This window comes from Mus caroli, unplaced genomic scaffold (assembly GCF_978045245.1).
Source record: "Mus caroli unplaced genomic scaffold, Mus_caroli_1 scaffold_5, whole genome shotgun sequence".
Taxonomy (NCBI): Eukaryota; Metazoa; Chordata; class Mammalia; order Rodentia; family Muridae; genus Mus; species Mus caroli.
The window spans coordinates 117,826,355-117,898,443 of NW_028227260.1; the positions used below are offsets into that span (position 1 = coordinate 117,826,355).

General features: G+C 41.6%; 2 protein-coding genes across 6 annotated transcripts in view; one reads left to right on the top strand and one right to left on the bottom strand.

The window, feature by feature from the left end:
• Zbtb33 (zinc finger and BTB domain containing 33) overlaps positions 1-1,263 on the top strand; it is a 5,327-nt gene extending 4,064 nt beyond the window's left edge. For both annotated transcript variants that reach the window (XM_021153271.3, XM_029473301.2), the window contains exon 2: positions 1-1,263. This exon is cut by the window's left edge and continues 1,629 nt beyond it. In XM_021153271.3, coding sequence (XP_021008930.1) covers positions 1-392 — 392 coding nt within the window. In that variant the 3' untranslated portion in view covers positions 393-1,263.
• A 2,087-nt stretch (positions 1,264-3,350) lies between these two features.
• Positions 3,351-59,261, bottom strand: Tmem255a (transmembrane protein 255A). Of its 4 annotated transcripts, none has more exons than XM_029473302.2 (10): positions 59,018-59,261; positions 52,547-52,689; positions 42,509-42,571; positions 39,777-39,866; positions 33,493-33,561; positions 31,659-31,730; positions 31,186-31,274; positions 21,801-21,963; positions 14,302-14,445; positions 3,351-3,455 (listed from the first exon to the last, which is right to left on the bottom strand). In XM_029473302.2, exons 1-10 carry the CDS (start codon positions 59,073-59,075, stop codon positions 3,351-3,353), a joined length of 996 nt encoding a protein of 331 aa, XP_029329162.1. In that variant the 5' UTR covers positions 59,076-59,261. The 4 variants fall into 4 exon arrangements, with proteins under 4 accessions (XP_029329162.1, XP_021008931.1, XP_021008933.1 ...); XM_021153272.3 differs by lacking the exon at positions 3,351-3,455 and adding an exon at positions 3,468-5,793; XM_021153274.3 differs by lacking the exons at positions 3,351-3,455; positions 33,493-33,561 and adding an exon at positions 3,468-5,793.
• Positions 59,262-72,089: the final 12,828 nt, after the last annotated feature.

Consider the following 72,089-nt stretch of genomic DNA (forward strand, 5'->3'; position numbering starts at 1 on the left):
CAGGGGAGCGAAGGTATCAGTGTTTAACGTGTGGCAAATCTTTCATCAACTATCAGTTTATGTCTTCACACATAAAGTCAGTTCATAGTCAAGACCCTTCTGGGGACTCAAAGCTTTATCGCTTACATCCATGCAAGTCTTTACAGATCAGACAGTATGCATACCTTTCTAATAAGTCAAGTGCTGCGCCTGTCATGAAGGATGATGCTGTTGGGTACAAGGTTGATGCTGGAAAAGAGCCTCCAGTAGGGACCACATCTACTCCTCCTCAGAACAAGTCAACGTTCTGGGAAGATATTTTTATTCAGCAAGAAAATGATTCCATTTTTAAACAGAATGTAACCACCGATGGCAGTACTGAGTTTGAATTTATAATACCAGAATCTTACTGAAGTCTTGGAATATCAGAAAGTTTGGGTTGAATTAAGGGGCATGGATTTCAGAAGACCTGTAAAACAAGTCAAGGTAGAAACATGTTAATTTGATCTACCATGTCCTCTGAAAGTAGACTAGTTGCATTGTTAAGTTTTAGAAACAGTTTTCCTTAAAAGTTTGAGTAGAGATTGAACACCCCTGAAGCGTCTGTATAGTTTAGCTTTCAGCTCATTTGAAAAGGTAAATGTTTAAAGGTGCAGGGACGTAGTTTTCTGAGTAGACTTTGAAGAAATCTAACTGTTCTTTGAGACTTACTGGAGTTACTAATATACCCTAGTACAGCTTATAATGTTCCCCTTCCAGGTTAACACTCTACTGCTGATTTTTCAATTTTCTTAATGTTAAGTCTAAGTGTGTTGTGTTTTATATGGCATAAGAAGTAATAAGTGTCCAAAAGTTGTGCTAGTAAATACCAGAGTAAGTCCTCACTTGGTTTATTCTGTCAGTCCAAATGGAGATCAGCCTTCTGCTTCTCTCCCACTGTCAAATAGCCATGGAAACAAGTCTCTCCTATGAAGACTGAGTTCGTTTTAGCTAACTAGGATTAACCATAGCCTGCTTTTGATGGCAAGGCCACTATATGCCTTTAAGCTATGGTCCTGGGGTTACAGGGAGCTAGCAAACATGCATGTAGTGCAGCCAGGGGATTCTTTTGTGCTTATCATTGCTCTTCTGCCTTTCTATGATAGCAGCAGTCAAGCTGAATGGAGAGCTCCTTTTGTTAATTACGATTAAAAAACGTTCCCACAAAATGCTGTGAATTTATTATCTGAAAGCCACCAAATGCATCTTTATATGTAATGCTAGTAAGTGTTGAGATTCCATAGATGAGACTTGTGGTTGGGGGGGGGGGGCGCAAGGAGGGGGAGGGAGGCTGCTGGCACAGCTTTTTAAATGCTCATGTTAGAATCTCCAGTGGGAAGTTTTCATTTTAAGTAATTTAAATGGCAATCTAGAATTGTCATTTCAACAAGGTCTTTTGAGTTTTTTTTAACCCCTTAAAATAAGTTCCAATCTGTGTGCAAACTGCTGCTATATATATAGCAGAAACCATAACTGGAATACTGGAGGCACATTGCTTCTTGTTTTATTTTGACAATAGTGCCAGCTTTCCTCCTTTTAAGATGACATATATTTAAACACTTAGAAGAATTTAAAATTTACCCAAAAGCTAGTAATAAAAGAAAGCAGGTTGGAACAGATATATAGTTTAGCATTTATAACAGATTTAATACAACTCTGTAAAAAAATTAATGTTTTGCAATGGAAAAATAATAGATACTGAAAATGGTTGTTGTTGGATAGTTGTTAGTCATTTGTGATCTTGCTTATATATTTCTTAGTTCAGCATAAGGTATTTTCATTCTCTGTGTATTTTTGTCAATTTCTTGACATTGAACGTAAAGCTTTAATCATGCTTTTTTTATATATAGGTCATTCTTCTGGTTAAACTAGGTGTGAAGATAAAGTTTTCAGTGTTTCTTAAGTTGGTAGCTGAGGGTATCAAGAATCAGTATTTGCAGTAATACAAAGGAAGAGGATAGTCCCAGCTTACCAAGAAGTAGAATGCTGTACATTTATGTTTTGGTTTTGGTAAGCTTAAGCCTACTATCATAAGCTAACTCTTAGAAAACTTAAAATCACTTTATAGGTCAAGACTCTGATTTCTGATCACAATATTCATTTCCTTTCTCTGTAGCTATTGATGGCACTATCTTTTGAATATAGGGTCTGCTTAAAAGCTGCTCTCAGTTGAGAAATGCGTTTCATGAATGCAGTCTCAGCAGTTAGACATAATTGCTTCTACCAGTGTCGGTGATAAGGATGTTTTGGTGTCAACTGCTAGGTAAAATCAGTTTGTCATAATAAGACTTGCTAATTCCTACAAGCCTATTACAACAAACTGGGAATTTTATAATGAAAAACTATCTGTTCTGAATAACACTGGCCAAATGATTCACTACTACTGCTGTGCTCTGCTCTGTCAAGTCTCTAATAAGAACTTTTAAACTTTGTGCCTACTGAAAAGCAGCTTCTAGAGTTTGCAGGGAGGACAAGAACTAGAAAGTTAAATTGTAATTTTGCCAGGAAGACTCTTCCATGTGTTTGGGGATTTTTTTAAATACCTTTATAGATCCAAAGTTGAGAGGCTGTGGAATACTCCTCTGGACGATAACTCTTTACTCCTAGCCATTATTAGATTGGAAGTTTGTAGCAAAATGCTATTTAAAATCTACTGTGAATAGTTTTTTACTTTTATTTTTTACTTAGTTTTCTGACTACTGATTTTTTTACTGTTATTTCAAGTTGGCTTCAATTTCACTCAACTTCTAAATTATCTGTAGTTATTTTTGGTAGAATCTATTTGAAATAGTAAATTTGTTCAAAGTATAAGCCAACATTTTAAAAAGGTTATAGCATTCTTGCAAGATTAAATGGGGATAATTTTGCTATCATTTTGGTGGTCACTGTCCTCCACTCAGAGTCACTGAAAAATTTGTTCAATTGGGCTAAAAAGATAAAAACAAATGAACCCTGCTGTAGGCATTTAAAATGTTATAGTGTGTGTATTTTGAGGAATTAAATGTAAATTCAATAGCACTGGCTTCTTTACCTCTGTTAGTCATATGAAACCTTGTTCATTTCCCCAATTACTGTAATTTTCATATTTGTACAATCTTCCTTATCATAAGTTCTGCTTTTCATTAACTGTTACCTGCTATTAGTTCATAGAGTTTATCACAAAATAAAACATATTCATTCTAATTTCTGAGTGATTTTTTTTTGCAAGATTGTGGTAAATGAATTGTATAGTCTTTCAATCCTATTGTTTCATGGTTTTTTTCCATAGCAGGAGAGAAGCTGTATTTGTGAAGACAGCATGGCAGAAATTGTCGTTAGGTTCTGTGTTTTGGTTAAGCATGTCCCATTGTTTCTTGAACCATTGCAGTTAAAAGTAAGTTGGCATTGCCAGTTGTTTTAGAGTGCCTGCTGTACTTTTGAACACACCACGAGAATACCTGTAAGTGGATAGGGAAGATAATTTTATTAATTTGAAACATCACAAAAGCTGTCTGGGTTTCCAACATGGCAGTGATACAGATTTTAAGCAACATCTATTTTATACAGGTTTTGAATTAATATTTTAATATTTCATGCCCAGTTCAATACTTTAGAGCAGAATTAGGAAGAAAGCAGTAAATGTTATAAAATGCCATCAAGATACATTGGAAATACAAATTCCTTCATTACAGCAAATGTTTTGCAGAAGAGTGAAGCAGCAAATATTAATTTTTCCTAAGGTAGCATGCACTCGATATAATTCAATGTGATTAAAAAAAAAGCTGCTCAAATTAAGTGTTACAAAATCTATACTGTTTCAAGTTATTTTGTAAAGTAAAAAAAAATACATAGAAATGAGTCATAGAATCTTAACACCTTAAGAAATGTGATCATAAAAGATATACTTTGTAATGGTGCCTTTAAAATATACACATTCACTAAAGCAAGGGGTAAAGTGTAAATGACAAGAAAAAAACCCTCAGGTGTCTGTATAAGTCAATTGATTATTAGTCCTTTTTGAAGTCCAATAGAATTTTAATATGTTCAGAACTGAAAAAATAACAGTAATTTTATGTAACATAAAAGGATTGTAGTCTTTTGGATTTGAAGACTGGATAAGAGACATTGAAAGTTAAACTGACTGTTTTGCAAACATTTACCGTAACAGTGAGTGCACTTGTTGTGCCTTGGTGATTCTTGATAACCAGGTGTCTACAAGGTAGATGGGAGCACCAGCATTGGTCTGCTGCCTCCAACCATCAAAGAAGGGAGGCAGCGAAATGGGCTGGAAATGTTTCCAGTGTGTGTTCTTGTGTTTGCAGAACTGTCTAATTAGGCGTCTTCTGTAGCTCCTGTACTTTTACATAATACAAGTGGAGGATTATCAATCTTCTTTTAAACCATTTCTCAGGTTAAAATAAAATCCCAGTGAACGTGTTCATGCTGGAGTGAAGGCATGGGTGCTAGAGTGTATCATTAAAACAACTATATAACTACCACAATATGCCAGGTGGGCTTTTAAATACGTAACACTTAAGAATTTGTCAAGTTGGCTATATTTGAGGTCTTGAAGACTTGAAATGGCATTGTAACATTTTCATAATCTTGAATTGAATGCTGTCACAATTGATCTCAACAGAAAAAAAAAAAAGGACCAATAAGAGCAGTGGCATTAAAATACAGATGAGTTTTCAGTGGTGGGGTGCAGGATCGTGCGGTTTGCTGGGGTGAAAGCACAATAGCTGAAGATTAAATAGTCACAAAGATAAGTAACAATTCACACCATGACCCAATCTAATCTAGCATTTTTAAACTCTGAATTTCAACTGTAAGATTTATATCTCCAGTAGCAAATGTGTTTTGTAATAATGCAACATATAGTAGGAACACTGTCTCCTAAGTTGCCAGATGTATACTGAGATCTAAAAATAGCACACGTGTTGCTCTGTATTTCCGTGCTTCTCCATCAGCCAGTCCTGGTCTCTCACCACTCAGGATAAGGGACTATTGCACTTTTCCCCTTAGGAGGTACCAGCCATGAAAGCTGAGCTGAATGATCACAACAGCCATTTTTACAAGACTTGGAGAACAGAGTAAAGAGATTGGCAGCTTTTTTTCAATATCCAGACACGAGCAAACAAAAAGCCACAACTTTCTGTATTGGAACTACTGTGTAGCCCAATCAGCTAGGAAATTTTCCTAAGAGTGACATCAATTGTAGGGGAAAATAGAGCCTATAGACCAGGTGATTCAACCAAGGTGCTATCATAGTCATCTACCAAGGGCCCGAGGACCACTGTCATTTACATAAAGGGAAGCAGATGGCAACCACACTTGTACTGTATAGAGGCGGAGCATCAGGAAATGCGTATCTGAAGAAGCCACGCTTCTTGCTGGACTGGCTCCCCAGCCCTGCTTAGTGAACTTGCTTTCTTCAAAGTACTGGGTTTGGCCTAGCCAATCCTGTCCTTCCTTGATAATGAATAAGCTTCATCCCCTATCTTTCCCTAGCTTGGCAAGCTGTTGTAAAACTTGATGTAGAAGAGTCACACTTTAGATGTAACCTACACACTTCCACTAGAGCAGAAATACAAAAGCCACAATAATCTCAATAGCCAATGGTATTCCTCTTTAAGGACTGTAAGGTGGTGGCTTTTCAAAAGGTGGGTAGTAGGGTGGAGAATAACGGGGTGGCGCACTGGAGGACCACATGTAGCTGGGTGAAGGAGAAGGCGATTGGGGCTCCTGCTCGTCGGAGAGTCCAGAAGGAGGGGAGGATGGAAAGACACCGGAATGCTGTGTAACAAAGAGAAAACATCTCAGGCAGTGAGTGAGTGCAGTTCCTTCCATAGCCATTACTATTTAAAATGAATATACACCAAATGTGTTCCTGTTTAGGAAAATAGCCCTTAAATCTTATGGTATCAGTAAAGGACATAAAAAAGCCCCACATCAAGTTACTCGGACTGAAAACACTGGGGATTTTCCTTCCTTGCCCCTTCAACTCTGCATCTAGACAGTTACTCGATCCTGTTCTGCTGTGAGGCCTCTTGAAGACATCACTCCATTTTCTGTGTGTCATTCAGCCCATGAGTTCTCTCCTACACTATGATTTAAGCCTTATGACCAGTCTTTCAAAATGTCTGGGTTTAAGAATGTTTAATGAGGTAAGTAAGTGATCCCTAGAAAAAAACTTTTCTGTAAGAATATGTCATTGGGATGTCTAGGGATCAGGGGTCCAAGATTAGACAAATCAGTTGGCTTGCTTGGGTCCCGGGGTGTGAAGTCCTGTTCCATATAAACTACCATTCCTTTCATTACCCATACACACCACAGATCAGAAAACAAGGCTTAACAAAGGCATGGGGGTGAGAAAACCAATGATAAGAATGAGGAACAATTTGTCAGTTTTCCAAAGAGACTGAGAATTCAATTTTATTTTTTGTTTGTCTAACTTTGGGAAAAGAGCCACTGTATGGATTTTTAAAAATCAATCTATTGAGATATTCAAAGTATAATACTAAGCATAGTGTCCCAAACTCAGAAAGACAAAAACTCCATATTCTCTCTCATATAGGGAGAGAGGAACCTGTAAGGAATCTCAGAGGGGGGCACTTAAAGTGTGAGTAAAACCTCACCGTAGCCTCACTCTAGTATGATTGGAGGGAATAACAAGGGCAATATGAGTTAGGAAACCAGTTCAGAGTCTCCTAGTCAACACACAGAATAGGAGACCTGCAGGTGTTCTAGTGTATCTGGGCTCCGTGAGTATCTGGTATTTTTTTAGAGCCACTTACACTAGATTTTTCTCAAGAGTTCAAGTACCACTTCAGCACGGAGGTGAGGTGGAAGGGGATCACACGTTGGATCATATCATCCTTGCATGCTTGTAACAATCTTAGACCAACCCTGACATGAGGCTTCCGGAGCATGAGACTAGTTCACAGAGGCTTATCCCCAGGCCAGACGTCTATACTCTTGAGAAGACAATGATTAGAGATTCCTAGGTCCTATATGAGACACTGCAACATCTGCATCACATAATGTTAGGAGTGAAGAGAGTCGCCACCCTCCTCTTCCTCCCTCACCCTACCAATTTTCTGAATAATGACTAAATAACTAGCCTAGAGAACCTAGAGAAACTTTAAAAGCAGTACAACTTCAAAGACTAGACCAAGAGAAGCAAGATGTCTTCCTAAGCTTAAACTGCCCCCTCCCTCCAAGAAGATATCCTTTACTAAAATAGTCCAGCTTATGTTATTTAATAACAGATATATTCTTTAAAAAAAAAATCAGACATTGCTAGATCATCGAGCAAACTTGTTCACTTAAAGTAAGGTTACTGTGGTGTCAATCCTGTCACTATCCTGCCTTCAACACAATGAAATGTGAGTCAAAATAGCCCCTTCCTAGGCTGTAGTGACAAAGGCCTTTAATCCCAGATGGCAGAGGCAGGTGGATCTGTGTGAGTTAAAGGTCAGTCTGGTCTATATAGAGTTCCAGGTCAGCCAAGTCTGCATAGTGACACCACGTCTCAAAAAAAAAAAAAAAAAAAAAAAAAAAAAAAAAAAAACTAACCAACTAATTAACTAACTCCTTTCTTCCTTAAATTGCTTTTGTCAGGTACTTTATCACAGCAACAACAAAAAAGTGAGTGAATAATACTACATCCTCCTTTTCTTTTCTCTTGTTGTTTTCTTCTAGTAAGAATGTTCCTCTTAATCAGAGAGGAAAGTAAAACCCACAAAGACAAGAATGTCGCATGTATGTGCCACTCTGTCCTAAATCCTACTATAGAGATGGCAAGAGGCAGCAGGGCAATTTTAGGTGTTCATGGCCACAGAAGGGAATGACATGTCCCTGCAGTACAGCTGAAGTCAGTTGCTTTCTGAGAGCCATTCAAAGGTTCCAGTGGGTGGCAGCTGCCGTGGGTGGCAGTTGTACACTGATAATAAAGAAGCTAGTCCAACGGCCTCTGGCTCCTCTGAGTCCTCACGTCTCAGTTTCCTGCTGATAACTATCAGAGAGGTGGGCAGCAGACAAGAGGTCCTCTTCCCTCTGAGATCAAAAGTGGAAATCTGGAGGAGAAATTTAAAGGTTCCTGGCAGAGCTAGGGAGCTAACTGGCTGCAGTCCACATACCCTTGGGGGTTGGAGAAGAAAAAGGCCCACAGTTACCAGTGTGCAGTTTCCTAGCAACAGGCAAGCACCTTGGAAAATACTTGGCTTTGCTGTAGCTAAAGAACTGGCTTGGTGTGTTTTGGTTCTTGGATGAGTTGAATTTTACTGATGCTTTGAATCTCTGCACACCACAAAGCACAAGGAACATCTAAGTAGCCAGCCCACTACTGGCCTAGTCAGCTCTGGCTTTCTGAGATGCCTCTAATGCCTGGGTGACCTACAGACTACCCTCTAATATACCTAAGAGGGTACTGAATGTACTCCAATGGTGCTAAGTGGGAAGCCACCATTCATGAACACAGGTATCTCTCTCCACAGCCCCTCACCTGCCCCGTGCCTGTCCACATCCTTCAATGTCTGTGCCCAACTCTGGGAAGATAAACACACCTCTCTTTAGGAGGTCCATGAACAGTTTTACTCCAAAAGGTTCCCTGGCACTGCCTAGTGACAATGACTAGTTCAAGAAATTGTATCTCAAAGCAGGGAACGCTCCAGGATTTGTTGGTTTTTGAAAACATTTCCCCTACATTCTGCCCTTGAAATAAAAGGCTAAGGATATGGAAAGAAGAGCAGACAAAAGGAAGAAGAAAATCGCAGAATAGAAAAAAAAAAGATAATAAAGGGAAACATTGAAAGGGGAGGGGAAAATCAAGAAAAGGCAGAAATGGCTTTCTGAGCTTCAAAGCACCCTGAACCATTAACTCCTCCTTTTAAGTGAGCTCAATTTATATGAGTCATTTTTAATGGCTTCAGTGAAACATCATGTACTTGCAGGTGCTGAATAAAGAACATAAGCAGCACCATTTGCATCTTTCACAGACTGAGACTTTTGAATTTAAACTTGGCAATTCACCAAATGGACAAGAAAAAGGACAAGTTGGTGAGGAAAGGAAAGGAACTAACCTAACATCCAGACTGAGACATATGACTGTGACCCTTCAACGTTTTAGATAAAACTACTGAGTTCAATTTCTGTAGGAAACAGTAGGAACTGCTAATGCCCTATAGAATTTGGGCTTAGCTGAAATGGAAGGGGTCCTGGGGAAACGACTTCAAAAGGCAAGGGTGGTGCTGGGAAGATGTGTAAGGAGGCCGAAGCCATCTCAGCATATAGCCTCCCTATTTTGAAGTATGGGAAGTTCATTAAGTGTAAGGACACATCAGAATGTAAAGCTGAAATAACCTCTTGTCTCACACTTGGGTCTCACAACTTCCTCATGGCCAACTGACCCAAAACAAATCCTTGCCCATTTCTGACCACAAGAAAGGTTTCCCAGCCTTCTTAACTGGATCATTACACAACGAAGGCATGGTTTGTTTTGCTTTTGTTGTTTGTTTTTGTTTTGTTTTGTTTTGCATGGCTCCAGCCAGTTCTGAGGCTGAGGTGGGTTTAGTTTTTTTTCCCACTCTGCCTTTATACCATTTTAATTACATGCGGGTAATAAGGTCAGTTCTAGGTTGAGGAACAAACAAGACAATAAACATGAAGGCATGATTTTAAAGGACTAAAACAAAACCCTGTGAGGTGGGTGGTGAGATGGCTCATTCTGTAGAAGCCACCAAGCTCAATTTACACACATACACACACACATACATGCACACACTTGCACACAATTCACTAATTAAAACCATGAATCTTTGCCCTCCTTCTGTTAACTTCAGAGTAAAAGGGAATAGAAATGATCAGATCAGAGTCACAGAGATAACCCTATTTAGAAATGAACAAAATGAAGAAAGAAGTCTTTCAGAAGAAAGTCTTTCAAAGTCTAACTATAATGAAGGTCATTTTCAACCTGAGAAGAGCAGGAGGAAGCGAAGCTCTGGCGGCTTCTTCTTCTTCTTCTTCTTCTTCTTCTTCTTCTTCTTCTTCTTCTTCTTCTTCTTCTTCTTCTTCTTCCTTCTCCTCCTCCTCTTCTTCCTCCTCCTCCTCCTCCTTCTTCTTCTTTTTTTTTAACAGACTCACTCTCCTAGCAGTTTGACTTGCAGAGCTGGTGTGCATTTTTTGACAGCTTTTTTATTTATCTAGGATCATATGCAAACATAACACAATAACCCAGCCTGTTGGGTGTTTTATTGGAAGACTGGTATTTCCTTCTTTGAAATTATAAGTGATTGCACATTTGGGAATAAAAGACTCCTCAACTTATATACTAAGTTCTAGAAAAAAAATAAAAATATTCCCTCCAAGACCTATGCCATAAAACTCAAAAGCTCCAAATAGGAAATACAAGAGACAACATGAGCCTAAGGAAAGAACCAGAAATGTACAGGAAGCAAGCATCTAAGTGGCCGCTAAATTGGGAAATGGATGGAGCAAGGGAACCTCTTTTCGGGGTAGATCAACTTGATAATCTAATGAAAAAGAGTAAATGAGACTCTCCTGAAGTCACATTTAGAAAACCCATGAAAAACAAAACAAAACAAAACAAAACAAAACAAAACAAAAACAAAAAACCCAAAAAACAAAAACAACAACAGTAAGAAGTATAGATATCTTTAATTTAACCAGGGAAAAGAATCTATAGGCACTCAGATTCATAGCTTCTCCAAAGAATTCTCCAAACTCCTGTCTAAAACCAGCAGTTATGAGTAAAAATGTTTCTCCTCCTCTTCTGACTTATCTGAACTTAAAGTCACTTAACCTCGCCATTATTTTGTCATCACAACTTGACAAATTGCAGTGGCAAGAGTATTTTATTGATGTATAAGTGTTCAGAAAATAATGGTTGTTATTGAAAAGTAGACAGACAGGCTTATAATCTCAGCACTTGGGAGGCTAAGGCAGGAGGGTCATGAGTTCAAGGCCAGCCTGACTATAACGTGAGACCATGCCTCAAACAAACAAATGAAAAAGAGAAAAAAAAAAGAGGCTTCTATAATCATTGATATTCTTATTACAAACCCAGAATGGAGTGGGGTTTATTTTGAAGGTAAAAACATAGATGCTCTTTAATTTTTAAATATATACATATATGTCCATATTTACACACATGTATGCATACACATTTTATTTGTTTGTATACATGCACACAGGTATGCAGATTAGCACTGGTGGAAACTGCTTCTCTCCTTCCACTATGTGAGTCCCAGGGACTGAACTCAGCTCATCAGGCTTGGCAGCAAGCATAAATATTAAATATTTATCTTGGTTTCTCCCCAGGGTGAATAAATTATAGTCCCTTCTCTGTGTTACTTGGGTTAAGTGTCCTTTTTTTCACATCACTTATCTACTTTTTTGTCATGACTGCTATCCTCTGACTCATCCCTTAAGTCTCTAGACAAATCATTTAATACAAGGACTGTCTTACTCAACTTCTATAGTCACATCCCCAGCCCCAGTATCTGACCAGGCATTGTTTGAGCTGAAACAACAATCCAATCATCACTGAATTATTTGCCAATCTTATTTTGATTCTGGGGTAGGATTTTAGCAGAAAATAATGGACAAATACATGTGTGAATAACTTAGAGGGAGGTTTCCTCCTGAGAGTTTGTGTTAAGTGTCACACTAGATATTCTTATCCCTCATTAGAAGGTGCACCACAAAGTCTAACTTCCTAAAATCAATACAATTTACTTTGATATGAAAATGAAAATAGCTCATGATGGAGGTTCACACCTATCTTGCCAGCAGTTAGGATGACTCAGAAGTACTGCTACAAATTCAAGACTAGCCTTTCTATATAGTTCAATCCCTGGGATCCTCGTGGTGGAAGGAGAGAACAAGTTGTCCTCTGACCTCCACAAACACGTGCTGTGGCACAGACATGTACCCACACAGGCAACACACACACACACACACACACACACACACACACACACACTTATTTTAAAAAGAGAAAAGAAAAAAGGAAAGGAAAGAAAAGAATAAAAGCGGGGCCTAGCAAACACAGGAGTGGATGCTCACAGTCAGCTATTGGATGTATCACAGGGCTCCCAATGGAGAAGCTAGAGAAAGTACCCAAGGAGCTAAAGGGATCTGCAACCCTATTGTTGGAACAACATGATGTACTAACCAGAACCCCGGAGCTCTTGTCTCTAGCTGCATATGTATCGAAAGATGGCCTAGTCGGCCATCACTGGAAAGAGAGGCCCATTGGACTTGCAAACTTTATATGCCCCAATATAGGGGAATGCCAGGGCCAAAAGAATGGGAATGGGTGGGTAGGGAAGTGGGGGGCGCTATGGGGGACTTTTGGGATAGCATTGGAAATGTAATTGAGGAAAATATGTAATAAAAATATTAAAAATTTAAAAATAAAGGCAAAGGGGAAAATCTCAAGCACAACCCGAAAAAAAAAAAAAAAGAAAAGAATAAAAGAAGAATCCTCTTGTTTTTGGCTTACAACCTCTCTATCTGAGGAGTGTTTGTTTTACTATGTAGGCCCCAAGAGAATGGTGCTATCCCTGTATAAGTATCAACATAGTTGAATTCTCTTAAAAGATAAACATGTTGTCTCTGTTAGTACTGACATTGTGTTCTTCCTGAACATAGTTACCTAGTATTTTTTTTTTTAACTCACCTAACTGGGTTAAAAAAAAAAAATACTAGAGCTGTCTTTCTGTAGCTACAAGGCTTTAGTGCAAGTTCCAACATAATTTTTCTAAGCCTTTCTTTTTTCTTTTTTTTTTTTTTTTTCGAGACAGAGTTTCTCTGTGTAGTGCAGGCTGTCCTGAAACTCACTCTGTAGACCAGGCTGGCCTCGAACTCAGAGATCTGCCTGCCTCTGCCTCCCAAGGTCTGGGATAAAAACTGCCCGGCAATTTTTCCAAGCCTTAATGCTATCTCTCCTGGTAGTAATGCTGTGCTTGATGGGAGTGAACAAGCCTATGTTTATCTTACCCTGCTGTAAAGCTAGAGACCTCTCCAAACCACATGCAACTAACAGTTTTAAAGTTTCAGCTATTTTGGCAAACTAAAGCTGAAATCAGGTTCCCCAAAGATATCCGCTTCCCAAACACTAGCTACAAATATCCCCAGAAAGTTTATGTCCCCTTTCATCGTTTATGGGCTCTAATCAATTGAAGCAAACATTTTAAGTTTAAGTTCCTTTAAAGTTTTAAAGGAACTTTTTTAAGTTTCGTTCCTTTAAAAGAATTGTCCCATGGTCTTTGAGTTTGGGGTTGACCAGATTTTAGTGCAACTTGATTCTTAGTTGGTGAATGGTTTTCAGAGGTTTCCCTAAAACACAGGCCTGGTGGTCTTTGTTCAGATAGGGCTGATTTGGTCCCCAGCACTCTGGGGAGGTGATGCCATGTATACAAGTACAGTGCAACCAGTTGGTCACAAGACTGACGCCTCCAAAACTGTGAGCGAGAGTAGCTCTCTCCTGTTTAGAAGCTTATTTTGACCTGGTGGCTTTTGCCACAGTAAAGGAAAGCTGCAAGTACAATCACCCTTCATATCTAAAGATCCATTTGATGGGTTTTCCCAAAGGGCCTCCTCAGTCTGCGCTCTGAACACAATGAATCCCTTTCATGCTTCCAATTTCTCTGACTTAGGCACAGATCAAAAGATAAAGGCTGAAAGTGCAAATATGCTAACGCTAGTACTGACCTATATGATAAGGCAAACCAACAAACAAATGAAACAAAACAGAAAACAGGGAGAGTTGTAAAAGTATTTTCTCTATGTTGTTCTAGTTAGGATGCTTGAAAAAAAAAACAAAACAGAGGGACTTCCTCTTTGGAGGTTTGATTCAGCCCTGTTTGTGGCTTAGAGCTTCCTTATGTCAAGCTACAGGGCTATGCCTCTCCCTAGAGCAAAAGCCAGTGTTGAACAGGAGTCCATAGTAACTTATTCAAGCTGCCATCTCCCAGTCAAATTATCATCCCTTAGTGTATTTAAATATAATTTGGGATACCTTACTCCTCCTCTGTTTCCTCCCATTTCTATTCTCTTATGCTCTGCCCACTTTCCTGTGTCTTCCATCCCATCTGGTCCTTAATCTAGTCACTGGTTTCAACACTCTGATAAAGGCTATCAGGGGTAGAGAGCCTGGGTTAATTCCTATCAATTCAAAAAGCAAAGGGAAGATTCTATAAATAAGTCAAGGACAATAAAAAGGGCTAAGTTACAGGTCAGGGAATAAAGAGGGTCCCCCCCCCCTCTCTTCAAACATACCTGAAAGTCATAAGCAGAATACGGTGGCAGATGAGGAGGGCTATGATAGTAGGTATTGTACGACGCCACTTGGGGACGCGCATAGTAAGAAACAGTTGGATGGGCATTTTCAACAGAGCAGTTCAGTGCCGGAAGAGTAGGGTTCTGCAGAAAAACAAGTTATAAACAATATCTTACACACCATCATCATTACGTGAATGGTTAAATAAGCCATAGCACAGATATGTAACAGCCAGCACATCACCCAGCCATCCATAAACAAATATTCAGACCTATATTTAGTGGCAAAGCTTTCCAGAATATACTGTTATTTTTTTATATGTATGAGTCTTTTGCCTTTTGTCTGTGCATCCACATGTGTGCCTGGTCCCTGGCGTGGCTGGAAGAAGATTTCAGATTCCCTGGAACTGGAATTATTGATGATTGTGAGCTGCCATGTGGATGTTGGAAATTACCTCTGGAAGAGAAGCAAGTCCTTTTAAACACTGAGCCATCTCCCCAGCCCCTATTGTTATTTTTTAACTACCGTGGAGCTAGAGATACAGTTCAGCATAGAACATTTGCCTGGCATGTGCAAGGCCTTGGGTTCAGTTCCCAATACTACAAAAAGAAAGGCCTCTGTGATAAATTAATATAGTGTACTCTAGTTCGTGTTCTAAAAAATCTCAGTTACATATTTATGTGTGGAAATACAAAGACATCACTCTGGAAAGATTCACTGCAAACTGTTAGTTGTAGTCACCTCTGCAGAGGGAAGTAATATTAGGAAGAAAATGGAGACTCTTTTTTTAAATATATGAGCCAATATTTTTGCAATGAATACATAATATGTCATTTTCCTCAAGCTTTAAATTTGTTTTAGATGTAGGTAATCTATGGTATGAATATGAGTGTTTTGCCTGCATGCATGCAAGTGCACCACATCCACGAGCATGCCCTGGACATGTCAGACAGTCCGGAACTTGAGTTACTCATGATTGTGACTCACCATGTGGGGACTGGGGACCCATCCTTGGTCCTCTGCAAGAGTAACAAGTGCTCTTAACTACTGAGAAATCTCTCCAACCCCCTCCACCTTAAAAAATTGATTTTTTTTTGTGTGTATGTGTGCATGTGTCTGCATATGAACATGTGAGGACATGTCTATGGAGGTCAGACGATGACACTCTACCCCACACTTTGCCATATTCCATGTCCTAGAGCTCTCTCTTCCATTTGTGTGGAGAGCCCAGAACTGTCTTAAATTACAGATAGTTGTGAGCTATCATATAGGTGCTAAGAACTAAGCTTGCACCTTCTACAAGAGCAAGTGCCGTTAAACTCTGAACCATTTATCTACTCTCCCACCCGACAACTTTCTATCTTGAAAAATCCAAATCTACAGAAATATTGGAATCATTTTGGAAACACTTTCATTCTTTTTGCAAATAAAACAGTGTGTGAATGATTTTCTGTCCCCATTATAACCTGATGGCAGGTGTAGCTGTTTCAGAGTCAATGCCACTGTTGTCCAGGTTAGAGGCCTGCTCATTAGATCCCACATAGATCTAAGTACAGGGTAAATGTTTTCCTTTTTTATGGGGCAAGTGGACCATGCCACCAGACAGAAGAACTGGTAGGGTTGAGTAAACCCAAACCCCATGACACTCAAAATTAAGAACGGTAGGGGTGGGGCCGGCTCCCTGCCAAACTCTACATGATCTGGAACAACCACGACACCCCACTGAAAGGACCATAGCAGTCAGTCACATAGCATAAAAACCTGGAGTTCTCCATGCTAATGGGGTATCTAGATAGGTCCAGAGTGTTCAGCCAATGAGCTTCCCTTCCTGGGCATTCCTTCCCCAAACAGGTATTTAATCCTTGGTTCACCCTGAGTAAGATATATGCATTCATTTAACCATCAAATAAAGTAGTTTAAACAAGCAAGGATCATTTCTTCATCAAGGGGGGTGTGTTTCAATGTAAAGAGCAGAGCCTAAATCTCTGGGAGAAGGCAGAGCCTAAATCTCAGGGAGAAGGCCTTGTCTCTTCTAGTCCTTCTCTCTGTATTCTTTTTTGTTTGTTTGTTTGTTTTTGAGACAGGGTTTCTCTGTATAGCCCTGGCTGTCTTGGAACTCACTCTGTAGACCAGACTAGCCTCGAACTCAGAAATCCACCTGCCTCTGCCTCCCGAGTGCTGGGATTAAAGGCCTGCACCACCACCGCCCGGCTTCTCTCTGTATTCTTGGCACTCACTCAAAACCAAACTGGGTTCTGCTCTCATCTAGGCGTTGCCTTACTCTTCCTGCCAAGCATGTGGCTGCCCTAAGAGTAAGCTCTACCCAGAATCCATTCCTGTGCTACAGGGATACACAGACTGGTAACCATAGCAATCATCCCAGACTCCCCTGACACCTGGGAAAGCACAGACTGAGGACACCCATTATGGACTGTGGGGCTGTGTTCTGCCTCCCCTGAAGGCTCTGTTGTCACTCTGGGCACTCCATCGGAAGCAGACACTCAACCTCACACTTTGCCATCTTCCATGTCCTAGAGATCTCTCTTCCATTTGTGTGGAGAGCCAAGAACTGTCTGAAAGATGGATGTCTTCCTTCCTGTATGTATCGATACCACGTTAACCCAGAGCAGGAGCTACTTCTGCAGCAGTGAAAATGTGGGTAGGTTTTGGCAGCAGCACAGGTGAGCGTGCATCAGTGTATTGACAGGAAAACTCCATTAGATTCCACACAGTTCTGTTGCTTTGTTGCTTGGAGTGGGTTCCCTAAGGGTGTGAGATCTACAGGCATTACAATGCATCTCACAGACACCTCGGGTATGGGAAAGGCCTGAGATCTTGCCTTACTTTACAGAGGAAGAGCTCTGAGTGAGAAGTCCCGTTATCTCTCCACCAAAATTCCAAGAAGACATTTCTTCCCTGAGGAAGTAAGTACCAGAAAGTATGATTCTTTGGACTCCCATCCACCTGAAACATATCCTGCCGGCTGTTACAAAACAAAACTATTTGTCTAAATAAATCAAGTCTAACCACAGAAAAGTAACCCAACAATGTAAACTGTATGTGTAAAAAAAAAAAAAAAAATCCTGTGTCTTTAGTAGGTCACAGGTCCAGGATCTTTTCTGAAAGAAAGTTAACTGTTACAGGGAAAGAAGCACAGAAGAAACATCAAAGGAAGACCAAGTGAGTGAGTGTTGGAAAGCTGCTGGAGAGTGCAAGCTAGAGGGGATAGAGAAAATGGGCAGGGCAAGGGAGCACTTGGGGTCAAAGAGATGGGCTGGCATGATGCAACTTAGATGGCCAAAGGATGATCTGCTTCTGTTTCAAATAGAAAACAGGATTTTAAAGCATGTTTGTCAGTACTTATGTGTATGCATGCGTGTGTGTGTGTCTGTGTGTCTGTGTGTCTGTGTGTCTGTGTGTCTGTCTCTGTGTGTGTGTGTGTATGCGCACGCCTGCTTCCATTGAGATTCTGGAGCTCCAATTGTAAAATTCCCCTCCCCATTATTGATCACAAACTTTCTGAGCTCTAGTCACACAAAAGGTTCCTAGGAGGCACAGGAAATTGTGAAAGCACTCTTGCCTGGACCAAACTGGGTCTACTGAGACAATGGTCATGGACTTTGCAAAAAAAAAAAAAAAAAAAATGCCTCTTTTATTCTCTAACTTATCCTAAACCAGAGACGCCACTTAGGTACCAAATGCACGGATATATTATGGCTTTTTCAAGATTCATCTTAATCTTTATGTCTTTGATCAAGCAACTCTTCATTGGCCATTTCCTTAGGACCACTCTTGAGCACTTCTGGTTAAGGTGTGAAGACATCCTTTTTCATGTCAGAACTCTACAACAACTCTTAAAAAAAAAAAAAAAGTGGCTCCTAGTCCATTGTATGGAAGTGCTGCCAGTACCGGGCTCCTATCTTTCCATCAGCCTTGAGCCTCCCTACAGACTACAGAGCACTGAAATGAAGGAACAAACCTGCCAGGCACCAACTCCATTTAGACCTAAGCCAAGGGTTTTGTTTTGGCTCACACATTTATATTCTAGAACTTTCTACATCATGTTCTCATTTTGATGATATCATCTCCTTGGTGGCCTCATGTTCTACCCCCACTAGAATTCTCTTATTCCATGAAGTGACTATCTTTTGCCATGATCTTTGCTTTCTTTTTTTTTTTTTTTTCCTTTTCTCCTATGAGTGTTTGACAGAGCTCCCGGGCTTATGGTTTAATAACAGTCAGTATTTCCTTGGCTCTCCACCCTTACTGTTAAGGAAGCTCCTGAGCAAATAGCAGGTAGTGTTTGTTACAAAACTTGAAGAAGCAGAATAGACTCGGCAAATGTCAGTGTGAGGCAGGAGGGATGGGGTGGAAGGAGCAAGAGTTGATCTGGGCTATAATTCAAGTTCTGCTACTTAGTTCTGGGCAAATCTCTTGAGCCTACTTGATCTGTTTTCTCATATATTAAATGGTTTGAGTACTTAATAATCTACCTGAGGTGAGTAGCTAAGCCAGCTAACAAAGACTGAACAAAAATACATGCACAAAGCCCTTTTTAAAGACAACATGGCCACTATCAGAACTATCAATAGAATCCTCTATCCTTTGTACATAAAAAAAAAATAAATAAATAACTGAAGTGGAGAATTCAAAGATAAATCTATACATGTGAGCTTAATTGATTTTTTGGACAGGAGAACTAAAAGCCAAATGAGCAAATATCAGTCTCTTAAACATATGTGTTGTAGCCGGGCGGTGGCGCATGCCTTTAATCCCAGCACTCGGGAGGCAGAGGCAGGTGGATTTCTGAGTTCGAGGCCAGCCTGGTCTACAGAGTGAGTTCCAGGACAGCCAGGGCTACACAGAGAAACCCTGTCTCGAAAAAACATAGATAAATGACAGATAGATGATAGATAGATAGATAGATAGATAGATAGATAGATAGATAGATAGATAGATGTCAAAAGCTAAGATGTACAATTTTCCAGAGAAGGTATACAAATTGTCCACATGCACATGAAATAGGCCTGACATCATTGGCTATTATAGAAAGGCAAGTCAAAATTATAATGTTGTTCCTACTAAGATCTTTTGCTAATAGAGAAGCTAGAATTAATAGAGAAATAGAGTTAATATTAATATTAATATTAATAGAGTTAATAGAGAAGCTAGAATTCTTGTATACTATTGGCAAGAATATAAAATGATAATGGAAACTTATCAAATCATTAACTCAGGGAGGCTACATAATACAAGGTTTTAACACCTATGTGGCATATTAGCCAGCATAGTTAAAATGTTACTAACTGGGGCTAGAGAGGTGGCTCAGTGGTTAAGAACATGTATTGTTTTGGCTGAGGACCCTAGTTCAATTCCTAGTCCCCACAACAGGAAGGTTACATTTAACTGCTTCTAACTCCAGCTCCGGAAGATACCCCAAACCTCAGACACATATACATACATACATACATACACATAAATAAATAAATAAATAGATAGATAGATAGATAGATAGATAGATAGATAAAATCCTAGTTTTGAAATTACCTTATTTTTTAAATTATCTTAATTTTGAAAATAAACAAAAGGGGGCAAATTCTATCAGAAAATATGGAAGAAAAAGAAGAAGAGGAGGAGTAAGAGGAAGAAATGGAAGAAAAAACAGTGAAATTTTTAGCACTGTGACTTTGCGGGGTAAGATCAGCTTGCAGGTAAGTCCTCCAAAGAGGCATTCATTTGTCAAGGCCACCCCTCCACTGGGTCTGGAAAGCTCTTCCTATTCAGGAAATCCCCACCTGCTTATGAGACTTTTCTGGGAAAAGCCTCCAAAAAAGCCTAAACCTGGAAACACCTATGTCTCCTAAAACCTTCCTCAACTCCCTACCCCCAGCCCCCTAACCACCCCCCCAACAGGAAATCCTTCTTGTTCCTAGGGTGACCACCTTGTCAATACTTACCATACAGACTCCTTAGTGCTTGGGTTTTCTGAAGTAACAAGAGAAGAAATGACAAATATGTACAAGGGAAAGGGAGAGAAGAGAGACTGATAGATAGACTAGGGGTGGACACAGAAATGTTTTCATGACAGAGTCACCAGCAGGAACACCCAATATTCCTAAGCAGCTCAATTTTTCAAGGGACTCTATAACCAAAGCTCCATTGTTTCCTTTACCTTCAGGGCCCTTCATATTTACCATCACCACCTTTTGACTGTCTATCTAGAAAGCTATTCAGGATCCTGTTCCTTGGGGACCCGAAAGGGGACATGAACATCCAAGGGTCTATTAGTTGCTTATCTCACTTCTTGGATCAAAAGAAAATCCAGGGCTGGAGAGATAGCTCAGCAGTTAAGAGCACTGTGTACTCTTCCAAAGGTCCTGAGTTCAATCCCCTCAATCCCCAGCAACCACATGGTAGCTCACAACCATTCGTAATGACACCTGACGCCCTCTTCTGGTGAGTCTGAAGACACCTACAATGTACTTAGATATAATAATAAATAAATTTAAAGAAAAAAAAGAAAAGAAAAGAAAGAAAGAAAATCCCTTCTAGGCCCAAAATCATTTTCTAAGGATATGTGAAGCAGTGGTTTTCCAGCCCACCTACAGACCTGAATCACCTGGAGTGATCACAGGAATCCATTGCTAGATAGGTTCCCATTTGGACCAGCTGAGTAAGCATGTCTGGGGGAAGGATGCAAGCATGTGGATTTATTTTACTTTGGTTTGCTTTGTTTTTGATACTCCAGGTAATTCTAATATGAAGCTAGGTTAATAACCATGGCTCACAACTAACAGCTCCATAATTCGAGATTAAAGCTTACCAACATAAGCAAGTAACTTATGAGAAATATTTTGAAAGCAAAGAAAGAGGGTATCTACTGTTATGGAGGGAACATGCATTACTGAGGGTTCTGAGTGCTGTTGTGCATTTGCAGTCATGCACACAAATATGGAGAAGATTCCAAAGAGAGGAATAGGAATGTGGGTAGATGAGGTTGAAGGTAAGACCTGGCAAGCAGCTTAGCCTGGGGCTGAGTCTTCAGGTACAAGGGGGAAAAAAAGCCTAGATGCATTTAGTGTAGAAACTCTGTGATGGAATTCCTGTAGGAGACTAGCATTAATCCTGCCTACAGCTAAATATAAATCCCTTTCCTTCATTGTCCCCCAAAGATCAGCAAGGAGAAAACTAGCAAAGTTTCTACTAAAAGTGTTGTGGGGAGGTATGATGGATTGTTTACACAGGCAGAGTGAACAAGACGACTGGAAAAATCCCTCCCACTATTTCCTCAAGATACCAGGAAGTTCACGCTCACAAGAAATATATACAGATTGATGGCACTTGAGTTTGAGATATTTGAAGGTAGCTGCATAGGCTACATTCTGATTCCTCCCTTTAAATTACGGATCTCCATTGCCCCAAACATCCTAGCCTTGTTCGCCATCACCAAACAGAAGTCACTGTGAAGTGGGACGTGGGACATCATTTTCTTTCTTACCATATCCTTAAATCCCCCAAGGACCGCAGCAGTAATGATACCCAAGAACAGGCCAACAATGTTGAGGATGGTGGCAGACCAGAGTAGGTGGTACAGGTGGATGATGTCCTGGCAGCTGCTGACATCAATGTACTCATAGTAGCCGCCGGTGATTTCCACCCTGCTGCATGGGGAGAAACATAGTACAGTCAGTCTCCTAGAAGCAGAAAATCTTCTTCCCTTGCCCCCACCACTAGGACTTGACTACTGTGTAGCTCAGGGGAAAGAGCTGCCTAGGCAGATGGGGAGCTGTTGTAAAGGGCGTCATTGTAGTTTGCTTGGAGCATAACACAACAATAAATGGAAGTGTGGCTAGTGTTTATCTAAAACACAAAACCAAGTGTTGCTTGTCAGAGAGACTCTTGTAATCATCACTAACACTAATCCTAGATAGCATTTATTGACACGTATCATCTACTAGGTACAGCGTTACACATGTCAGTTCAGTAAATCTCGCCTCTCTGATATGGTAGCTACTAGTTACATGTGGCTTTTTTTATTAAGTACATTTTAAGGTTCAAGCATTTAGTCTCCTCGTGTTTCAAGTGCTTCATAGTCATATGTAGATAGTGTCTATTGGACTAGACAGAACATATCATAAACCACTCCTATTATCACAGCAATGCCTGTCTACAGTAGTCTCCAAGGTCAATCGGCAATTCTAAACCCGTGGGTCACTTCCCTCTTGAGAGTTTAATGACCCTTTCATAGGGTCACTTAAGACCATTGGAAAACAGATATTTACATTATGATTCGTCACGGTAGCAAAATTAGTTATGAAGTAGCAATGAACATAATTTTATGGTTGGGGGTCACCACATGAGGAAGTATATTAAAGGGTCACAGCATTAGGAAGGTTGAAAACACTGAGGTAGATAATGTTAGACTCTCACATTTCAAATGATGAAACTGAAGCACAGGGAGGGTAAGGACCTTGGCTAAATCATAAGTGGTAAAGCTGAAATCTGTTTCAGGCTTCAAAGATTTCAGTATCTCCCCAATTAAAACCAACCAAATAGTTCCACCACCACTACCACCACCACCCCGCAAAATCCCTGTGTGCTAACATACTACTAAAACTGAGATGTAACACAGAACTCAGAATACCACATCCTTGGAGAGGTCCACCCTGGCCACTTTGTCTGAAGATGCGTACAGTGAGCCTAATTAGTCTGAGTCACATCACTTGGTCCAGACTGATTTATACGCTCCCTGCACAGATCCCTATGTGAAGGACATAATCCCTGCAGGTTCTGCATCTGCCAACTCAATCTGCCATGGATTGACTATTTAAAACATGGATCTCTATTGAATATACATAGACCATTTTCTGTCATTAGTCCATAAATAATACAGTATAATGCCTCATGACATTTACAACTAGGAATTATAAGTAATTTAAAAGCAATTTATAATATACAGAAGGCTTGTGTAGGTTATGTGCACACAGTATCCATTTCATACAAAGGACTTCGGCATCTATGGCTTTTTGTATCAGTAAAGGAGAGGGCCTAGAATCAATCCTTTCCTCATGTCAAGAGATGGATGACAAGATAATAAACTCACTAGTTCAGTAAGCTGAACTTAGGTGCAATAATTTCTATAGTCTATCTCTGCTCTTTCTGGGCTGAACAGACATGAGTTCATATCTCATTTAAAAAAAATCATGCAACTACCATGCATAACACACATTTGGTGCTGCATAAATACTCTATAAATGAATTCAATAGAAATCCCTATCCACTGGGATATTGCAAAGCAGGTAACCTGAAACATTGTGTGTGTGCGCGCGCACGCACACACAAACACACGCTTACAGGAGCATCAGAGAACACTGGATTCCTGAAACTGGAGTTACAGGCAAAAAAAAAAAAAAAAAAACTGACCTTGGTTCCCCTGGCAACCATATCAAGCAGTTCACAACTGCCTGTAACTGCAGTTAACCATTAAACTGTGTCTCCAGCAGGCCCTCATGGTAGAATTTTAAGGGTAATTCAATTCATCTGAAATTGAATTGAATTTTAGTATTTTTATGAATCTATCAGGAGATCCCATTCATAAGCATACTTTGAGTTTCTCCTATGAGTTGGCACTGATGATGGGGAAGGAGAGTGTACACATTTTTTACTACCCCCAAAAGATGCAACTGTACAGGTTCAATCCCTTTGAAAAGGGCAGCTATGTGTCTAAGGGTGAGTGTGGGGTTGTAGGAACACACTAGTGACTTGGGACTGCCTTCTGACACATCCTTCCGATTATCTTTACCTACCTCCTAATCTACTGTGAGTAAGTGGATAGTGCGTGTAGAAAGGCATTATGCTCTAGCAAACCCTGAAGTCTGGCTGCATTACATACATAATACATAACTTATTTGCTGCCTGACAGAAACATTCTTAACTTCTCTGAGCCTGGGAGATTTAATAAGAATGTGCATTATGGGGCCAGGAAACGGCTTAGTGTACAAAAGGCTTCTCTTGTAGGCTTGATGACCTGAATTATAGCCTCAGAATGCACATTTAAAAAGCCAGATGTGGTGGCAGCTGCAATCCCAGCTCTCCTATACCAAGATGGAAGGTGGAGCCAGAACTCTCCAGAAGCTGTGGACCAGCTAGCAGAGGCAGAAACAAGAGAGGTCTTGTTTCATTAAGATAGAAGGTGAGAATTGACTCCAGAAAGTTGTGTTCTCATTCCTCTCTCTCTCTCTCTCTCTCTCTCTCTCTCTCTCTCTCTCTCTCTCTCTCTCTCTCTCTCTCTCCACACACACACACACACACACACGTTAAAATTTAAAAGACTGCGTACAAAGCAGTACTTTAGCCCATAACAAATAGAAACATTTTTTTTTCTTATGAAAGCCGCTATCTGGAAACATAATTTCAGACCTTTGAATTACATGCTTAAAGACACTAGTGCTGTAAGGACACATGCCCCAATAAGGAACCGTGAGACGTTCCTTTAAGAGTATATAATAATTTGTGACTTGATTTGTGCTCAGTGGTAGAGCATTTGCCTAGCATGTAACAAGTCATATACACAAGTTAGTCACCTCAAAAAAGAAAAAGTAGTCAGTTTTCCAGAGGGGATAGTTGGTTTTGGTTTGAGTGGGTTCAGCAGCTATTTCATTTTTAAAATCTGACCCATGAAACAAAAGAAAGTTAATGATTAATTATAGTATGGTTTTTTAGCAAATTAATGTGGTTTGCTTCTGGTTAAGAATCATGATTTCATTTGGTCCATTTTCTGTGAAAAAAAAAATCCCTAAAATATTTCCCTTGTGCCCCCAAGACTGCAAGGCCCTCCCGGCAGACTCTGCCAGTGCTCAGTTCAGCTTCCTAAAATATGTCTGAAAACTTAAAGCCATTCATTTTTCTCAATTTTTTTTCACGGCTTTTCACAGTCAGCAAGGTGAAACACAAAACGATCCGGAGCTGATGAAAACGTTCAGTGGGGAAAGGCACTTGCTGCCGAACCTGACGACTCAAGTTCAAGTCCCAGAACAGCTTCCACAAGCTGCCATCTGATGTGTCCAAAGTTCCATCTGCCATAATCTTGGTTAAAAATGGATTCTATACTCTCGCTAGGCTGCAGTTCTTAGCAGGCCCAGACTAGAAATGCTGGGAGCTTACTCAAAGACTGTTCTCCACTTTTTTGATTCAAGAAGGTACTGTCTTCAGTTTCCTGCCTGTCCAAACCCCGCCTTTGGCTCAAAGCTTTGACACGGCCTTCTCAAGGGCCGCAGTGCCCACCCACTAGATTTTCCCTAAGCCTCAGACAGACTTTCCTTTTCAGTTGGTTGTTGTTAGTTTTTCATTTAAGCTAATATATATTGAGAGGTTGCTTGGTACTGAGTGCTGTGCTACAACCAAGCCCAAGGCCACCACGATGTCTCTGTCCAACTTGTAACCTCTCAAAAGCAAGGGCCATCTCTTATAGACATCTCTTTGTGTCTCTCTTACTGCCTAGAACAGCATTAGAAAGATTGAAGACCACAGATTGATACATAGTGAATGAGTAACGAGGGCATTGACCAGGCTTGTTTCTTTTTGAACTCCACTTCCTGGGTTGGCCCAAAGAAGCAGAAAACCTGGGTTCAAATCTCTGCTTAAACACAGGAAATGGCAGTTGATCTTGAGGAAAACAGGAAGGCATCTTTCTGCTCTTCAATAAGACAATAACTTGGAGTGGTAATTATTACTTCTCCTCTTGTCTTCTCTCTTTCCCCCTCCCCCTCTGTCTCTGTCTTGTCTCTCTATCTGTCTCTGTCTCTCCCTCTTTCCTCCCTCCCTCCTCCCCTCTACCCCCAATTCTCCTTATTTTTAAATTCCCCTTCTGGTACACTTAGTTTCTGAAGAGCACAATAGCCCCTGGCACATAGTAGGAATGTCATAAAGGTTTGCTAGAATTGCTGAGGAGTGGAAGTAAGCTGGCCTCTATCACTGTGCTCCCAGCGGAGGAAACAAACCACTCCATTTCCTTTAGGTTACTCGCTAAAAACCAATGATATTGACTTGACCTCTCCAAAGATGAGTGAGTTAGATGGGAGGCAGAGATGCTCTAAGAGGCTGCCGCAGAGAAGCTGTGTCCTAGAGAAAGCCATCTTCCTGCACAAGGCTAAATGGAATAATCTATGTTTGGTATTAAACCTCACCACCCATGACGTCAGTGAAGGTCTGCGGGTTCGAGGGGACAGTGGACACTCTGTTTCTGTAGCGATGTACAAATGACTGCCTGATGGTTTCTGTTCCCACTTTTTTTTTTCTTGGCCTCCTTTCCAGGAAATGGACTGGAGGAGCTGGCAATTGATTAAAAATAGGCTTCGTGTGAGAAAAAAACAAATACGCATTCGGCAAAATTAAAGTCTCCAAGCCTCAGAATGCTGGTTGCCAGCTATATTTGGCTCTGGCTGCAAAAACCCCTGGGTCAAGGAAAAAGCTTTCCCTTCATTGCAAGTCTGTCCCCTATTTAGTCTTACGGCTGTTTTCTGAACTGATGGAAACGTAAGCAAGTCCTTTTCTATTGGTTTTGCCCTTGGGATCTTGGCCACCCAGACTTGAGAAAGTAGATTGACAGATGCTTGGGCTTCTAAGTACAGGGCAGGTTAAAGCTACTCCGGAGCTCATAGAGCTTTAGAAACAGCATGACCCATATCTGTTGCCTTGTCTGATATTTTCTTTTCCTGGTGAAAAGAAGATTTTGTTTTGATTTTCAACAAATGTCCCTCTATTTTCATCAGCTCTTTAGTCATGCCTAACCCTGTGCTGACAAAATGGAAGCGTGTCCTCTGCCCTGTGCAAGTCCACAGTTTAGTACAACTTCTTAACAAATTCCTTTCTTATGTGGTTCATTTACATAATAGTATACTACACAGATACTAAAAACAAGGACATCCTGAACTTTGCAGGTAAATGGATGGAACTAAAAAATACCGTCCTTAGTGAGGTAACCCAGACACAAAAGGACATGTATGGCATGCATTCACTAATAAGTGGATATTAGCCAAAAAAAAAAGTATAGAATACCCAGGATGCAATCCACAGACCCAAAGAATTCAAATAGTAAGGAAGACCCAAGGGAGGATGCTTGAATGTCACTCACAAGGGGGAATAAAATAGATATCAGAAGTGGATGGAGGGAGAGAATTTGGTGGGAGAGAGGGTGGGGAGGGGAATGAGGTGGGGGTTCAAGTGTGGGTAAAGGAGGAAGGCTGGGTGAGAGAACAGAAATTGGGGGGGAGAAGCTCTGGGACAGGAGAGACTCATGGGCACGACCCTTAGCTGAGACTCCTAGCAGTTGTGGATATGGAGACTGAAGTGTCCACCTCCTAAAGCTAGAGGGGACTTCCAGTGGAAGGAGGGGGATGCCAACCTACCCACTAAACCTTGCACCCAAAATTTGTCCTGCCTAAAAGTTGTTCAGGAACAAAGATAGAGCAGAGAATGACAGATGTCCAAACAATGACTAGACCAATCCCATAGGAGAGAGTCAATCCCTGACACTATTAGTGATGCTCTGCTATGCTTGCAGACAGGAACCTAGCATAACCATCTCCTAAAAGGCTTCATCCAGGAGGAGACAGAAACAGATGCAGAGACCCACAGCCAAACAATAGGTGGAGCTTGGGAAGTCTTATACAAGAGTCAAGGATAGCATTGAGCAAATTGGCATGGACAAGGACATTTCAAGAAAACTCAGAGTCAACTAACTTGGGCCCATGTGAGCTCACAGAGACTAAACCACCAACCAAAGAGGATGCAGGGGCTAGACCTAAGCCTCTTACACATTTGTAGTAGGTGTGTAGCTTGGTCTTCTTTTTTTTATATTTAAAATTATTTAATAGACATGAATACATAGAAAACAGTTTTGAGACATGGGTGAGATCAGAGTGGTTGGAATTATGTGTAGCTTGGTCTTCATGTGAGTTCCCCAACAATTGGAGCAAGTGCTTTCTCTTGAGTGTTACCTACCTTTGGTTCTCCTTCCCTTGTTAGCATTTCTTTTAGGCTCCACCCCACAGTTACCTGGCAACAGCCAGGTATGCCTGACTCAGTATAAAAGGAGCTGTTTGCCCCCTCCTCACTCTCTCTTATTCTTTTATCCTTTTCCCCTCTTTCCTCTCTGTCCCTTCTCTCCCCATTCCCCTCCCCCATCTCTCTCTGCCTTTCTGTCTCCCTCAACTCCCCTCCCCATGCCCTAAATAAACTCTATTACATACTATACCCGTCATATGGCTGGTACCTCAGAGGGAAGAGATGCCTCAGCATAGACCCACAGAGGCACCCCCTTTCACCATACAGCTACCAAACATATTCCTTGTTCTTTCTTTCTTTTTATAAAACACCAACACCCCTAGCTGGGCTACATTGTCTGGCCTTAGTGAAAGAGAATGTGCTTAGTTAGTCCTGTTATGAGATGACTTACCAGGGTGGGTGGGTACCCAATGGGAGCCTCCCCTTCTCTGAGGAGAAGGGGAAGGAGGAATGAGGGGAGGGCTTGTAAGAGTTAAAAAAAAAACAAAAATATTTAAAAAGTATTTCATAAACTAGAAAAAATCCTTCCTTAAAAATAATACTGGTAAGAGTTGCTTTATGAAAGTCAGTTATTGTGAAATTTAGATTAACAAAATAGATAAATTGAGTTTGAGTCTCCACTGAGGGTAAAAATAGAAAATATTCACCTGTGGCTCAGATAAATGAGATTTAAGTAACCTTTTATTATTTTCTAATCCTTTTTCTGAAACATGACTATTGTGGAAGCAAAGGTATGTTTGTGTGTGTGTGTGTGTGTGTGTGTGTGTGTGTGTGTGAGTGTGTGTGTGTGTGTGTGTGTGTGTGTGTGTGTGTAATAGATCACTTTTTAGATCTCTCCATGGGCTTCCAGATCTCAGATTCTATTCAATTCATGACAGCTCCCAGCCCCTACCCCTTGAGGCAGGCAGGAAGGGGGAGAGAGGGAAAGAGAGCAGCAAGGAAAGGGGGAAGACAGCAAGGGAGTAAACAGGAAAAGGGAGGGAGAGAGAAAGAAAGAGAGAGGACAAGAATGGAGGAAGTCAGCCGAGGAGGCCAACATGAATAATTATATATCGACCTTCCACCTAGATAGTCCTTATACCTCCTTTGAGTCTTTGAATTTCTCTTCCTCTACTGTTAGACAGTCCAAGGAAATGAGATTGGTATTAGCAAAAAAGGTGAAAGGCCCAGTGAGCTCTCCCCCTTGCTGCACTCTGCTTCCAGCCTCTCAAGTTTTTAATCCTCAAACCAGAAAAACTGGTCCCAGAAGAACCACTGACAGGAAGAGAGTGTGTACACTGCTTCCCTTCAGGCCTCTCTATCTACATCCATCCACCCCTCCTGGCCTAGTTCTTCCCTCCCTCCCTTGGTCTTCAGCTCTCCTACACAAAGTCTGAAAACAGTCATGCATAGGAAAGCATTGGCTAACAATATGTTATATGAAGGGCTATTCTGCATCACATTGTCACACCTCTCTTATAATTCTAAGTAATCCTTTAAAAAAAAACCCTCCTACTTTTATTGCATCCCAGTCATCTGCAGTGTCTACCTATTCATTTTCCATGTTGTATACCTCCATAGCTCCCAAATGCCTACATGGTCAAGGCCAAAGTCTTTCCTGTAGACAGTAGGTTCTTTGACATCTGACCCTGGTTCCTGCTTTGTGTTCACCTCCTCTGATATTTTCTATGGTTCCCTCCACTTCTTAAGTCCTGACAACTTGCAAACATATCTTCCCCACCTCCACATGCTTTTAGTTCATATCCTAAACTCTTCCTTATCCTTTGTCCTTCATTATGCCATCAGAGTCCTTGCTATATCCACTGATGCTCCCTGTGCTATTATGTTCACACATCAGTTGTTCATCTATTTGCCTTTCCTACTAGTCTGACATCCGTATTCTTAGTACCTAATGCTTTGAAAAAATAACTGCTGTAATCCTAATTAGAAGGCAGAGTTCGGATTGTTTAGTATAACTGGCACCAACCCTGCTTCAGAGGCTTTATAATTTGCTGTCCCCTTGGCTTACAAACTCTTTTCTTGGTTATCTTCTTGATAGGCTTTCCAGGTTTCTTCAGGTCCCTTCACACATGAAACCTTAAAGAGACATCCCATGCCTACTTTGTGTACACAGTTTCTCCCTCACTGATGTCTTCCTGCTTCACTTTCCTTTGAAACTCTATTCACACCTAACATTACATTATGTATTATATGTGCTTATATTCTCTCCTCTGCTAGAATATAAGCCCCATGGGACAAAGACCTTTGCTTTTGTCACTGCTGAATCCTTAGTGTGTAGAACACAGCCAGGCACCGAGAAGGTGTCCGAGAATATTTGTTGAATGTACAAAAAGTGCTGGATTCAATTACTACTTGTATATTCAAGTCCTATATGACCTTTAGCCAATTGTGTCTTCCCTCTGAGCTTCACTTTTCTTTCACGTGATGACGACTCTCCAGACTTTATAAATAAGAATGAACTATAAGGCCAGGCGTTGGTGGCTCATGCCTTTAATCCCAGCCCTTGGGAGGCAGAGGCAGGCGGATTTCTGAGTTCGAGGCCAGCCTGATCTACAGAGTGAGTTCCAGGACAGCCAGGGCTACACAGAGAAACCTTGTCTCGCAAGAAAAAAAAAATGAATGAACTATAAGGAAAATTAAATGAGATACCATTTGTGAAAGTAGCCAGTGTGGTGCCTTGCACAGAGAAAGCAGGTAGTGCCTGTGAGGTAGAATCTATGACAGACCAATAGCCACTACTTCACCTCTCACCAGTCTTGGCTCTCTTAGCACCCAATAGGGTCAAACAATGGCTTCTGTGCTCATGGCACCAGACTCACTTGCCACAGTTGTAGAGGTCACAGCAGAAGCAGGTGTTGCCCCGGATGCGAGGTGTGCAAAGTCCACGGCTAAGTTGAGGGCAGTTCACCTGAGGACACAAAACAATAGTGGGAGAAGCTAGCACTGGAAAGGATTGGTCCTCTGGAATTGAAATATGAGTTAGTGACCAATGGAGACATAAATGATATGCACATACCCATGCAAACGAAAGATGGGGCTAAGCAGAAAGGTACCTGTGCTTGTGCATAAAGCAAGCACCTGTGTGTCTGAGATTCTGGCTAGCCCCATCCACAGTCCTTCATACCCCATTCATACAAGGTAGAGGAGAGGAAGGACAGATGGAACAATATATTAAATGGATATTAGGGAATGAGTATATGAAGGATAAGAAAATCAGGACACAAGAAGAAAGAGGATCTGGTACAAAGGAATAGAGAGAAGCCATTACATGCACACTGAAGTACAATAGTACCTCTTTAACTGCCTGGGTAAGGTTCCTCAAAGCCCTCGTAGAAGGAGTAATTTTGGATGAGGAAGTTATGACCTTATACAGGAAAAATTGAGTTAAGAGAGACAGGATTATAAGCAAACTTGTGGAAACTGTTATTAATATTTGTGCAGTTGGCAAATTAACACAAGAAAGCTATCACAGTGAAATCGAGAGAATTGCTGTAATAGGATTCCATGGTCTGAGTTTGCAGAAACATTTTTCAAAACTAAAACTGTAAGGCACAGTCTGCATTTACCTTCTCTCGCTTGCAAGAATGTTTTTCAAGTTCCCTTCGCAATAAGGGTGTAGCAAAGTACTTTCACATTTGTTTGGCTTTGTTGCAGAAATATTCATAGTAAACAGGCACTTTTCTTCATATTGGGTCTTTCATCCAAGTGTCTGTTGCCTTTTGATATGCTGATAGCACATACACACACATTTTATTCCTCCTTCTAACCCAGGAACAATTAGAAAAATAGTAACTTTGTGGTTGCTAGCCGAAAATGGTGGGAATCAGATGGTACTGTCATAATAAAGGCATTTAACATCCATGCCTTGGGAGCAAGACTATGGCTTTGTCTAACTCCAAGGACACCACTCACTCCTGTTAAATTTCATGTAAAGTGGCTCCCCGGGAGGTTGTAGGATATAGTAGCCATTTTGCCTCAGCCTTTCATTTTTCCTTTCCAGTCACAGGTGTGCTATCTTTTAGTGTTATTTCTGTAATCGTTCTTCGTTCTTTGAAAAGTTCGTACAAAGAATTTCCTATTTGTCCTCTTTCCTAACTCATCCTATGCCCATTTCCTACTTCCCTACCCACCCAACTTTGTCTCCTCCCCTCTCTATCGAGGCTGAGATTGGTGTTGCAAATGTACTCTTGGTTGGATCCTCACAGTGAACGAACGATTTTCATTTTGAGGTTAGCAGAGTACCAACTTGTCAACGTTCCCAGAAACATAGGTAGAATTTCATATGTTGGAATCCACTGGTTGGGAGGGGGTTGTGATTTGCTGAAATGAAAGTACATGCCCCCTCTGCCCCCACCCCAAAGTTGCCACTGCTACTGCTTCTAGCTGAAGCAACAGGGAACACAGGGCATGTGTGGGACAAGAAAGAAATACTCTCCTGAGCCTACTCAAGATCACTAGGCTGGCCTCTTAGACTAACAAGCTGGGCCTCTTTAGAACCTTGAGATAGACCAGATTGCTCAGTTATCCTGATCTGAACTCCAGAGCATTCCATGCATGGCATTCAGGCTCTGCCTTCTTAGCACAGTGTCTTGGTGGGATTCATATCTTCTTCCAGCTGAACCCCAAGTCCAGACAACTGAATCAGTTTTGGCAGAAATGGGGGAGGGACACACAATGAGAGACTACTGGCTAGGGTCAGAGGGCCAGCCTATGTCCATAGAACAAAAGTAATCTGATTAGGCCTCATGAGGCTCCAATCTATGACATGTCCTCAGAAACACTGTGCTTTGACCCACTGAACAAATAGCTCAAAACACCTACTAGCGAACCTTGTGTCTGTGGAAAGAAATAATATAGAAAGAGTGTTTCATGGCTTAAGAGTTGTCTTAGCAGTTAAGAGCACTTGTTGCTTTCGCAGAGGACAGGGTTCGATTCCCAGCATCCACATGGTGTCTCATAACTATGTGTAACTTCAGTACACATGTGGTGCACATACATACATGCAGGTAAGACACTCATATGCTTAAAGTAATACATAAATCTATTTTTTGGTAAAGAAAGGCTGTTTCAGATGAAACAAGGGACTTTCCCATGGGGTAAAGACATGCAGCATCGTTGTGGCTCACCTCCTCAGCTTCCCTCTGTGATGTCTTGGGAACATAGTGGCACCGGTTAGCATAGAGTGGTTTCAAATCCTATAAAGGGAAACACCAAACCAAAAGGGTTTTGGCTTTGTAAAGTAAAACTTCAAGAGCCCTGTTTGCTAATATAAGATTTGAAAACACACACACACACACATACACACACAGAGAGAGAAAGAGAGAGAGAGAGAGAGAGAGAGAGAGAGAGAGAGAGAGAGAGAGAGAGAGAGAGAGAGAGAGAGAGAAAGGCAGTAGTTTAGGTTAAATTCTAAAACCTATTGGGGGCCTGAGAATATATGGATCTGGATCAGGCAAGATCATTCTAATAACTGCTTTCTGTTGAACTACTTCAGTTAATGAAAAACCAGGAAGATTGATTGAAAAATGAATCTCTTAAAATTTCCTCCTTGGTTTTTTTTTCCTTCTAGGCTTTGTCTCCTTGCAGACAGTCCCTAGGGAGCAAGATCCAAAACTCCATGTTATTGCAATATTGCACTTCTAAATAGAGAGAGCATGGCTTTAACTATGAAGTCTCATTATCACCTGTGGACTAGATAAGGGCTGGCTGATTTGTGCTCCCTGCTGTTATTTCCATGCCTTTTCAAAAGGAAGAGGCAAAGAAATCACTGGCTGGAGGATGGGCAGCTTCTTAATTGGCTGTAGATTTTAGCTCACCTGGACTACGAGCCATTTTCACTCCCCTACACAGATAGGTAAAGTCGGAAAACTCAAAAAGGTACTTCTAGAGCAAAAGAGAGGGGAAAAATTAATGTGGAGATCAAGGACAATTGATTGACTCTGCTCACTTTTGAATGAAACTCTCTCTCTCTCAGGCATGAGTGTAAGAAAGAAGAGACAAGTCAGCTATGCCTGAAAACGTGTAACTTGTAACTGAAAAGGCTGTCATTTGCACAACTGACGCTAAGCATCCCTGTGTAGTAGGGGGTCTTGGGTCAAAGTCACATTAGCCTAAGACACTGGTTTATGCAAAATGGCCTTAGGGGCTTAGTTCAAAGTGCCCAGGCAGAAAGGATTTATCTTTTGCCTTTCCCCTTCTGCCTTATTTCCAACCCTGGTGGTTATTTTCCCTGGACCTGTGATTTAGGATCCCCATACTTGGCATTGAGTGCCTCTTGCCTTCCATTCTGTGACCCCATCGATGACCTTGGACTTTCCATTAGCTCATGCTCCATAATTTTCTTCACTGTTCAGTGTTACAAAAGTGCATGGCTGTTAACTCAGGCTGGAGTCAGACTAGAAAGGAAGGAGGACTCTCATGCTCATAACTGGGAGGACTTAGTTTCCACGTTGGAGTAACAATATATTCGTTATTACTGTGCTCAAGGTTTGACCAAAGTGCTGGCCATAGCCCTTTATGACCTGGTTTTCCCATTCAGCTTAAACGAAGACAGGGATGCAGGTTGATTGCCCACTTACTATGTCTGGCTGCTATTCTACACGTAATCCCCTCAAGAAGGGCAAGAACAGGCAACTCAGGGGTGAGCAGAGGTCCCTGAACCTGAGTTTGCAACCTCTTTAGCTTGAAGGACTGCCAACCTTGGCAAGAAGGGATGGAAAAGGGCACTGCTATATATTAGATGACTGCTGTGCACCAAGCCCTTTTAGGACATATTCTTGCCTATTAGTTTCACTTTATTTCTAACCCTGAAAGGTAAATTTCTATTATAGACACTTGGGAGAGAGAGAAGTTACGACCCAACAGAGAAAAAGTGACAGAGACAGAGAGACAGAGAGAAACCAAGGCTGCAGGGGAATGTGGCCTGACTTCCAAGACAGAAAGGCAGCTAGTGGATCTGTGATTTAACAGCATCATGATACCATCAAAATCTATAAAATATACTATCACAAGTACAACTCACCAACTATAAAATTCACAAAGGGGCTTAGGTTGTTGTGGTAGTTAATAATGATTACTAACTTGACAAGATCTGGGGTCACCCCTGAGATAAGCCTCCAGGCAAATCTGTGAGAAATCATTTAGGGTAGCATATGATCATGCCTGTGAGTGATGATCTTGGTTAGGTTAAGTGAAGCAGGAAGACCCACTCTGAAGGACCAGTGGCAGCATCTCCTGTGCTGGGTCCTGCACTGAGAATAAGTAGAAAGGGAGCAGAGAACCAGCGTTTCTCCTTCCTGCTTTCTGACTGCCGATGCAATGTCACCATAGCTTCAGGTTCCTGCCACCATGACTTTCCTGCCATGTACCCTACCTGTGCCCTCAAACTGTGAGCAAAACTAAACCCATCCATAAGTTGCAATTGTCATGGCATTACTACAGCAACAGGAAAAGTAGCTAAAACTGTGATTATCACAGAGAACTTCCCAATAAATAGAGGCTGGGAGTTTATTCACCGTTGCTTTCGATTGAAGCCAATGGTCTAAAATATTGGGCCCATAAGGGAAATACAAGTCAAAACCACAATGAGGTACTGCCTTACGCTCATGAGCACAATCAGATAATAATGGAAATTGGTGAAGCTGTGAAGAAATCAGAATCCTAATACACGGATGGTGAGTATAACACAGCGCAGCCATTTTGGAAAACAGTCAGGCAGTTCCTCAAATAATTAAACACAGTTATCATATATCCTAGCCATTCTGCTCCCAAGCAGAAATGAGAATGTAAATATACCCATTCAGAAACATGTGCTCAAATGTGAACTGCATCATTGTATATAATTGTAAAAATGGAAGAAACAACCCAAATGTCCATCAACTGGTGAATGGACAAACAAAATGTGGTATATTTATATAGTGTACCATTAGTACACCAGAAAAAGGAATGAAGCATTGATCCACAAAAACATTATACTAAATAAAAGGAGCCAATCGTAAGTTCCACATGTAGAGTTCCTTTAGTATGAAATGTTTAATATAGGAGTATCTATGATGGTGAAAGCATAGTAGATGTTGCTAAGAGTTGGGGAGGATGAAGAGACAGGCTATAATAGACAAAGGATATAAGGATTCTTTTGGATATGAAAAAAATCTAAAACTGTTGTCTCCGTGCAACTGTGAATATACTAAAAAAAATTTAAACATTATGAGTGGAAGAAAAAAGAAGAAAAGAAAGCCATTTTAGCTCATGATGCCATCAAAAGCTACGGCAGGCTTTGGAGCCACTAGGCCTATGTTACCATGGAAACTGTCTCAGAGTGAGTACTGCTTGTCAATTGGGGATAATGATGCCAGCCCTACTTATCTCACAGGATTGTTATAGGTCTCACATGAGGTAATAGATGTGAGGACACACTGAAAAGCTAAATGTAATACATAAAAACAATTAGTGTTACTAGCATGTTTCCTATTGAATGCAAAATAGCATGTACACTATGATTCACTGCAAACAACAATACAAAAACATGTATATATTCAGAAAGTAATATGCCAGGACCACAATAATTGCTATGTTAGGAGACAGAATTGTAACCATTATAAGTTACTGATATATCATTTAGGAATAAAAAACAAAACAAAAACCAGGTGAATAAAAGATGGCACCACTGAAGTCAGAATATAGAAATCGGATGAATGGGATAAAATTTATATTTCTTTTCCTGACCCTCAGAAAAAATAAATAAGAGAAAGGGCATCTCTCTCCCATACCTTATTATTTCCTACCTAGATTATTTCCTAAGCTACTATTTCAGAGGTAGACTAGGTGATAACACTAACGCTATGATCTCCTTTGATCTTGCCAAACATGGGGCTGACTCTTCTGTCTGGAAGAGGACTCCAAGAAGGAGTGTCACTAAAAATACTGTCTTCCTCATGCACATCTACTCACATCCTTGACCCCGCTCCAAATGACCTTAAATTAACAACGAGCCCATGACTAAAGTGCAACAACATGCCTTGTGACCCACACAGAAAAAGTTGGTAAGCTAAATTTTCTCTAAGTCAACTATTTTCAAAAATACAGTTTCCAACGGTTCACAAAACATCTTCATTTTCAAAAGTTTAGTTCAGTTGAAAGACTGAGTTTACTCCAGTGCTTAGCTGCTATCTCCTGCTCTTGATTTTGGTCTTTGGAGAACATTAGAGCTACTTAATGATTTCCTAAGCTCAAGGCTCTTTTTGTTGTTTTTCTCATCCCCTTCTCCCACTGAAAATCATTTTTTTAAAGATTTATTTATTATTATATGTAAGTACACTGTAGCTGTCTTCAGATGCACCAGAAGAGGGCGTCAGATCTCATTATGGGTGGTTGTGAGCCACCATGTGGTTGCTGGGATTTGAACTCAGGACCTTTGGAATAGCAGTCAGTGCTCTTACCCGCTGAGCCATCTCACCAGCCCCGAAAGGCATTTTTTTTAAATAAGCGTTATGACCACATTAGTATAAAAACAAATATATCTATGTTATGTGCCAAATTTTTGTCTCAAGCTAAAAGTTCACCATTTTCCTTCTTATTTGAGAAGAAATACTACCATTTTTGTGGCACTCTAAAATTAGTATGAGTTCTAGGCACTATGCTTACTGTGATTAATGGAAAAGTTGTTCCTGGGCCAGAAGTCTGGAACAGTGTGAAACACAACGTGGTAAAAGAAGGGCGGGAGCAGGAGGTGCTACCTAGGCTGCTAGTAGGGAGAAGGCATCAAGAGTCTTACCGCCAGCTTTGAACACTCTGAAGTATAAAACCAAGATTCCAAGCAAAACGCACCCACTTTCGACAACTAGTGTGGTTGGTAATCAAGCACTCTGTAACTGGATTTGAAGCCCATCCCATAGGAGGGAATCGATATTGGAACTCTGCTGCAAAGAGCATGGTGATGGAAGTCACAGGCCCTCAGGGAGACCTTAATTCCATTGTTAACTAAACTGACACAGTATTGAACCACCTTCTAAATATATATGTTTATACAAATAGGCAATTATCACTCTCAGCCTTAATCACCGAAGCCTTTCTTTCTAGTGAACTGTGATAAATGCAGAGATTTACAGTTGCAAAAGGTGTGAAAGATCACTGACAGTGGAGTGCTCAGTCCTAAACATAACATTTATATACCACACCCTCAAGGCTCAGGAAATACTGTAGAAGACGGGCAGAAAGAATGTAAGGGCTAGATGCTGTGGAGAGGCACGGAAAACATGCCCCCTTCAGAGGGAAATACACATTTTTTTCAACAATTACGAATGCGTTTTCTGGGTATGTACAAGAACGAGCCCATTAGCAGCTAGGCACGAATGTAAGAAAAGCCCAGGAAACCATAATCCATATTGCTGAATGATCCTGCTGGTAAATTCAGTTAAAAGAGGGTGTCATTGCTTTGTGTTATGTATCCATTCGTGATGCCCCCAGGTTGCAATGGATAGTCCCAATCAAATGGCCCCCTGATGTCTCTGAACAAATCAGAGGAGTCAGACACAAAAGCAAAAATTACGTATCTGAGAAAGGGACAGGGAGGGAGGAGTGGCTGTTGATAGGAGTGGGAGATAAAAAGAAGAGGGATGAATGCAGCAATCAAGATGCATTTATATGCATGCATGGAATTGTCAAAGAACTAAACTTAAAAGTGGGGAGCAAGGTCCTCTATACAGAGCTTAATGGATGTGCTCTTGGTCATAGAGATCTAGAGTTCAGGAGTGAAAACGGCCCTTATCCAATGCAGTTTCTGCAGAATGGGAAACATTTGACACCTGGACTGAAGGACTGAAGTCAGGGTGGGAGGTTTAGCTCTAAACTTTCTCCAGACATCCAACTTCATTATTACATCTCAACCACTGTCATAAGAATAGCAGTATTTGGGTACCTTTGTCCTCATGGTCTGTTCTTGTAGCTGTTGAAGGGGAGGTTAGTTTGGACCATGTGGCTTCCTGCTACAGAATCAAATGGTCTGTGTCTCTACAGTACCCCATCATGGCTGTCTAAGGCCATGATACTATCTTGCTGCTCTTTCCCTACCTTCAAGACATCCCCTTACCCCAATGCCTTTGTCTTTGTCTTTCCAAATTTTACACACCAAAGGGCTACGCCATCCGTATTGCCACTGGGAAGGGAAGTCTTCCCTGCTCTCTGGAGCCGGAGATGAACCACTATGGCACCCTGAAGTCTGTACTGCCAGTTTGGGTCCATTTTTCTAGATGCTTACATTCTTCACTGGTGTTCTCCCCTTGACTAGCAGCTATTGAAGACAAAGGCAGAGCTTCCTTCTCCCTTGTATGCGTGTGCCCCTCAAAGCACTCAGTGCACATTCAAGGCAGGGTTATAGCATTGCACAATTCAACTCAAGGTTAATAATACTCACAATGTGTCTGGCGGCAAAGACCCCATCAACTATAGCACAACAAAATGCTGCAATCACACCAAAGCTGATAAACACGATAGAAGCCACCAGCTGCAGGAGGGAACAAAAGGAACATGTCTGTTAGGCTTCCACTCTTGCTGCTTTGGGAGACTAGGTAATCCCCAAGAGACTGTCAGCCAAAGCAGAACTCTACTCTGTCGCTGACAAGGATGCTCTTTTTTTTTTTTTTTCAGTCATGCAGGGTGAGTGGGTATGGGGGTAGGCAGGGAGGAAGAGAAGGGGAAACTGAAGCATTTTTTAAAATATATTTCAGAGTAAGCTCAGAAATTCATTCTGTGAGAACCGAATGAAGAAGCTTGCTGGTATCGAGTATGCTGTCCATGGAGGAATTCGACTGCATAGCCCTTCCATCCTCAGATTCAGAAAAATGTTGGACCTTGGACATCATGTAATCCAACCCTGTATTTTACTTTTGTGGAAATGGAGACACGGTGAGGGGAACAGTGTCCCCAGTGTCTCTACTATGAGTCTATGAAAGAACTGATGATGCCCACCAGTTCCTGGCCTTTGATTTCTATACCCCTAACTCTGCGGCTTGATGACATAGTGGACACTGATAATAACAAGAGTGATTCTTGGGTCCTACATAACTCTGTATCATGTTATGCATGATTGAAGAAAAAGGATATTCAATGTACTACCAGTTAAATGCCAGAGAGATTTTGCAAGAATTGATGTCTCTGAAATGGGTAAATTTTTGTGTGGTCTATATAAAATTTTTCTTTCTTACTCTTTTTTTTTGGGGGGGGGGTCATGGCCTCATGTAGTCCAGGCTGGTCTCAAGTTTATTTTGTGGCTAAGTATCATCTTAAACTTCTAATCCAGCCACCCAAAGGTTAAGAATGCTGGCATGTACCACCATGCCTAGCTAGAAATTTTAAAATAATAAAACCAGATTGCCAAATTTATTGATCATGTTAGATAACATAAATTTTTCTAATGTTCATCTTCTAGTATCAAGATGATGCTACATATCAAGGTATGGCAGCATCACAATTTCAGAATGTCTTTGAGGACAAGGAAATATGATACATGAGCCTACAATCTGCTATGCTTGACCTTGTGAACTACATAGAATCAGCATTTTTCTTTCTTGAGGCTTTGGGGGAGAAAGAGGAGGAAATAACATGGCATCGAGCTATTTCCCCAGGGAGAAGAAAAAAGATCAAAGCCAAGGCTGCCCTAGGGTTCACCCACTTCAGCAGGCTGAGAGGAAATACTTATCTCCTTTGGGAGTAGTTCAGAAACCTCTCTCCATAAATCTCACTTCACAGCACTGCAGATAATCAGTAAATAATGGATGAACGATGTCATGAAATTGGCATTATTAGCTATGCTATGATCAGCTCTACAATTAAAACTCCCCCATTATTTTGAATAATTTAAGCCCAAAGTGAAAACGAAACTGGCAAGGGACGGAGTCCAGGTGAAATGGAAGAAGAAACTATTAGAAGTCCCCTGGCAGTGATTCCCATATTGCTGGGGGAAGCATTGTTACTAGAGCTATTACATTATTTGATTAAGCTTGATGTTAAACAGACCCCATTGCCAAAATTTGGATGCCGTTAAGAGTTGTTCAAGGGGACTCTAACCTTAGTCCAGTGTCTGACCACTCACCAGACTTCCTGAAGTGTATGTAATTCTATAAAACTGTGTTGCAATTGCATTCAGCCTATCCATTCTACCCCTTGCCCTCAAGGAAGCCTTCTCAAAATTAAACCAGGAAAACACAGCAGCTCGCCTTTAGGAGATCATATTAGGGCAGTGAACTTTCTAAGCTTCAGCTTCTGTCAAATGCTGATCCTTCCTTTCAACTTTACTGCATACTTGACTTTGAACTACGGATGGCAAAGACACAGAGATATTGTTGTAAAGCTGACTTCATAATTTTAGTTTGATCTATGTTTCAGGTACATTGACTTTCTTCCTCTTTGTAATTTTTTTGTTTTGTTTTGTTTTTCTTTTTGTCTAGTTTTGTTTTTTCGAGACAGGGTGGAACTCACTCTGTAGCCCAGGCTGGCCTCAAACTCACAGAGATCCACCTGCCTCTGCCTCTGCCTCTGCCTCCCAAGTGTTGGAATTAAAGGCGTGCGCCACCACTACCTGGCTTCCTCTTTTTAATTTTAGTTTGTGTTTTGGTTTTAAGACAGGGTCTCAAGTAGCTCAGGAAGGTCTTCAAGTCAAGATCACTCAAAGGTGATCATGAACTGAGTTCCAGGTCCCCCCTTCTCAACCTCCCCAAGTATCAGGACTAGAGACAGAAATCACCAGGCCCAGCTTCCCTTTACTTTCTTAATGGAAGTTCCCTAGATTATAATCTAAAAGAATACAAAGAAACTTTGCGAAAACTTTTCCAAAAGATTACGTAACCAAAAGGAAGCTACGAAAGTCAGTAATATTCAGAGCTACAGTAAGATATACAACAGAAACCCGACATTCTAGGCCAGACCAGCAGCCTGATTGAAAAGCCAGTATTCTTTTGAGAATGAAGGAGAAAGCTTAAAGAGATGCACACCATCTTGAAAATACTGGGAGATAAGTTCTCTGGCGGCTTAGTGGGGGAGGGGAGGGAGGTGAAATAATAGCTTCCTTTGGGGCCAAATGTGTACAAGCTTAGGCAATGTGTTCCTTATTCACATAATCACTGAGCTCCCTAAAGGAGGAAAACTTACCATCTGCCGCTTGTTCTCAATCAGGTTTGACCCGATGATCCCAAGGAATGATCCAAAGCCAAGCTGTAAGACAACACAGCATTTAGGAAGACAATCAACCTTCCCACACAGTCATTCCCGTCCTTGGCCATGATGCAGGACAGTGGAAAAGAATTGGAGTGTAAATGTCAAAGCCATATGGAGCCTCTTACACAAACACGCCATGTACAATGAGAGTATATTCTCCCCATTCTTTGCAGTTTCCTCCTGGAGCAATGACTCACACTGAAAAAGCAGCTCATGTGCCCCCAAATCAAAAGCAAAGGTCAACTACACCTTCTTAGTGCCTGCCTCTTTCAATTTTAATACCCGGTACTTAGCATATGACTGGTGATTCAGTAAGAGACATATAATGGTGAAAAATACACGTTACTGTCAGATCTCTATCTAGTTTTGAAAAGGACCTTCTATACTGAAGCATGGGTTACAGAATAAAGGTTTGCAAAGGCAATTTTTGATGCATCGGGCATACTAATCAAGCTCAGGAAGTACTTTAGAAATCAGCAAGCACCTTGAACCCCAACCCCCCCCACACACACAAAAGAAATAGAAAAGAACTTTTTTTGAAAGCCTATATTTGTGGTTGACCTGCTGCAATTTATGTTAGCACTTACTCGCCTCTTTTTCCATCTCTGCTTCATTTATGGACAGAAAGCATTCATTAAAGAGTGAACAGAAATGGCAGTGTAAAACCCCGAAAACCAATTTCTCTTGTCTAAGTGGCCAGGATTATGTCTCAGTGTAGAAGATCCCACTGCCCTCTCAGCTCTGGCATTAGTGAACTGAAGGCTGCAGGTCTCAGCTGAGAATGATCACTAACCAATAGCTATTGATGGAGATGGAAAGAGAAGAAGTAAAAAGCGTTAAGAATGGACTAATAAATCTTAACACATGTTCAGTGATGTAGGTACACTTTGCACCCGCAGCCTTACCTTGACTTGCAGAGGCATCTGCTTTAACACAAGACTCCCAAGTTTTACATCTAGGCTGGGAAACCTAATGAACCCAAGAACTGGGTCTGATGGGCCCCTGTCCAGAAACTAACGGTTTGCCTCAAGACCTCAAGAATGGAAGAGACTGAAAGGGAGCAAACATTCCTTCTGCAGGACCAGCAACCATTCTTGGGAAAACAAAGCTTACGTGTCTGAATAGATAGACTACTCCATGCCAGGATGCTGAGATGCAAGAGGGGACATATACTTTCTCCCACCCAATCTTCTCTAAAATACAACTAAGATGTGTTGCTGCAAAATATACCAATGTAAACACAGTCATCATACTAATCTGGCTTGCAAACACAGATCTTCTACTAATGTCTGTGTAATCTAGAACTGACTAACCACGCAGCCTCTTTTCTTGTGTATGAAATAGAAGGAACCACAGAAATGTGATCTTACATAGCTTTGTAAAGATTAACAGAAGCAATACATTCAAATGACTTTTAATGGACATAATACAGTCGAATAGCTCGGCATATCACCTGCTATTCAGTGCATACTGAGAAAATGTACTGTTTTGTTCTAGAGATTTGAATCATACTTTTCAAATTTAAAAATATGTATTATTTTATGTATATAAATTCTTGCCTGCATGTATGTCTATGCACCATGCATGTGCAAAGCCCTCAGAGGCCAGAAGAGGGCGTGAGATTCCCCTGAAACTAGATTAACAGATGGTTGTGAGCTGCCAAATAGGTCCTGGAAATAATCAAACCCTAGAAATGCAGCCACTGCTCTCAAGCACTCAGCCATTCTGCCCCCAGCATTACATTTTAAAAAGACATTTATGTGTTTTTTAAATATTTTTATTAGGTATTTTCCTCATTTACATTTCCAATGCTATCCCAAAAGTCCCCCATACCCTCCCCCCCACTCCCCTACCCACCCATTCCCACTTTTTGGCCCTGGTGTTCCCCTGTACTGGGGCATATAAAGTTTGCGTGTCCAATGGGCTTCTTTCCAGTGATGGCCGACTAGGCCATCTTTTGATACTTGTGCAGCTAGAGACAAGAGCTCCGGGGTACTGGTTAGTTCATATTGTTGTTGCACCTACTTTATGTTTTTAAGACTATTTAGTATTTATTTGTTTGTTTATTTATTTATTCACACTCTCACACTTGAGTGCGATGGGTGTGTGAGTGGAAGTCAGAAGACAACTGGAAAGAATCAGTTCTTTCCTTTTGCCACCTGGGTCCTACGAATGGAACTCTGGTTGCTGAGCTTTGTGGCAGGTGCCTTTACCTGCTGAGCCATCTCACTGACCCCCCCCCAAAAAAAATTAACTTTTGAACCACTGTCATGTGATTTAAGGTGGAAAATTCTGTCAGTGTGCATCATGCATGTGCAATGCCCTTAGTGGCCAGAAGAGGGCGCAAGATCCTCTGAAACTGGAGTTACAGATGGTTGTGAGTATAGAGCAAGTAACTACAAAAAACACCTTATAACCATCATGGAAATACAGCATTGGATATGTCTGGGTGGGTGTTTACAAAGACATTTAACTAAGAAGAGGCTGACCCACTTTTGAGTGTGGGCAGGACCACTTCATGGGCTGGGTTACTGACTACGTATGAAAGAGGCAGCTACCTGAGCATGAGCATCCACCACTCTCTGCTTCTGGCCTCTGAGTACAGTGTGAGCAGCTGCCTCTTGCCCCTGCTGCCATCCCTTTCCCTGCATAATGAATCTGTGTCACCTGCAACTGTAAGCTAGACGAAATCCTACCTCTCTTAAATCACTGTTGTCGAGGATCTTGTCGAAGCAATGGGACAAGTAATTAGTAGGTATCAGAAACAAAGCAACTGGCTATTCCTGACATTTCCAAACAACTCTTTGATGGTGGTTCCTGGAAGAGACAGTCGGAACCCTTGTGGAACTGGCTAGAAAGACAGGACACTCCAGAACTGGACATCTCGGGCCTATCTATTACATTATCTATGCCTCCCATCCTGTTCTTTCTCATCCCATCTCATCTCAGTGTCATTTAGTCCAGTCTATAAGGAGACATCACGATACCTGACCCCCAAGAGCTCACAGTCTAGTGAAAGACACAGACTATAAGTTAAAGAGCACAGGCTATAAAGACAAAGCACTACATGAGCTAAGAGGAATTCATTCCAGACCATATCCCTGTCGCTGCTACTCATTAATCATGGGACCTTGGGACAGTCTGTTAAAGACTCTCTGCTTCAGCTTTCTCATCTCTAAAATGGGGTACTTAAGGTAATTTAGCAGGGAAGGGCCCTTGATGCCAAGCCTGATAACCTGAGTTCCATCTCTGGGATCCATATTCTGTAAAAACAAAGCCAATTTTTACAAGTTGTCCTCAGACTTCCCCCACACACACATCGAGACAGGATCTATTCATGTTCCACCCACCCCCCAGAAAAAAAATTAACAAACAAATAAATAATGTAATCTGAAAGCATTTTAAAAATGAGAATCAGTGTTGTTGTAAGGATCAAGTATAAAGGTAAAGTATGTGGCATTGGCACATTTTAAGCAGCTAACTAAATTTCCATAGAAGAGGAGGCATTTTATTTGGGCTCATAGGATGGGTGGGGCTCAATGGAAAAGGAACTAACATCTAATGAGTGATGAGCAGAAGCAATCACTTACCTAGATGGTAGGTAGATAAACTCACCAATATTGTTGAAAGACCTTGCATTTAAAGAGCCTTCCATTCACAGGTGTTCTTGTGCCCCACCCCTCCCAGCTTTGACCATAGGAATGATGCAGAGTTTGGTAGTGTTGCGATCATTCCAGTTTGACAGAAGGGAGAGCAGAAGCCTAGAAGAACTCTAAGAATTCATTTCCTCTTACAGCACCTTAATCTCAAAGCCAGGACTCACCCTCAGAGTCTCTAATGAGCAACATCCACATCCTGACGCCTAAGAAGTCAGTAGCTTTGTGTGGGTTTTTGTTAGTGTTGTCTCTTACAACAGGGTCTCACTGTGTAAGAGTGACCTTCTTTCTGACCTCCTTGAAAGTGCCATGGCATACGCTCACCCACAGTAAATACGTTTTTGTTGCAGTAATTCTCCAACCCAAATATGCCCCAGCAATGAAAACTCAGTTCAATGAATATGAATACATACTCTGGGGCTTTTTGTAAGGACCCTGGCTGTCCTGGACCTCACTCTGTAGATCAAGCTAGTCTTGAACTCAGAGATCCCTCCTCACCCCACCCCACCCCCACCTTTGCCTCCCGGGTGCTGGAATTAAAAGTATGGCCTACCACATCCAGGCCCCTGTTTATAGAAAGTGTTCTCTTCAGGGAATGAGAAGTCCTGTTTGACACCAAGAGCTTGGAGTGAAAAGTAAGAAAGGAGCCAGCAGTTTCCTGAAAATGGGCAGCTGCTTCTAATCAATGCCAGCTCCTAGCGAACCAGAGAGACCTCTCGGTGGTTATGCAAACTGGCTGCTCTTCCAGCGGATCTGAGTTCAGTCCCTAGCACCTGTGTGGCGGCTAATAGCCACCTCTACCTCCAATTCCAGAGGACCCTACTGCCATGGTACACAGACATACATGCAAGAAACTCCTGTATACATAAAACAAAGGGAAGTTAAAAAAATATGGTAATGATACCTTACACGACCTAATGTCTTTGTAGTTCCAGTGCTATTTCCAACTACCTAATAATTTGTTTTCTTTGTTTTGGCTGCCCTCCATTTGTCAAGTAAAATGACAGATTACTAGAAATGAAAGTCAGATTAAAGTTTTCTTTTAAATGGTTTGAGAGGTTTACTGTTTTTTTTTTTTTTTTTTTTTTTAGACAAAGCCGCATTGAGTAACTTGGGTGGCCTCAAGCTTGTGTTATGCCTCCTGCTTCATGCTCTTGTGTGCTGGGGTTACAGGAATGGCCTATCACCCCCAGCTGAAGGACTCTGGGGAGTGGATCCTAGTACCTATTTGTATTCCCACCCACTGCCCCAGACACCCAAGACAGGCTCGGTAAACATTAATTGGGTACGTACCTTGGGGCACAGCTTGCAATTGATCTATGATTTGGAGTTGGGGATTGCAGTGGGATGTGCTGGCAAGGGCAGTGAGATTTGGGGTCAGGGAATCCGTGCTACAGTTGGCTGAAACAGTCCACAAACTATTTCTTTAACCTTGAAATTCGAAAATCTCTGAAAACTGAAAGAATTTTCTGATACCCAATTTAGTGGTAAAGCTTGATCTTGAACTTATGTGAGAATTTTTTTATAATCTTTACCTTACTTTATATTAGAATTCATGTTTTATGATACAACTAGGAAGGAACTTGACTGTTCGTGCTTCTCAGAGCCCTGCTGAAATGCTAGATGGTATTTCTCTGTAATTTTCTGCAAAATGAAAGTCTAAATCCTAAAGTATATTTTGCCTAAGTAATCATGGACCCATATAAACAAAGGTTCAAAGATGGTAGACTACACTGTGGACCCCAATAGCTTAGAAATTCTCCCACTGAGGACTCCCCTTCTCAGGGGAGAGGGGGAGGGGAGAAAGGAAGAGTTGCTAGAGGGAGGGACTGGGAGGAGAGGACGGAGAGGAAGTTGCATTTAGGACGTTACTATTACCTGAGCTGGAAAAAATGGCCATTCTAAGAGTTTATATAGTTATTCCCTAATAACCAAACTGTTCAATTAGCAAAAGCAGTCTGTTCCCTACCGAATCTGGGTTCTCGGGCATTTACTTCGGCTGAGGTAGGAGTCCTAACTGTATTTGCGATCTGACCTATAAACGCAAATGGATTTTTTGACTGTTTAATCCACTACTTTCTCTGTTTCGCTCTGTATAATTAAACCCATTTTAAGATAAATAAATAAATAAATAAATAAATAAATAAATAAATAAATAAAAGAAATGTTCCCATTAAGTAGATAGAGAGGATTTAGTGGTGACAATAAAAAATTTAAAAAAAAATTGGAAGGTTGAGTAACTGGCACCATCAAGGCAGAAAAGCCCAAAACACCAAAACAGGTCGGTGTTGGGAAACAGAAACAGAGGGTGGCCAGGATAGTGGCTTCAGGAAGCTTTGAATGTCTAAGTGCTAAGTGCTAAGGGGTTAACAAGATGACCGTGGAGGTTAGATACTTGTGAGGTTACACAAGTTTTGTTCAGGGCATCAGGATTCAAATTGATGTTTTATAACAAGCTTGACCATTCTGAATGTCTGTTTAATTTACCGTAATCACAAACCCCAGCTCTGCACGGCTCCTGGTTATGCCCTAGGCATTCAAAATGTTGTCAGACTTCACATGTCCTTACATCTCTTTACATAGTCGTTACATAAAGAAAGCCACGTGAGCCTGGAGAAGGTATCTGTCTCCAAATATCCCATTGTGACTCTATATGGTTTTTAGTCCACTGAGCTCTAAAGTATAAGTACACTGAGACCAGAGAGCTCCAGGAAGGTTTTCCTCACTGATGAACAAACTCCATCTTGTGGGTTGCCTGGGAAACACATTTAGAGTCTTCCTTCTCCTCCCAGTAAGCAAAGATTCAGAGGAAAGGAGCAACCCCAGGCCCTTTTTCAGCTTTATTCAACAGCCAGAGTAAATAGTGGATTTATTTTCTATTTTATTTACTTATTTATTTTTAGGCTTTCCAAGTAGAAGGCACATTGGAACATTTCTGAAATGGAATATGCCTTAAACATTCAAAGACAGTAAAAACCCATAAGCCAGTTTGTCATTATCAGTCTTAATGTTTAAAATCATTATCTTTCAGCCTGTACAGACAGGTTAGTTCATCCTTAAAGAGGCATCTGTGTGCACATATTTTAGGATGATAATACTATGTTATAGCTCAGGTAGACTAGCTACCATGCTATTATAATATACCTCCGTGGGTATTAAACACCTCATTGTATTTGAAATGCCAAACATCTTAGTATTTAAATGAAATGTTTGTCAATTTTTCTAATCTAATACTATCTCCATAATTTATCTGTTTTAAATATTCAAATTCTCATGTATTGTTAATACATTTAGTCAGAGTCAAGAAAAAATAGTTGAGTTCAGGATAACTTGAAATGTTTTCACAGATTCATAAACCATAATTTATATTCAGAATGACCAGTTTGACAGTGCAGAATCTTAGAATACTCTTTCTGGTTTTACTGCTAAGTATGTTATATTGTGTTTTAGTTCTCCACCTGGCTGCTGGTCCACCTAAATTATATTTCCCTGGGGTGACTGGTAAAATGTATATTTAGCCTGCATTACTTTTTCAGTCAAAGATTAGCTTATGAGAAGAATTCATGTTCGTAGGGTCAGAATCTCTGGGGCTATTGAGCGGAGATCTGCAGTTTTCACATCATTCTTACTCATACCTGGGTGGAAAAATGGCCATTCTAAAAGTTTATATAGTTATTCCTTAATAACCAAACTGTTCAAGTAGCAAAAGCACTCTGTTCCCTACCAAATCAGGGTTCTCAGGCATTTACTTCGGCTGAGGTAGGAGTCCTAACTGTATTTGCGATCTGACCTATAAACGCAAATGGATTTTTCGACTGTTCAATCTGCTATCTTCTCTGCTTTGCTCTGTATAATTAAAACCCATTTTAAAGAAATTATCTACATGCATTCAGAGAGCAATTTTGTAAAAGTTAAGCCTGTGTGTGTGTGTGTGTGTGTGTGTGTGTGTGTGTGTGTGTGTGTGTGTGTGTTGGGGAGAAATACAGCACCCTCTCAGGGTAGTTCTCTTAGTAAGTTTGTTTTTAGTGAAACACTCACTCATGCGTGCTCTAGCGCATGTGCGCAGGCACACACACACACACACACACACACACACACACACATGGGTTGGGGGAGGAGGGGAGGGAGGGAAGAAGGAAGGGAGGGAGAAAGAGAGATATGCCCCCACTGCTTCCATTCCCAGTGCTAGCTGAACATGAAGTACTTGAATTACAGCAATCATGAGTCCTTATTCCTTTGTTAATGTATTCCAACCTAGCCTCCCACAGTCAGATACTCTACAGAGAAGGTTTGTACTAGCATGAAAAATGTCCTCCCTTCACCCACAGCCACTCTGGATCTTGGCTTGAGCATTCTCTCTTCAGTTGGCAATAGTTCACTAATGCAGCTACCTGAAGCACACAAAGTCACACAGACCCTGTAAATTCCTTTCCAAGCCACCAAAATGTTCTCACCCCCCTCTCCTTTCTTCCCCACCCCTTTGCTTGCTTTTAAAAATAAAACCCAATTCTGCTGACAGGTGATTTTCTTGCCTCACCACAGGAAGTGGACAGGGTGAGTTCTCATATCACATGTTTAACAGAGGGCCCTGGGCACAAATTGGTATCTGCGAGACACCTGCCCTAAACTGGTGGGTTGGCATCTCTACCTTCCTCCAAACTGCAGAACTTAGGCTCGAAGAAGGTTCAGTTTACATCAGACCTCACATGGGGACCAGTCTTTAATAGAGCTCTTGAGTAGTGAGACTGTGGAATCGAATCGGTGACCTAGGCAACAGGCTCCAAGCTGGTCACTCATAGCAACAGATTGTTAAAGGCATTATCTTTAACCTTTTCTCTTTTGATTGAGAGTGAGAAAGACAGACAGAAGACTAAAACCATGTCTGATCACTTTGCTGTGTTAATTATTTTTTAAAGTGCCATTCTTAACATCTTTCTACTCTCTAGCAATTGCAATTCAGGAATCATTTAATTGTTATTAAAATAAGATTCAATCATTAGACTTAAGACTTGGGGTTAAACAGCACTATTCATAGACCCAAACGAGGGGTGTTTGTTTGCCTTGGCAGACTCTCACTATCTTACCAAGTTAGGAAACAAGTTTTTTTTTTTTTTTTTTTTTTATGTAGCAAATTCCATGTTGAAAAAATAGATTGCCTACACTGCAAGGGAGGGTAAATTATCCACTGGACTATGAAAAGAAGTCATTAGAACCTTGATTCCTAGTTACAATCTGAAATGAGAAAACAGAAACTATTACTGATGTTCCAAAAATGGACTGTCGCTGGGATTCCTCTATGGGTATGAAGGCCAGACCATCATGAGAGCTTCCTTTGTGAAGAGGCAAGTTCCAAGCAGTGAAGGGTTAATGATAGGGGGCTTTCTGTATGTGCAGATATATCGTCTACTTTTAACCAAATTATCACTAGCATTTGGATGAGAGATTTGGAAATCCTATTGAAAAATTGTAAATTGAAGTTGACCCTGATAACAAATGACCAGAGAAAAATGGCAGAGTTGATATTTCTGCCTCCCGTAGGAGCTTTTAGTCAGACATGCTGTGAGAGCCACCTTTTAAAGACACTTAAAAGACCAGTGGCTCTGATGATGACTTGAACATGTCTGATAAGAAGCCAGTCAAAAATATTCACAAATAGTTCATTGGTCATTTGAAATAAGGGTTTCTAGGAATTATCTTTGAAGACAAACTTCACACTAAGTATATAACATCCTACAACATTTTGCTGTTTATATAAAAAGATATTAAAATTGGAATTTCATTTTCATCTAATGTTTGAATTTCCATTTTACATAAATTTTGTGAGTGTGTGTATATATGTGTGTGTGTGTGTGTGTATGTGATTTATAAATGAATAAATATGCATGTATTAAGACTATGTCTTCCACACCTTTTCCTGGCAGGACCCCTTTGCAAATGAATGAGTGTCACTGGTCACAGAAAGTAGAGGTGTCAGATTCCCGGAAAGATCAGGAAAACAAACACTGAGCTAAAGTTAATGCTGCTAGAAAAAAAAAAAAAAAGCATCTCTTAAAACCAGAAAACCAAAGCCCTAGACAATAAGATGACTTAATTAGCTTCCCAGTCTCAGTTGAGGGAGACACTGGGACACTTCTAAGTCTCAGTCAAGTTGTGTTTTTCCCAAGGAGAGCTGCCTTTCTGTGTCCTTACAAAGACACAGAGAGAGGGAAGCAGAACAAACACTGTAAATGATAACAGAATTGAAAACCATCCCAGAAGAGTCATGAACGCTGTAGGAAGCAAGCTCCAGAGGCTGACCTGTGCTCTCTGTACTTACAATAACTCCTGGGTAATAACCTCCCACAGTCACATTCTGGGTCCTGGTAGTCGCAGCAAGGCCCACCGTGAGAATTAACATGGACACAATAAGCAAAGTAACAGTGACGTAGATGGAGTTCCGCTTCCTCCTATTGAAGGCTCCTGCAAGAATAGAGAGACATTGAAATTGCTCATTTCTTCTGGAAAAAGAAGAGAAAATTTACTCATAGGATTTTTCTTTCTTCCTCCTATTGGTAACTGGGATATCTCTAGGGAGTGGAATTATGGTGCAAGAATTGAGCTTTCCATTCTGCAGTCATTAGGTGACACTTTCCTAATTAAAAAAAAAATTATTGCTTCTTTGAAAATAAACAGCCAGTATACAACAGCAAGACAATTTTGTAGTTTTGACATTCTAGAAAAGATGTGTCATTCCCACTCAGTGGAGTGACTTTAGGGTAGGTTATAAAAGCATATGACAAATGGGAAGTGTTTGTATGAGGGTATTAAATGAAAATATTGTAAAGCCAGTAGGTAACTAAGAACATATGAAATTTCATTTTTAGTGTAAATATCAGAACTGAGCCAGGTACCAGCATCTTATTTTTTTTCATTTGTATCTGACATTTGCTGCCTTGTGCATAAACTTAAAAATGGTGTGTTGGCCAGATGTGTCACATAACAAATGTACGCAATAAAGTAAATGGTTGAAGGCTATTAGTCCACAAAGATTTGTATCAGGGGAAGTAGACTAGAAAGATATAACTTACATACATTTATGCGTATGTGAGGATGGCATCAATGAAAATGGCAAGAAGCCCCTGCTCCTGCTCAGGGCTTATCAGACATGATAGTACCAAGCAATTTTTTTTTTCAAAACCAAGCTTATTAAGTCAGATAGAAAAAATGGTATCTAGGCTCACTTCAATTTACAATTTTTAAAGAACCAAGCAATGCTCTACACTAGGAACTAAGCACTATTTTACTCTATACAGGCACAAGCAAGGGGTTCTCCTCAGGAAATACAACGGGAAAATTAACCACCTAGGAGGTCTCAAGAAAAACACACACACACACAAGTGGGCATGACTATTAGGATCCAGTTCCCTTGAAGCCACAAAGAGGATGAGGACAATGAAGCAGTAGGTAGTGTGTCATATATGCTTTAAATATCGTGACTGGGACTGAAGAGAACCTTTGGTTCTGCCCGTTCCAAAGACTTAGCACTCTGAAAGGCCTTGCTGCACCCTGTGCAAGCTGTGGAGCAGAGACGCTGACCAGACTGCACTCCTGTGGGGTGATGGGGAGGGAAAGAAAAGAGGAAAGTAGAAGGAGAGCTGAAAACCAGTTCAGAGAGGCCCACGAGAGCTCATGGGGAACAGGGGCTATGTCTGTTCTCACAGCCTCCTGCTGAAACCTCCCTCCATATAGAAGAGCAGTGTCAAAAATGCCACCCTGGCTTTCCCAGTGTAATCTTTGCTGAAGGCTCTGAGGGAGGAGGGGTAGAAGGGGCTGGCGGCCTCCCCTGACGTCATCCTTGAAACTAAGAGATGTGACTCATCAGGTACAAGTCTAATACAATACTATTCTAAGACTGTTTTACACCAAACTCTGGAAGCAGTTCCAGCAGGTACAGGCCCCTAGCATCAAGGCTCCTGTGTCACCGTGGGAGGGGAGGTAAGGGGAGTTGCAAATGAGTCTGCTCTGCAGTGAGCTAGGAAGCCATCTCCCATGCAGAGAGACAGGAAGGTCCCTAGACACCGGGGTCCTTTGTTTGTGGTGGCTATCAAGGGTGCAAATGACAGCATGATTGCCTGGTTTGGGGAAGGGGAGAGAAGAAGGGTAGGGTTAGGACAGACAGGATTTATTTCATCTACCTGCAAGTTCCTTATCCCTCTTATTTTTTTTCATGATACCCAAAGGAGTCTGTAAAGAAGGGTTCCTAATTCCATGTCATGATAGCTACCTGGTGAGTCTCTCAGTTAGCTTCACTGTGGGGCTCTAAAATCAGTTTACCAACACAGCCTCCCATTCATTTCTTGCCTTCTGCTTGCCATACACACAGCCCTTCTCGCCCCCAATACTCCAAGACCGGCTCACATAGAGACTGTGTAACCTTAGAGACTAGGTTGGAGGAGCAGGAATGTTGTCGGCATGATCTTTCTAATTTATTGCCTCGTTGACCTGCTCATTCCTATCCACTGACCTTTCATCTTCTCCACAGCCCTTGAATCTGCTTTGCAAACATCACTCTAACTCTTAAAAGCCCAGGAGCCAGGTCAGAAAAGTGACTCAGCAAACCACATGGTGTCATTTGAAAATCTTTTTTTTTTTTCTCATTTGCTTTAGAATCTGGATTGAAATTCATTCTGTTGAAAGAAAACCGAAAGATCTTGCCACCTTACAGGGGGCTTGTCTCCAGATAAGATTTATATTGGATCAAATTGCTAGGAAACGTCGTAGGGCACTAGATAAACTATTCTCTGTTCTGCCAGTCACCCTTTATTTTATATTACAAAGACTTTAATTGCAAGTCAAATGCTTTTAGCTGCACTTGGAGAGTTGACTATTTTAAAGAACTCTTGGGTAAATTCTTTTTGAAATAAAGAGGCACCCCCCATCTGCCTGTGGTTTCAGTTTGATTTAATAAAGTCCATGTCTGCTTGGAATAAGGCATACCTTAAAGTACTCTGAAGGTGTGGCCAAGGATCCTAAAAGTCAGATGATTGTATGGACTCATGCCATTGACCTGCTTGTTGCTCGATTTCAGAAGGCAGGAGAACCCTGCTCTTACTAAGGTACAATCTGAGACTGCCCTTAGATGATGATTTTGTGAGCACAGGACCATCTTATTTGGGTTTTATTTAGTAGACGAATTTTTTAACAAACAAAAAGCTCAGACACAATGAGCTACTTAAAAATACCCTCAAGAGGTGGAACACAGTGCTTTTTGTTGTATCACATACACAGCAAAGAAGGAGCTGATGGTTATTGAAAAACAACACAAACAAGTGGCGACACCTCATAATTGCTTTCCTTCTAGTAGAAAGAGTCGGTTGGAGGAATCGTGCAAATGGATGTGGCTATGCTCACAGGGTTAACTTTTGGAAATAGAGTACACTCTGAATGCTCCCCAGAACTGAAAACTCGGTGGCTAATGTGTCAAAACCGCAAGCACTTCACCACCTTGTCTACGTGGTACCTAGTATTTAAACTACTATTATTGTAAGCAATAACAGTGAGAGTCCAAAATCTCATCATTGGCACTGCCTGCACCCCCAGCAGCCTCTCTGCAGAACCACTGCAGCCCTCCCTCTCTGCAGTGCCCCACCTCCATGCCAGATACCAGAGGAGGTATGTGATGGAGTTCTGGAGGTGTGCTTCACCCTTCCAGATAGGATCATCTTGCCCCTCCCTTGGTCCCCCTAATCAAAACCCTCATCTGTATTTGAATCTGAATTCCTCCCCTCATTTGAAGCAAGCTCAAAACTTCCTCCACCACAAAGTTTATCTTAATCAAGCTCCGGCTACTTTAACCACACATTAGCTTGGTTTCTAATGGCCTAGAAGCCTTACTCAATAAGTATATAAACTGTGACAGCAGGTTTCTTCCACAACCCATACGGTGTCCACCATTTCCAGGATTTCATATCTGAAAGGAGCCAAGCTGGGAGTTGCTATGAGATAGGATGCTGCCTCTGAGCGCTTGTGCTTTACCTTGTACGTATTTCTTGATAGCCCCTTCCTAAAAGAGAGTGTGCAATGTTTATTGGAATGTTGAAAAACTGCTCCGCATGCTGCGGTGTTGATGACGTGTTAATTCTCAGGTTCGGAGGTTTGAATGGATTTGGATTTGCTTACCTGAGTCAGCTTTGCCGCAGAGTGGATCTCAGCAAGTCCCAGCCTGGAGCATCCCTGGAAACAGGTGGCTGCCCACACAAGAACCTTAATGCTCTGCCAGTCTCACAAACGTTTACCTAAAGGTGCTGAAATCTACTACCTTCACCTTTTTAGTAAATTACTCAGGACATGGAGATATCAAAAAAAAAAAAAAAAAAACCACAATACTCAGTAAATTACAAATGTGTTGTTGGAAGTGAAGAGGATGCTCTGATGTAGTAGCGGTGCATCAGCGCTTGGGGGCGCTGTTGCCAAGGTGGAGGAGGGGGTTGCTGGGAGCTGTTGGAGGTGCGCAGGAGTCAAATTACTATCTTCACAATTCCCTGTCTGCTTCCTTCAGAGCAGCCCGCAAAAGTAGTGCAGGCACCCTGGTGTGGGCGGTGGTGTGTGTGTGTGTGTGTGTGTGTGTGTGTGTGTGTTACATTTTATTTTGGAGACTACGACTGTGTCTTGCCCGTAAAAGGAATCCCCTCAGAAATGCTGCCCTTCGAGGCAGAACACTAACCCAGAGCTTAGTTAAGTGGAAGTATCCTTGATGCTAGAAGCTGATTCAGGCCTAGGCTGTGGGCCCAGTGCCAGGGAACTCCGGGGAGACTCCCCTGTCCACACTGTGGGAACCTAGAATTATCTATCACTCTACTCAAGAATTTTCTACTGAGTTTGGCCTGTGGATCCTTTACCAAACGCTATTCGTGATGATTGTTCCTTGTCTTATGAGATCTATGATTCCCTTCCCTGCACTGCCGAGCTCAGCTTCTTGTTGCCCAGACATTTAGAAAAATGCAAGACAGGCTGGGGGCCCTGGGAATACGAGAGAGAACTCTCTTCATCTTGTTCTGAAACCCACAAAGCAGTGTCAAGTAGCAAGCCTTTCAGCCCTGAGCCTCCAATCTGCTCAGTCCCCGCAGCAACAGACAGGGTTCTGGGTGGGGAGGGTTTGGTTTGCAGGTGGTTGTCGCACACAGTTGGAATGGGCTCTGCAGAACCCTCGCCCTCTTGCGCCCAGCTCTTTCACGCTGTAGCTAGATGTATGGGCGCCTGAGCCGTGGTAGCGCCGCAGCTGGCCAAGGCAAGGAGTGCTTTTGGAGTTCTGTGTGCCTGTGTATACGTGGGGTGGAGTGGGGGGCGGGGAGGGTACTGGAAAGTCTGGTACTGCTGGGTTCTGGATTTGGACCCTAGACCTTGGCCTCATTTTGCATCCAGCACCAGATAACTAAGACCTTAAAAATGAAAAGTGCAGGGCTTCTACTGACAGGCCTTCCACCATCCAGATGATAACACTTTCGGGGGCCCTTGAACGAAATTTGTTGCGACTGAGTCTTTTGCAGGCAGCAGAGAGCTCATACTGGGCTCAATCTCCTTGCCCCTCCCCTGTGCATGTTCCAGCAAATTCATCGGAGAAGAGCTGAGAAGACTGAATGGCAGAGATTTGGGACAGAGGAGTTTTGCAGAATGTGAAGTATGATAGAAACGACGAATTGGACTAGATTAAAGACAAAGTTTAAGGTTAGGTGGAATTATGACTCCGCAATCCCCTCACTCTTACCCAAGGCTCCAAATTAATTTCTTCTCCCAGCGAAGACGTAGGAAGGTTCCTAACAGCGAAAGGCAACTATTTTGTTTTGTTTTGTTTATTTCTTAAAATTCGTTTGTAGCTACCGAAAAGCACCCTCGAGGGACCTCCAAGTTGGTGCAAGACGGTAGCGGTCCTCTCGTGTTTTAGGAAGGTGTTGAAAAGTGCCCCTCCCCCTTCATTCCGCTGAAGAGGAAAGCGCGACTTCAGAAGATGCGCGGGCTTGCGCTGGATCTTATTTTTCTAGTGCTCTCACCACCACCACCCGGCCACCACTCTCTCTCTCTCTCTCTCTCTCTCTCTCTCTCTCTCTCTCTCTCTCTCTCTCTCTGCATTTGGAGTAGAATAGGAATCAAATTCAAGGGCCGATCATTCTGCTACGTATGTCCAGGCTGAGCTGTCCTGAGTGATTCCCCAGGATTTCCCGTCCTGCCAGCATACCCTTTCTTCTACCCCCATTCCCTTGAGTAGCACCCCACCACCGCACACACCCCCCACACACCCGGTCTGCGAAGTGTAAATCAGCTCCCGGACCACTGCAGGTCTGAATTTCAAGATATCACCTAGAGTGAGTGGGGGGGGGGCGGTTAAGATCCTGCTTCTTCTAATTATCATTAGTCGTGATCTTAGAAGTGATGTGGACTTTGCAAAGAAGGAGCGTCGAATCGAAAGCAAAGGCACAGGTTTGGAGGAAGTGTTTTGATGCCCAGACAGCTGAGATTTACCACAGGCTGCAAGTCTGTACACACACACACACACACACACACACACACACATGCACTCCGGGCTAGGTAAGGCTACTCCAACCCTAGCTTGGCACTCCAATCTCAAGCGCGTCACACTTGTCACAGCTGGGCCGCTCCCTTGGGGCTCTGGTCCACCTCCCAGATACTCGAGTTTGTGGACCCCCATTCCGGTTGCCCTCTCTCTGGCTGGCACTGGGGCAGGCAGGAGCTGGCTGTCCTGAGGACAACGCACTTACCCCCTTACTGCTGCCTCCCAGAGGACAGGACTTACCCATGGAATCGGGAAGGGACATGTCGCTGGACCGCTGCTGAGTCAGGGACTGATGCATGGTGAAAGCTGTCCAGTTGCCCCTGTCCCGGAAGCTGCTTCAAGAGCCCCTGGCTCAGGGCACCCCGCAGAGCATCCTACTCTGCCGCTGCCTCTCTCCTCTTCCCAAGCGCTGAGAGGGACTGACTGCCTCGGGTTGAGAGCTGCAGCCCAAGTGCCGCCTCCCCCTCCCTCCCCCTCTTCTCCCTCCCTCCTCTTCTGCCTCCCTCTGCTCTGTGAGGCAGCAGCATTGGCGTCCGTGCAGCAGCGTGCGCTTGCGCAAGACCCCCCTTTCTTCCTCCCCCTCGGCCTCCCCATCCTAGTTATCCACCTCCCAGCCTTCCAAGCCAGACAGGGAGCCGGTTTCGCCCCTTGGGGCCAAAGCTGCGCAGAGAGAAAAAGGAGGCTTCAACCTGAGGCCAAGGGGCCTTCTCTGCAGTTTGAACAGAGGGTCTTGGGCGATCATCTTTTCTTTTACAAGATTCATAATTGGGGAGGGGGACAGAGTTAGAGGTTCGGAGCTGGAGAATGCACACAGTGACACAGGCAGACAGGCACACACACACACACACACACACACACACACACACACTTGTTCAGGTCTGATCTTACAGCTTCCAGAATAACATAATGGAGCTGGAGACAGTCCAGAAAAGGGCCACTCTATAATCAAAAGGATGGTAGTGGTTGGAGGGGGGGGGGCAGAATGCCTTATGAGGATAGATTAAACAAATGCTCACTCTTTAGTCTAGAATGATGAAGGCTGAGAAGGGATGTGACCAGAGTGTATAAAATTATGCAGTTAGAGGCAGAGAACACAGCCTTATTCATCACAACTAATAACTCGAAAACCAACAACCCCCCCACAAGAGTTATAAGGAGGTTCAGCTAAAGAAAACATGACACTCTATCAGTACCCTAGTTTGTACTTTTGTTCCAGGAGATTTTATATCAAGGTAGGCTTTTTAGACCATAGCAGCCGTGTAAGGGAGAAAGAGGAATGATCCATAGACCCATTTTGCAGATGAAGAAACTGAGTATCAGTTGAAACTCTCCATGCCTTTGCAGCTACTAAATTACAGAGGTGAGATGCAAACCTGGATCTCAAGTGCTCTTGCTAAGGAAGCAGGCTCGGTGGCTTTGCGGGCACAACTCCTAATTTAAGTTGTGAAGGCCTAGCCTTTAATGACTGAGCCTTCTCTCCAGCCCTGCTTCCACAACTCAATCCAAGCTAAGTGTAAAATTGTCCTGACAGGCTAGGGGGAGGGGGTCAATATACAAAGCATCTGTTTGGCAAGCCTGAGGTCTGAGTCCCACGCCCCAGCACCCAAGTGAAAAATCAGGTGCAACAGCACTTGTTTGTAATCCCAGCCTTGGGGAGGCAAACACAGGAGGATCCCCCAGGGGGGTGCTGGCCAGTTCCAGGTCCAATGTGGAGATGCTGTCTCACAAAATAAGGTGGAGAGAGTGGTTAAGGACCACCTCTGACATCTACCTCTCATCTCGACAAACACACACATGATGTTCGTACATGTGCGCACCCGCGCGCGCGCGCGCACACACACACACACACACACACACACACACACACACACACACACGCCCCTCCTGACTTGACCGTGAACCAACCGGGTGAAGGAAAGTACTGTGTTTCTACCAGATCTGCCTTGCTAATCTGCTGCAAAACATTGTTTCCTTACCCAGGAAATGTAACCAAAGACCCTTGCCCTTTTCCACCTTCCAAAGGAAGAAAAGATTCTTCCTGAAGGTTAAAAGGAAGGCTTTTGTAAAGAACTTGGATACCCTAGGGGCCAGGTTGAATGCTTTGTCACGTATTAGCAGTCCTACACTACAGACATAGTCTAAAGATCTGTGGCACATGTCCTAGATAGAGGCAAGATGGCCACTCTTGTAAAGATGTGTGTCTTAATCAAGCTTGGCGTGTAGGTCGTTCTTCAGGAGCTTGGATTTTTGCTGTTGCAAAGATAGTCTTTTAGTCCTGTTTGTTTAGCCCTTCTTTCTACCACTTTGAATATCTCATACTTAATGTGAAGAATCCCTGTGAACAGTACTGATGTCTCAGGAGTGCTTCGTGGTGCGAGAGTAGCCTTGAGGAGAAGTTTTTATACAGGCTAGAGAGAAATGTTTACCACCATCCTCTTCAGCGATGCGTGGCTCTCCTATAGCAACCATACAGTCAGAGAACCCAAAAATGCCAAATACAAACTTGTTTACTGGAGCATGCTGCTTTAAGTGGACTCAACTAAGCTTTTTTTTTTTCACTTTAGAAAGAAATGCACTACCCATCCAGTGAAGCAGAGAGCATATGGTATTGGACCTTTATGAAAAGAACCACAAAACCAGTGAGGACTCCTTAATGAAGGGAAAAGCCTTGCCTTCTGCAGTATCTGTGGCAATTGCACATCATTTCTAAAAGAGCTAGGGGAGTTAGCTGGTTAAAAGAGTGGTGTGCTGTATGTGTCTTCTGTGCTGTATTTTGTAGGGAGGTGGGGACTTTTGGGACTTGGAACGCAAGCAGCTAACACTTAAGTTAAAAATGACTTTGAGATGAGCCGCATAGACAGCCCCAGTGGCTGTGGCGAGGCAAGGAGTAGTAGCAGCCTCCTGCCCTGAAATCCTGTTCTTGTTTGGATCTGGAGGAGGGGGCTATCATAAGAACTGGTGGGTGGGGTCAGGAGACATGGTGAGGGACTTACTTCAGGTCCCTAAACTTCTTTTCGTCCAAGGAAAGTTTATCTAAATTCACACTGAGCTGGACAACTAAAAAGCAAAGGGGAATTTTTCATGGGGTTCATCCCAGTTTCCTTCCTGTCAAAATATGTACAGATTTTATGCATAAATGGACTCTTAATAACTTTTACAAATAGTCAAACCATCTAGATGAAGGAACAGGTATTTCATGCAAATGGAGACTACTGTAAAATTACTTGGTTAGCGTCTGATTAAAAAAAAGAAATTATTAAAGTAGCTTAAAATAAATCCTTTTCATTGCATGCTTAATCAAGCATACAGTGCTGCCCTGGGTTGCAAACTATTTTACAGCATCAGGAGACTTTGCCAATGGATCTGCAGCCTAATTCTCTCTATCTTCTTGAAGCCAATAATGAAGACTCTTCCCAGAAGCCTTCAGACTAGAAAAATGCCAGATGGCGCTCTGTCTCTAACACATTCACCCTGGGAATACTCAGAACAATCACCTTATTTTGATGATCAATTTGACTTAGTTAAATTACTGTAGTACCTTCCAGATTCCAAATTCGGGACTGTAGACTAGAAGTATCATGTCTATACACACACACACACACACACACACACACACACACACACACACACACACACACTATGTATGTATATTTAAAGTGCTGGTCATATACATATTAGTATCAAAAACATAATATGCACATATTTATACATATATGCACATATGTATGATCATTCAAATCATTATCTCTACTCACTGATGATTACCACCTACTTCTCAGCTTTCATATTTCTGTTGACCCAAGATACAGAGGAGCTTCAGAAAAATGGAGCAAGCACCTCAGAGTTCACACATTCCTAATTAAGGTTAGGCATTGTATCTACCCGGCTCCTTTAGGTTAATGACTAGTGCTGGGTGTATACACCACGAAATGAGTCTTTACTCAAGAGACCCATAATTCAAGGTTTTATTTCATCCATGAAACTTGAATGGTTCCCATCGTCAGTTGGCCATTTTCTTTTGGTAACAGGAAAATAACTATATAACCAGGGAACAACAATGGCAGTTGTCTTTGCTTTGTTGTTGTTTTCTATTTTATGATGTTCTTTGATTATCAAACACCATTTTCCAATAGCAGGAAGAAATTTATCATAATGTGACCTTTAAGTGGATGGGCCATTATTTACCTACCACTCTACTGTTGCTAGACATTTTAGAAGTTTCCAATTTTCAAACTTGAACTGAATCTTGTGTCGCCCCCCCCCCCCTTTTTAAAGCAGAGGCTACAGCTGTACAGTGGAATTATTAATAAAGAGTTCCAAGCTGTATATTGTTAAATGAATTTTATCCCCATACATAAAATGCAAATGCTGACACATTTTCTCTCCTCTCTTCTTCCTCCCCCTTCTCTCTCTCTCTCTCTCTCTCTCTCTCTCTCTCTCTCTCTCTCTCTCTCTCTCACACACACACACACACACACACACACACACACACACACACACAGAAACACACCAACCAGACGACCAGATGAACCTTTCCAACATGGATGCTCTTTCTCAGTTACCAGTACTCTGATGTTTATCATTAAGACCATATACTTTTTTGTATATTTTAATTGCATTTCCCTTCCCTTTCCTTTCCTCCCTCTAAAGCCTCCTATATATAGCCCTCCTCTATCTTCTTCAAAGTCATGGCTTTGCTGTCTATTGTTATTGCATGCATATATGCATTGGTTTATACATATATTTCTAAATATGACCTATCAAGTCCATACAATGTTACTTGTATGTATGTTTTCTGAGCTGACCATTTGGCACAGGATAGTTAATTGGTGCTGTTGTCCCTAAGGAGGGCCACCTCTTCTGCTCCCAACTTTCCTCGGTTGCCTGTAGTTCTTTGTGTAGGGTTGAGGACTCCTGAAGCTCAGATTCCCTTAAGGTGTTTAGTATGTATCATCAGATTGCCTTCCAAAACACTTGTAGAAAAGACAAGGAAAATGTCTCACTTCCCATACCCTTTGGGTTTGCCATAGAAAAGGAGGTACTTAGCTGAAGATACACCAAGATAAAGTCATCAATATGCAGAGAGAGTTGGGAAGCTGAATTGGGGTTCCACTGAGCAAAAGGCACCACAGATGCAGAGGCTGAAATCAGTCCCAGAAGACAGAAAGCACAGTCACAGTCCGTACATATCTTAAAATCTTCCAAGTACTCACATGTTTTCATCATTGCATTCTTTTTATTAAAAAAAAATCTTTTATGTGCTTGATGTTTTGCCCAAGTATATGTCTGTGTGTGCCTGGTTCCCAAAGAAGCCAGAACAGGATGTCAGATTCCCTAGGTCCGGAGTTATAGTCAGTTATGAGCCACCATGTGGGTGCTGGGACTTGAACCCAGGTCCTCTTGATGTAGTCTCTTTTGTCCTCCTTTCCACAGACCTAGTCTTTACACGTGGCTTTGCGTTTTTCTACACTAATCATGTAACTATATCTGCTTTAGAGCTGACATTTAAATACTTGTTGAACATATAACATTTTGTAGTTATATTTTTCTGCTTAATTAAAATATATGGTGATGTTGTAAAACTTTCCTTAGCTGCTGAGTTACACAGTAGCAGATTATTAGCTCACCACAATTCTTCTGTACAATAAAAATAAAAGTCTATAAGTTGGTTTCCATTTGTCCAGAATTTTTCTCTGTGAATATTCTTACTTTTGCTCATCAATTTTGAGAATTAAATACCCCCTTCAAAAGTAAATTTTGGAAATAACAAAGCAGTAAATCTTTTACTAACCATTATGATATATTTAATAGTTCACAAATGTTTTACTTCAAAATCTATCTCCAACAGGAGTTCATTCTTACGTCATAAGACCTCCTCCAACTTTATGATACATATTGAGTTGGTACAGGAAGGGAGTAGAAATGCCATCTCCATTCTTATCACTAATGTGTGGTAATGAGCATCAAGAGAGTTCTGTGAAAATGAGTAGAACAAAAACATTTCTATTTCAAATGACTTTATTTGGAAACATTAACAGAACATCACAAGGATACAAGGATACACACTTCTACTGGATTCTGGACAGGAATGTTCTGAAGAATGAGCAATCTGTTTCCTACTACAGGAAGGAGATGATTTCTTTTTAAGGTCAAAGCATTTGTTTTCCCACAGAATTTCACGTCTCCCTAATGTGAAAGCACAAAAGTGCAACAGAGAACAATAATGCGCAAGACAATGGTTACACTGAGAACAGTGTGATACTAAAACAGCTAGGCAATGCTTGCAGTTTAGAATACATGCCTAAGTTTTAGAATGGATGGAACAGATTCTAATAATTTTTTAAAAACCAAAATCAGAATGAGAACAGTCAAGGAGTAAAATATTTTGCAGAGTAAATATTTATTAAAGAAAATAACTATTCTGAAAATGTCACCATGCTTATTACTCTTTCATCCGGAAACAAGGGAAGGTGATGGAGCGAGGGCTTTAAGCCCATGGGAACTATTTGGGGGGAACATTCAAGGGTATATCGTCATTTAAATGCTCTGGTTTGCCTGATGGCCAGTGGCAGTTGGTGAGATTAGTATATACAATAGAATTCAGTTACGGCATAGCTGCCCTGTTTCCTTCCTCTAATTAATTACTGAGCTCAGTACATCCTTTTTCCTTTTTTTCATAAAAAAATCATTAAACACCTAATTACATGTGCATTGTCACAGGCAAATGTGTGTGTGTGTGTGTGTGTGTGTGTGTGTGTCCAACTGCTTTCAGGTTTAGCCTGGAGAGGATTTCTGTGTTCAGTAGTTTCTGGGAATCAATAGATCTGCTACCAGTTAAAACTGCTCCGCAGAACCTTTAAAAATGTTTACACTCTGTGACCCAGTAATTCCACTTCTGGGAATTTGTACTAGGGAAAGAGAAGTCTGGACTAAGATTTATGTGGAAGGACAGCAATAGCAATGTTATTTACAGCCTAAAAATTGCAGGGGAAAAAATGCTCAAAATTAGGAGAATGATTAAGGAGATGATGCCATAGCCACATAATGAATTTTGAATACACCTAGTAAAAATTGTATCTTTAAATATTTAAGAACCTAGAAATATACATAACAATAAGTGAAGGGGTAGGGCTAATATCTACATGTATGCTTTGATCCCAGTTTTGTTTAATATTTCATACATATACAGACAAAATGAGTCAAAGGACATTTGAAACGTTAATTATATCTGAGTAGGAAAGTAGAAAATTATTCTATACTTTCCTGTATTTTTCAAATATATTTTAAAAATTGTCCTACTAAAATTAGTGTCAGCCAACCAATTCCATTCAATAAACAAATCAGATAAATGGGTGGGTGTTAATTATATTCTCAGTGTATAATCCCTGCCCTGTATGCCTGAAGTCACTCAGGATGTGCAGGTACTTTTTGAGTCCTCTCTCTCTCTCTCTCTCTCTCTCTCTCTCTCTCTCTCTCTCTCTCTCTCTCACACACACACACACACACACACACACACACACACACACACACACACACTCACCTATTTCAGTTTCATTTGCCTTTGTACAAGTTTCAGAAAATGTGACACCTCTTTCAAGGGAATTTGTAGTTCTCACTGGTGTGATTAATGCCTGTTCACGATGGCAGGTGGGCAAGTACTTATCCTGGTACAGCTGTTTATGCCCCTGAAAGTACACCAGTAGAGGGCTGTCTACTCTGTGGATTGCCCAGAAGGAACAGTTTGGTAGAAAACTGGCCTCGCTGGGAAGATAAAAGGAATTTTGTGCAGACACTTGGGGAAGGGGGACAGAAATTTGAGGGCAAGACATAATAGAGAGAGTGATACAGGCAGCAACTATGTTCACTAGAGAGGATTTCCCTAAGCCCGTGTTTAGTGCATTACTGTTTTTTTTTTTTTTTTTTTTTTTTGGTTTTTTTTCGAGACACGGTTTCTCTGTATAGCCCTGGCTATCCTGGAACTCACTCTGTAGACCAGGCTGGCCTCGAACTCAGAAATCCGCCTGCCTCTGCCTCCCAAGTGCTGGGATTAAAGGCGTGCGCCACCACGCCCGGCGTGCATTACTGTTTAAAGGGAATAGAACTGAACTTATAAGGAATCTTATTGGAGACATTTCTACTTTTCCTCTGAATATACAATAAGCAGATGAGTACACACATATTTGTAATAGTGAACAAAAATTGAACCATACTGTAAACATTATTCTATAACATACTTAAGGAAACCCAACACATTTTATGAATCTATTTTCCATGTCACTATATATAAATTTACCTCATTTTTAAAGATGCTGCATATTATTCCATAGGGTTTTAGATTTAAAAAAACCCTCCATGATTGAACATTTAATTTAGTTCCAGGTTTTTTTTTATACCTATAAGCAATGTGGTGAACATGCCTGTGTGCACACCACAGAATCAATTTAAGAGAAAATCTTCCTTCCATCAGATATGCATTACCTAACCATTTGCAATTAGTTTCCTGGGCTCTGGAGAACAGTTTTTAATGGGTATGCCAAATGTTCTGTAGCATCCCGAATAGTCCAAGGCATCCTTTCCAATTAAGTTGCAGTCTACTACACACTGCATTTTAAATTACATTGTGCTTTAAGGACACGGAGCTGTCTTACATTATTGATATTGTTATAATGTCCTATCTTGATATTAATATCCTCAACTTGAATGAGCACTGTTTGAAGAATGTGGGCAGCCAGAGGCTGCTGGTACCTATGACCAAGGGCAGCCCAACTCAGGGTAGCACAAATACAGATGCATAATTGTTGCTCCTCCAATCGCACCCAGCATCTCTCCAGCGTCTGGCACAAGGCCTAATTTCAGATAAGGCATTTATCTGACACCTATTGTTTGACAGGAAAGAAGGGGAGAAGCACCTATATGAAACATCTAAACCAATAAAGGAAGCCTGTTTTCTGCTATCTCCCACCCTATCTGCCTCCCCTTACCCAAACTGAAACAATCACTCATTGTTTCAAATACACCCTCTGGCTGTCTACAAGCCTTTATCTTGATATCCTACTTGGAGGTGAACTCTTTAGCCATTGTGTGACACCTCCATTAAAAGTTATTCTTTTTAGAAAGTCTATCTACTAGTATTCATTTGTATTGGCATGGCTAAGTATGCTTAAATCTTGGGGTCAGAAGACCACTTTCCATCTATATGTATTTGACCAAATTAGCAAATCTCTCTGAATCTATGTTAATGCCCGTGAAATGGGAAGCTTGCAGATCTCTGTTTTCAGTATTTCATAATATCTTTTTTCATGAGGTTAATACAAAGATGAAACTACATTGGGTGTAAGCAAGAGCTCTTTGATCATATGATCCTTATGAATTATTTGTTCCAGATAAACTAGTTTCATCTCCCATTATTTCAGTAGGGTTTCTGGATAGCAAGGCATGAGAAGACTTCTTCTTCGTCGTCTTCTTCTTCTTCTTCTTCTTCTTCTTCTTCTTCTTCTTCTTCTTCTTCTTCTTCTTCTTCTTCTTCTTCTTCTTTGCTTGTTTGGTTGGTTGGTTTTTCGAAACAGGGTTTCTCTGTATAGCCCTGACTGTCCTGGAACTCACTTTGTAGACCAGGCTGGCCTTGAACTCAGAAATCCGCCTGCCTCTGCATCCCAAGTGCTGGGATTAAAGGCATGCACCACCACTGCCCGGCTGAGAAGACTTCTTACTACAGTAAAAACATCAAAGAGTAAAACCACATTAAAATGGAGAAGTCTTTCCAGACCTTCAAATACACATATGTGCAAGATGATGTTATCATAAGAACTGACCAGAGATCCCTAAGTGGAATTGTTAGAAAGATTTCTGTTAGTCTTTAGTCTCACCAAAGTACAGGAAATTAGGAAGGGGATAGCATAGCAGAGATTTCCATGGGTTGGCCCAAGGCCCTGTCTTCCCTGGGAAGATGTGTTCTAGCAACTGTTCAGTGTATTTTTAAAGGTCAGAGAGGCGTTGGCTCTATAGGATGGAGTGGCTGTGACACCTGATTAATGTCTGTGCAGTACTTTCCAGAATGAAATTTAATCAGCAGAATGATTGCAGCAAGCAGCTGCCTGGAGGAAAATGATCCTGTTCTAATGGTGGCTTGTTTGATGTGTTGGCATCGTAGTAGGGCACGTACATTATTAGTTCAACCCAAGGGGCCCCAACTAGGACACTATATCAACTAGTAGGGAAATCCAGCAAATACCATTGGTCCTTCCATGGCTCTGCATAGGGTCATCACTGTCAGACTGTCAGTTCCTCCTCACTCCAAGGACCTTTGCTGTCAGCCTCCTTGCCACCCCTGGGGTCCACCTTGTCAGCTCTTTTTACCCACCTCCTATCATTATCCATTCCCAGTGTGTCCTCAGATTCATCATTCTCAGCACCTCCCTCACACTGTGGCTCCAAGGCTTTCACTGACAGCTTCCTCACAACACACTTGCATATACACACAAACGCACCCACTCCCCTTTCCTCCCTTTCCCTCCCCTCCCAGATATTCTCAAGGTCTAAATGAAACAAACAAACAAAAATAGCCTCGCCTCACAGAAAATGGTGGGAATGTTCAGATCTAATTAACCCTTCTTGCCCTGTTTTCCCATCAGAAGCAGAGGTGATTACACTGACTTGCAGAGATTCTGTGCTCAGTATTCTACTCTATAATATGTAGGAAATTCAGCACTCAAATGGTGTGCTCTGCATGCAAACTGATTACATGGGCTCATTCCTTGCTAGGATGTGTGGATCTGTGGCATGAGATATTTTTCCTACTAAAAACTAAAAGAGATAATACAGTTGAACTAGCCACGATTTCTTTGCTGGACTCTGTTGCCCTAGTTGGCCTTTTTATCTTTTTCATTGAATCTCAGAGTTTCTCCAGAATCACAAGTGTGTGATTCAGAATAAGTACAGTGCTTGAAACCATGAAGCCCACAGTCCACAGTAGGAAGAGAGCTTTGAAGGGTCAAAGTGAAGAGAGCCATAGATTTATCTAACATCAAAGGATGAACAGTCTATTATCCTGTGGGTCATTGAGAAGACTTCAAGATTCGCACATGTCCTCTGGGGGCCCAGTGTCTGAAATTAATGTGGAATCCAGGAAAAACAGAAGGTAGATTAGTGTTCCTAGCCATATTAACTTGTGTTTGTGGTGGAGGAGGGCTATAGAGAGGAAATAGGAAGGACTGAAATGTGAAAAATGTTAGTCATAGTTAAAAAGATACTGCAAATAGTATGGAACGGCTCCTTGTTAAAAGGCATAGCAATTAATATGGAACAGACCCTCAAGTGAGCACTTGGTATTTTCCAGGGAAATAAGGAAAATTCATGTCCTGTTACCCAGGAGTCGACAGACAAATGCATGCAACACAAATTTTTGAAACAATTATTTCAGCCAGGGTTAATAACACGTATCTGTAATTCTAGCACCTGGGCGACACAAAGCAGGAGGACCACGGGCTGCAAGCTAGTCTGAGCTGCATGGCAAGACCCTGTTTCAATTTTCATTTTTTTTCAATACAGACACTTAAGGATGTGATAAATGTGTGCTCTGACTACTCAGAGAGAACTAAGAAGAGGTCCACAGGCTGGAGATGCACATGACTTAATTATTAAAATATTTACTGATTCTTGATGAATGTAGTCGGGGACTAGTTTTGGTCTTTATTGTATGCCTAAAGCTGAGGATAGTAGCAGGAATATTATAGAAACTCAGTAAAGGCTCCGTGAACAAATGAATGCATGGGCATAGGTGACAATGCACATGCTAAGCACTTGAGGTACATGAGGAAGAGTATAGTTTAGAGGTTGGAGAGATGTCTCCGTGGATAATAATACTTGTTTTGTCATCAAGAGAACCCCAACTCAGATCCCAATACCCACATAAGAATCTGGGTATCCTACAAACACCTGTAACTCTAACTTCAAGAACCCCTATCCAATTCTCTTTTCTGGCCTCCAGGCCTACACACACCCAAACACACACACACACACACACAAATCAATTAATTTTTAAAAGATGAACAGGTTTAGATAATTCAGATTCTTTATTTCTTTTTTTGATCTACTACTATGTAATTGTATTAAAGTAGGCTATTGAATCATTTCTTTCCCTTCATGGTTCTAGCTGAGACAGTAGCTATGAGACATGACAACCAGGAGATCCTGGTAGTGTGGAAATCTGGTGTAGTTTTAGGTGGACATTTATTACTCTTATAGATTATGAATTAATGACCATTTTAAACTATAAAATGTACCACCTTGTGTCTCAAAGTTCATTTTGTCTACAGTGTATCTGCTTTGACTCTCCTTTGGTTAGACTGCATGGTCTACTTTGATCTCTCTTTTTACTGTAACATAATTATGTTGTTTTAATCTAAATCCTGTCTCTTGCAGATAGCACATAGTTGGATCATTTTTAAAATGTGTTAATTAAATTTGTTCTTTGATGATATCATACATGCATATAATGCATTCTAACTACTCTCACACCATCCTCTCTTATCTGTTTCCCATGCCTGTCAATCCCTCCTTATTCTCTACAACTCCATTCACCACATTTCTTTTAACTGACAGGGCCAGCAGTGTGCAGACACAGTACAGGTAACTGAAGAACTTATGTGAGCTCATGATTGCCCAAAATTGCCAGAAGGGCTTTCCACATCCCTTCACAATATCCACATTCTCTTATATATTTTTTCTTTATTTACATTTCAAATATTTTCCCCTTTCCAGGTCTCCCCTTCAGAAACCTCCTATCACATCCCCTCTTCCCCTGCCTCTATGAGGGTGCTCCACCACCACCCCCAACCTCCAACCCACTCCCATCTTCCCTCTCTGGCATTCCCCTATACTTGGGCATAGAACCTTCACAGGACCAAGGGCCTCTCCTCCCATTGATGTCCGACTAGGCCAATCTCTGCTACATATGTGGCTGGAGCCATGAGTCCCACCATGTGTATTCTTTGGTTGGTGGTTTAGTCCCTGGGAGTTCTGAGGGTCCTGGTTAGTTCATATTGTTGCTCCTCCCCTTGGGCTGCAGACCCCTTCAGCTCCTAGGGTCCTTTCTCTAGCTCATTCACTGGGGACCCTGTGCTCAGTCTAATGGATGACGGTGAGCATCCACTTCTGTATTAGTCAGGCACTGGCAGATCCTCACAGGAGACAGCTATATCAGGCTTCCATCAGCAAGCACTTCCCGGCATCCACAGTAGTGTCCAGGTTTGGTGGCTGTGTATGAGATGGATCCCCAAGTGGGGCAGTCTGTGGATGGCCTTTCCTTCAGTCT

Excerpts from the sequence above, each read along its gene's own strand:
- Tmem255a (XM_021153272.3), bottom strand. The coding sequence starts at position 59,075 with ATGCATCAGTCCCTGACTCAGCAGCGGTCCAGCGACATGTCCCTTCCC. Across the intron at positions 52,690-59,017 it reads GTCCCTTCCCGATTCCATGG|GAGCCTTCAATAGGAGGAAG; the intron begins GTAAGTCCTGTC and ends CTATTCTTGCAG. Across the intron at positions 33,562-39,776 it reads TCTTTGCCGCCAGACACATT|GATTTGAAACCACTCTATGC; the intron begins GTGAGTATTATT and ends TTCCCTTTATAG.